The sequence below is a fragment of the Onychomys torridus genome, chromosome 16 (assembly GCF_903995425.1).
Source record: "Onychomys torridus chromosome 16, mOncTor1.1, whole genome shotgun sequence".
In the NCBI taxonomy this organism is placed as follows: Eukaryota; Metazoa; Chordata; class Mammalia; order Rodentia; family Cricetidae; genus Onychomys; species Onychomys torridus.
In genome coordinates this window covers 10,400,700-10,472,788 of record NC_050458.1, presented here as the reverse complement: position 1 = coordinate 10,472,788, position 72,089 = coordinate 10,400,700, and the positions used below count along the sequence as shown (strand labels likewise).

Sequence of the window (72,089 nt, the reverse complement as noted above, 5' to 3'; positions counted from 1 at the left end):
TATATGGTTTTGATGATAGAAGTAATAGGGACTTTTAAATGTGTATGAAGCAAGTCAGACACTCAGTTTTGGTAATGCTAAAGTTTTGAGTAAATGTGGGCCATTCAGTATATTTCAGGAGCCCTAATGTTATTAATCTTAGTGTAGAAAAAGAAAAATACTATTATGTGTATGCAAGAAAAATAGTTTATAATAATAATTTGAAACTGTTTTATGAAAATTATGGCTTGTAAGCCCCTGAAATTTTTATAGCAATTTAATTCATTATTGGAAACATTTCATATATAGTGCAAATATATGTAGTTATGGAATAGGCTAGGTGACAATACCACAATTAGATGCAAGAGTGAAGAAGAACTTCGTAAAGCTGTATTCCTGGCCCCTTGTGTCTGCGACACTGCAAAGAGCTGCAGTAGATTCGGTGTTGGTCCTGCTCTCCTGGAAAGAGTCAGACCCGGCCTGCTCTATCTCTCATTGCTGCGATGACGGCTGTATCCAGATGCCGAACACTCAAGGGGCACCCCAATGCGGTGTTAAAGACTCTGAAGGAACACTTCATCCCCCAAGAATGTAACATTCCAAAAGAAAACAGCCCTCCTTCTGACACTAGTAAAATTGTGAAGGTGTGTGATAAATCAGAGGTCAAAATAAAAGGCCAGAAATTTTTAAAGGTGTACTGCCCCTCACAGGGAGTTTCTGCTTTTCTCCTTCCAATACATAAAGTCACACATAACTATAATAACAATGCTTATGGATACATGAGCAGAAACAATGATAAAGTGTTTAAGCATAAATCACACATTTGCTGTAATGCCCTTAAGAAATGCATCCTGTTCCTTCCTTCTTTCCTCCCTCCCTCCTTCCTTCCTCCTCCTTCTCTCCCTCCCTCCCTGACTCCTTCTTTCTTTCCTTCCTTTCCTTTTGCTGGTGCTCAGGAACAAACCCAGGAGCTTACACCTGGTTTACCACTAAGCTATGTCCCCAATTCCAACTAAGCTACCCTAATTGAGAGCCAAGAAATGAATAGCTAGAGATATATCTACCTAAGGATCACATTCTGAAATGGGCAGAAATACTTCCTCCTTTGTACAATGGTTTCTTCTACTTTCTTTTTCTACTGTTTTTTCTTCCTTTCCTCTTCACAGAATTTTTTGTGTCTTCCTATTCACAAAATGTAGACTATAGCATTTGATAGTTCCATTTGCCTGAATCAACTTTCTAAAGAAATGGAAAAAAAAAACTAAAGAAAAACAAAAACCAAATTTTATTTATATGAAAGATAAAATAGCAGCCAAATAGATTCATCCATAGTCTATTTTTCCCTACCAAATGGTCAGACTAATTTAACCAAAAGTATGCCAAAGGTGCTTTCTAAAATGCCCATGTCCAAGTTTGCTTTAAAAAAAATGTGAAATAGTATACTTCACTATAATATATATGTATATATATGATGCCTATCAGTGTAAATTAAAATATACTAAATACATGTACTTATTTTTGCTAAAATATGTTATCCCTAACATTTTTCTTTTTACTTAAAAAAATGTATGTGTATATGTATGTGTGCTTGTATGTGTGGGTGTATGCTACATGCAGATGCTCATGGAGGCCAGAAGAGAACATGAGATCCTCTAAAACTGAAATTGCAGGTGGTGGAGAGGTGCCTAATGTAGAGGCAGGAATTGAACCTGGATCCTACGCAAAAGCACCAAGTGTTCTTAACTGCTGAGTCATCTCTCTGGCCCCTTCTCTTTACTTTTCAATGAGGTAGAATAAAGTAAACAGGTGTGTGCCTTTCTTTGCTTGTTGCTTGACACTGACCTCCCTACATAGCACAGACTGACCTTGAACTTGCTGTCCTCCTGGCTCGGCCTCTTGAATGCTCAGTCAACAGAGGTTTACCACCTTGTCTAGACCTAAGTAAATATATTGATGATTATTTACAGATTTGTAACCACCAAACAGATTGCAATACAGTGAACCTCATCACCATGTGAGAGACTCCCTTGAGTTGTTTAAAATATGGACTTCTATTACTTAATATCCTTATTACTTAAGCACCTCTATGTAGAGAATCTCTGGCATAAAAATCCCTAATTTGACTCATGGCTCCAGAAGTCAATTAATCTCCAAGTTAAAAATAATATCAGTAAATCTAGGTACTTTCCTACTGAGCACTGACATATATGGTATTTAATATTTTGCATAATTTTATATTTTATGGTTATTTTTTATTTCTCTGAGCCAAAGTCTCACAAATGAAGTTTCCAACAATCCATGGAAAATACAAATTGAAAAGACCATAGTAAGTTACATGTATTTCAAATGTATTTTAAAGTATTGACATTTATTTTGAGATTATATTTATTCCATAATTCCATAGAATTAGAATAATCCTATCAGTAAAAATTAATTTTAATTATAAAGTTAAAGACTTTCAATGTAATTCAAATTTTTTTCAATGTTCAAACCTTTAAGTTTGGACCTGAAATTTGAACTGATGTCATTGGTGGAAGTATAGTGCTACAGGTATATTACTTAAAACCAAAGGCCTGTTTTTTTCTCACAGTATAAAACAAATTTGACTGCACATCTTCTTACTACTCCAAAAAGGAACATTAACTGCTTTTCTCTCCTTCTGCTTTTCTGTCCTGAAACCTTACAAAAAAATGAAAAAAATCAAACCTACCAAATAATTTCTAATATTTATTCTTTCTAGTTTTTGTCAATATGTAAGTTTTAAAAGTCAGAAATGAAATACAATTACAATACCATGTGATATTTTTCTTTAAGATTTTCTAATGGTGTTAAAACTCTTTTCAAGGTGATTTTGCTTATATGTTATAAATGTATTATAGTTTATTATAACCTACTGTAAATTTAGGCATAGGGGTTATTTCCACTTCACAAGTGCAAATAACACTATGTGCTAGTTGAAAATAATAACTCATGGAAAGACCAATTTATTTTAGCTCACAGGTCAGTCCATAATGGAAAGGGAAGGTATGGGAGAATTCATGTTGGGTCTACAAGGCAAAGACTCACTACATCTTGGAGGATCAAGATACAGAGACTGGGATTAGAATTAGGGTGGGGTGCTGACCCTCAGGGCCTGCCCCTAGGAGCCCACAGCTGCCATCTAGACACAGCCTTCCAAAACAGTGCCATCACCTGGGGACCATGAGTTCAAACACGCCAGCCTATTGGGGTCAATTCACAAGCAAGCTAAAAGATACCACAATGAATAATTTTGTGTACATTTTTATAGTATTTTATTTTATAATTAACTTAATTTCACATATCAACTATGGATTCCCCCGTCCTCCATCCTCCCACCCCCCAATCCTCCCCCCTATTCCCACCTCCTCCAAGGTAAGTTCTTCCCTGGGGAGTCAGCCCAGCCTGGTAGACTCAGCCTACACAGGTCCAGTCCCCTCCTCCCTACACCAAGGCTGAGCAAAAAGTCCTAACATAGGCCCCAGGCTCCAAAAAGCCAGCCCATACACCAAGGACAGGTCCCAGCTCCACTGCCTGGGAGCCTCCCAAACAGTTCAAGCTAATCAATTGTCTCACTTATCCAGAGGGCCTGATCCAGTTCCATGGGGGTTCCTCTGTCATTGGTTCATGTGTTTCCACTAGGTTGGCTATTTAGACCATGAATGGAAAAAGCACAGGGTCAAATATCTCTTGCTCATACAGTCCCTCCTCTCTCTTGCCGATTGGACTCCCAGAGCTCCATTTGGGGCTCAGTCATGGATCTCTGCATCCACTTCCATCAAACACTGGATGAGAGTTCTATCATGACAGCCAGGGTGTTCGGCCATCCGATCACCAGAGCAGGTCAGCTCAGGAACTCTCTCAACCATTGCCAGTAGTCTACAGTGGAGGTATCTTTGTGAATTTCTGGGGACCTCTCTAGCACTCTGCTTCTTCCTATTCCCCTGGTGTCTTCATTCATAATGGTAAGTGACTTTAAAAATATTTTTAAATAGCTAAGCAGTGGTGGCACACGCCTTTAATCCCAGCACTTAGGAGGCAGAGGCAGGCAGATCTCTGTGAGTTCGAGGCCAGCCTGGGCTACAGAGTGAGTTCCAGGAAAGGCACAAAGCTACACAGAGAAAACCTATCTCAAAAAATATATTAAATTATATTAAAATAGATTGTAGGAAGAAAGAAACTTTTTAGGGTTTTTGATATATTGTGCTCCAGTTTCTTATTGCTGCATAATAAAGTCCCTATAACTTCAGTAGCTTAAAAACAACAATTTATTATTTTTCTACATCATCATGACTAGCATCACATGTACAATTGCTTTGAAATGAAAGTTCCACTTGGACTGGGATGGCTAGGGTGGATCACTCATGTGGCTGGCACTTAAACTGAGATGGTTGAAATAGGTTGGGGCTGACTTAGCCTCTGCCCATCTACATAGACTTTTTCATCACTAACCTGAATCTCTTTATATAGTTATGGATTTCACCAGCCCAAATGTGAAGGGGGGGGTGTGTTTGTTTGTTTGTTTTTGAAGAACTTGATCTAAAAGTCAAAGCAAATCATCAGGGCAGCCCACATTTAGTATGAAGAGAAATGGTCATCATTTTTAAATGGAGAAGTTGCTATACAAAGTCACATTTGGATTAGGAGAGAGTATTGTAGACATCCTTGGATCAGACGGCAAGTTTGCTTTTTTATTTTTCCTTGAAGGGATAAGATCAGATCCAAGACCTTGTGCATTCCAGGCAAGCACACTGACACTGGGCTACAGCCTTATAACATCTTCCCCATATTACTATTATGAAACATCAATTTATAAAAAATTAGATAAAACATACTTTATATCTGCATGAATTAAAAAGTCTCAGGCTATAGCAAAAAATAATTCCACACACTCTTACTGGTTGTTTGTGATAGTTTGGATCTTAAATGTTGCCCAGTGACCCATAGATGAAAGGTTTAATAATCAGCCTGTGGCTCCATTGAGAGGTGGCAGAACCATGAGGAGCCGAGACTTGCACAGGGAAGTTAAGCCAGGAGGGGCCTATTCTCAAGGAGGATTGTAAAGCCTGGCACATTTCCCTTTCCCGCTCTGTCCCCTGTCTCCCTGTCTATCTCTGTCTCTCTCCCTTACCACCCCACCCCTCACCTTCCTGCAAGCAACTCTGGTCTATCATGTGCTCCTGACCATCATGTCTACCCTTACCCCAGGACTCACGCTGTCTTCCCTCCTTTTAAGCTGTTTCTTTCAAATAGTTTGTCATAGTGGTAGAAAGTTGACTAATCCAATATAATCTTGAATTCTAGTTTTTAATTATCCAGGGTTCTCTAGAGAAACAGAACCAGCATAATTTCTATGGTTTATCAGTTTGGTTCATATGATTGGAAGTCACCTAGTCCAACAACAGCCATCTCCATGGCATGGGTCCAGAAAAGAAAGTAAGCATGCCGGTTCCCCGACAACGGTGAGACAGAAAGATTGATACAAGATTCAGGCCACCTTGGGCTTCAATGAGAGGCTCTGAATCAAGAAAAAGAAAATGAAGTTAAAATAAAAGAAATAATAATAAAATAAGAAAAGGAAGTCTGGAGAGATAGCTCAGTGGTTAAGAACATGGTCTGCACTTCCAGAGGACCCAGGTTCAATTCTTAGCACCCACACAGCAGCTTACAACTGTCTGTAACTCCAGTTCCAGGGGACCTGATGCCCTCACACAAACATGCATGAAGGGAAAACACCAATGCACATAAAAAGGTTTTTTCAAATAAACAAAAGAGAGAAACACTGTTAGGGTAGGTGAACTGGGAGGTGTCTCATTCTGGACACTGTTTGCTGTACAAGTATAAGGACCCAAGTTTGGATTTCCAGAACCTATACTTAATATAACAGAAACAAAAATCAAAAACAAACAAACAAAAAAAGCTGGGCCTAGTAGAACAAATCTGTAATCCCAGTGCTGAGCAGGAGGAACCCTGGGTCTTGTTGGCCAGCTAGTATTCTGGAATCAACAAGTTCTAAGATCATTGAGAGGTTCTGTCTCAGAAAAAAAAAATTCTATGAAAAAAAGCTATTTTTCAGTAAAATAAAAATGAGGGAAAGAAGACAAAAACAGTGGAAGAACAATTGAGGAAGATATCAGACCTCTACGTTGATGTATCTCTGACCTACACACACACACACACACACACACACACACACACACAAAGTGAGTTTGACCTAGTAAGTAAGAAGGGATGAGGTTGAAGAGATGAGGGAACAGAGTGATGGGAAAGAGCTAGTTGAATCTGAGGAGTTTAGCAGAATCAAGAGCAAAAGGAAGAACAGGCCCTTCCAGGTCCACTTAAGGATTTTCAGATTTCATGCTAGAAACAATAAAGGCCATTGACAGTTCAAGCTCAGGGAACTCAAAGGTTTCAATGCCCAAGTGTTATTTTGTTAGTTGTTCTATAGATAATCGAGCAGATACAGGAATATGCCTAAAACATGTTTTTCCATGCTATACAAACATGAGGACTGGGTCCGAAGCTCTAGCACCCAGTCAAAAAGCCATTTGTAGTGGTGCTCACCTATAACCTCAGCACTGGAGAGGTGAAGGTATAAAGATGCCAGAAGCCTGGCTAGCTATCCAGGCTCCACAAATAGTGGGCTCTGGGGTCAGTGAGAGATGCTATCTCAAAGTAAATAGAAGGCAGAGAATGATAGAAGATGACACTCATCACTGACCTCTGGCCTCTAAAAGTGCACTTGTGAGTGCACATACAGACACACAGGATCACACAAACACATACCACCACCACACACACACCTCCCCCAACAAATATCAAGATAAAATTAAGTACAAAATGTTATGGGAGTCTTAGAGATGGGCACTTAATTCTGGGAATTTCAAGAGTCAGCCGGAGAAAGGAAAAGAGGAATAGAATACCAGGCAGATAAAAAAGTGCTAAGGTTGGGAAGCATGCTGGATACCTTCCTGACACACACAGGTACAATTAGTACACAGAGTTTGACAGCTAAAAGGAAGGAGGTCAGACCAGAGGAGAAAGGTCCCAGTCACCAGGTGTCTTACAAGCCCTGCCAAGGGGTTTAGGGTTTGTTCCACAGACTAACAAGTGATGGAGTAATATTTGTACATTAGATGATCTATATTAGGAGTGAGGCAGATAGGTAAAGCAGAACACAGCAGACCTGGTTAGCATAGAAGCAGGCCGCTAAGCAGAAGGTAGTAACAAAGATACAAAATACAAAAAAAAAAAAAAAAAAAAAAATATGTGCACTTGACAAATATTTAGGACAACTCTTCAATGAACATGTCTGGAAAGTACTATATATGGCTAGTCCCAAAACTTGTTTCAGTTTCAAATGCAGTTGATGGTGACTGGCAGTGAGCAGGAGTCAGCATGCACCAGCGCAGGCAATTTTAGAATTCTTAGAGTTGGTTACTAAATTCAGATAGTCTATCTGTTAATTTGCAAATGGCTAAAATTAATCTACAATTGAGAGAGAGCATGAGAGAGAGATCTAAATCACTTCTCATTTACATCAAAGCAAAGAGGTCCCCAAATTCAAGCTGATGAGGGTACCCCCTTAACAGTGACAGGATGACTGACTGGGCCTGGGTGGAAAGCAACTAGCAGGTGGAAGTCCAGCTGCAGCCTATACCTGGATGGCACAGGCAGACACTGGTGCAGGTATCCAGAGGTGAGTGTGGCTGTAATGGGTGCTTGGGTGGTCGGTTTGTGTACTGGACCCAGCACGCAGTAGTCCCCATGAGAGCAAGCACTCTCTGCACTTCTGCAGGGCAGCTCTCCAGCCAGCAGGAGTGCAGACATACTGAGGAGGAGAGGCTGCTGGGTGGAAGGAGAGTGGGAGCAATGCCATCAGTACAGGGACAGGTGGGGTCAAAGGCAAGAAAGGTTGCCACAGGCCTGGGAATAGTGGTGAAACAGGTCGAGGATCTCACAGACACAGTGCACCAAGTGGTTTAAACCACTACATAAAACAACATCAGAGGGAGCTTATTGCAGTCTAAAAGATTTCCCTGGGGGCTGGAGAGATGGCGCAGAGGTTAAGAGCACTGGTTGCTCTTCCAAAGGTCCTGAGTTCAAGTCCCAGCAACCACATGGTGGCTCACAACCATCTGTAATGAGATCTGGTGCCCTCTTCTGGCCTGCAGTCATACATGCTGTATACATAATAAATAAATAAATAAATCTTTTTTAAAAATAGAAAAGTTTCCCTTTGCTTTGCATCACTCTAAAAAATCAGGACAAAGTAATTGCCCAGAAGAAAGCTTACATCTCTACAAAGGAAATAAACAACAGAGGTGTACCCACAAAAATGAACAAACACACTATGTCCTGAGCTACAGGAACAAGCCTAAAAGCATGACATGTTTCCTGATATGGAAGAAGATGACTCAAAATTAGAAAAACACTGCTTTGAGGTGAAAGAACTCAATACAGAGAAATAACACATTTCAGGAACACAGCAGCAGATAAGTGCTGTTGGTTTTGTTCTTTTGAGGGACCCACCACCCAGCTCCCATATAAATCACACATGGAGGTTTATTCTTAATTATAAATGTCTGGCCTTAGCTTGGCTTGTTGCTAGCCAGCTTTACTTAAATCATCTTGCTTAGGTTTTGCCTTTGAGCTTTTACCTTCCTCTATTTCTATACTCTTACTTTCACTCTTACCCCAAGGCTTGCTGTGGAGCTAGGTGGCTGGGTGGCTGACCCCAGAAGTCCTCCTCTGTCCTCTCTCATTTCTTGATCTTTTCCTCCAAGATTTCTCCTTTTATATCTTCTCTCTGCTTGCCATCCCTGCCTATCCTTTCTCCTGCCTTGCTACTGACTGTTCAGCTCTTTAGACCATCAGGTGTGTTAGACAGGCACAGTAACACAGCTTCACCAAGTTAAACAAATGCAAGATAAACAAAAGTAACATACCTTAAAATAACATTCCCCAACAGACAGCACAATAGACTATGCCAAAGAAAAACAGAGTGGTCACTTTAAAAGTTTATAATCAGATTATCTGGAAGATCAAGAAGAGATTAGAGGAGTTAAACAAGTTAGTACACAGATCATTCCTAGCAGCAGCAGGCTGTGAGCCCTGCTTTCTGCCTATAGCTACCACAGACACCTTTGTGTTGGGCCTAACTTGGACACATGGCAGGTGCAGCATACTTCTGTTAAACACAGAGCCTTACTTCTTCCTGACAGTCCTCTATCCTCTGCCTCCTGCACTCAAGGAAGCTGTCAAGATAAGAACATTGTGACCTAGTTCCCACCCTTGCCTGCCATGCAGTAAATCTCCATTGACAAAAACTGAAGACAGTGGAAGGAGAGGTCTCCCTTTCAGAGAACAAGTACAAAGATTCAAAGCATTTGTTGCTTTTGACTCCCCCACCCCACCCCAATACTTCTCATTCTCTTCTACCCACTGACTCCAGGCATGTTACACCTTAGGGATCGTCAGAATACAAACATGCTCATTCAAACTAAATCACTTAATAATTAACTAACAAATAAGCATTGTGTAGTAATGAGCAAGGCCACAGATTAATTACCTTTCTTTTCAGAACTACTGTATTACTCAGGGTTCTCTGAAGGAACAGAACTAATAAAAATGCATATTTGCATGTCTAGAGGTGATCTATTGAAGTGTCACACAGGCTGTCGTCCTGATACTGCAATTATGGCTGTCTCTCATAATAGAATGGCCAAGGACCCAATAGTTGTTCCATCCACAGACTAAATATCTCATCAGTCTCAGTCTGATGCTGGGGTCCCAGCTGCTTCAGTAACAGGATAGATGAATTTGCCAGCAAAAGTGAGGGTGACCAGGCAAAAAGCAAAAGCTTCCTTGTTCAGTGTCCTTTTATTTAGACTACCACCAGAAGGTATGGCCAGGATTTAAGGTGTTTCTTCTGACTGCAACTGATCCAATCAAGAAAATTCCTCACAGGTGTTCCCAGTTACTTGGGTTTTAGTTTATTCCAGATGTAGCCAAGTTGACAACAAAGATTAGCCATCTCAATTACCTTGAACCAAACTCAGTAACCAAATAAACAAGGCTACATGATAAGAAGCTAAGAGACACCTCCCTGAATAGGCATGCCAAGGAAGACTTCTCTAGCCATGCATAGAGCCTCATGTTGTCAACTTATTTTGGTGTAGTAATAAGAAGCTCAGGAACTGTACCGTTCCCCTTTGGAAACACTTACAGGCCTCCCTCCACAGGTACATGGAATATAGACTGAAAAATACACTTCATTTCTGACCTAGTAGAACTAAAAATACTGGCTCCTGTAGCACCATATTCTGCCCATACTTAAGTTAATCTATCACAGTGGTAAGACAGGCAGTATTTATTTGTTCTGTTGGAAGCTTTCAAGCTAAGTAACACGGACATAGAATATTTTATAAAAGACACAGAAACAGAAATGCTTAACATATAAAGAGATATTCTGAATTGGTTAGTGTTTATTTAGATTATCACATCTTAAAGACTCATCACAAATCTGAGATTCCTCTGAGATACTCCAAAGTATTGTGGATTGCTACTTTCCTCCCAAATAATTGAGCAGTTATATTTCAGGTCCTACTGTTGGGGATAGGTGAGGAAGAACAGTGACAGTTCCATTTCTTTACATCCTTCTAGTTACATACTAGAGGCCACAGAACTTGAGGGGGAATTAGCTGTCAATTCTAGCTTTATATGAGGTGATTAGTGAAGAAAATGGGTTAAGTCCTCCAAGGGGGCCTCTTCTCTGTATGATTCCTCAGTGAAGATGACAGCAGGACTGAGTGAGGCTTCTGGAAATTCTCACACAGGCATTGGGTGTAATCAGTACATGGGGAGTTCAAAAAGCTCCCACCGGAGCAAGAGAATGAGGTCAAGAAAAAGTCATCTTCCAAAGAAAATTCAAGAAACAGCAAGTACTTTGCCATAAGAACCAAACAAACGAAACATACATGTTAGCTGTGTGTACACTTTCACTCTAGTAAAACTGGTGTGTAATAATGCATTCTCATAGATATTGTTGTTTATACTACTGCAGTGTAATTTTTGCTTTATATACCTGTCCTTCTGCCCTGCTGTGAATTCTTTTTTCAAGGAAACAGTATTTCAGCAGGTTAACTCTATGAATGTAGCAGTGTCCAACACTAATTAAGAACTAAAATTGCATTGACAAAATGAAATGGAACTATAACTAAAGAAGGCAGATGTACCAAAATGCAATAGGTACCTTCAGGTAGTACATAAAAGGGTAGTCTGGTTAAGGTAGTGTCATTAGTATCATTGTTATTTAGAAATATATAAAAGATAAATTGATTGTTAGCAAACAATCTGGTTGTTAAAATTGTGTCCATAGTAGATATTCATTAGAGAATATAAAATACAGATATTCTTTTAAGACCACATAGTTATGGATACTTGGTCTTCATATACCTTCATTCTTTTCTAGAACATTTATTATTTGTTATGCACAAGGTACTAAGACGGGAACTGGAATTATATTATCAGATAGTTGTCATATTCAAATTTGTCAAGTGTGATGGTTTGAATGTAATTGGCCCACATAAGCTCATATGAAGTGGCACAATGAAGAGGTTTGTTGGATTAAGTGTGGCCTCATTGCAGGAATTGTGTCACTGTGGGAGAACAGGCTTTGAGATCCCCTATGTTCAGTGATACAGTTCACTTCCTGCTGCCTGCAGATCAAGATGTAGAACTCTCAGTTCCTTCTCCAGCACTGTGTCTGCCTATTGTGGGGTTCCCTGAACCTAAGTCCATGTTCAGGGTACCATCTGTGAGAGCCCAGCTCCCACCTTTTAAAGGGTTCCTGTGAGGAGGAGAGAAGAATAGGAAACTTTTAGATAGAAAGATAGCAGGGAGGAGACAGACAGAAACACAGGATAGCTTCAGGAGGACCTGGATCAAAATCCACCAACCCCTTCTGTCTCTCCAAAGGGGCTTTTTATAATTTTGCCAAGGGGTGGGGCAAAAGTTTCAGAGGAGACAAATTTCTGTACATTGCCTAGAGATCATTCTTGTTATATTTTGGAGAAGAAGGTGGCTGCTTTTTGCCTTTGTCTAAAGAGTCTGCCTAAGGCTGAAGTGAAGGGATTTGGATTTTCTTGGCAGAAGAAATTTTAAAACAGCTAGTATTGACTCTGTCATGTGGTTATTAGTGTTAACTCTAATGAAGATTTATAAAGAAAGGAGCAAACTGAGAAAGGAAAAATACAATATGTACAATTTGAGGAGACAAGGAGAACCAGGAAGAGGAACAGAACTAAGTCCTTTTTCAAGGAGATGAACAGATTAAAAAATAGAATAAAGGGAGTGATGACCTCAGGGCAAGACCCTACCCAGCTCAATTTCCAACTTATGAAAGAGATTAGTACCAGGTGTGGTGGTACACACCTTTGATCCCAGCACTTAAGAAGCAGAGGCAGGAAGATCTCTGAGTTTGAGGCCAACCTGGTCTACAGATTCAGTTTCAGGACAGGCAATCTTAGCAAACCATCAAAAACAGAAAGCTCTTGAAGACATCACTGAATGAGGGGGGCATGTTCCAGGCTCAGTAAGCAGCAGAACTTGGCCACTTTGGCCATGTGGTTCTGGCTTTAGAGCCAAAGATAGAAGAAAGGGATTATAGAATCTTCCTCTATGACTAAGGAAAGTTGTTGAGGTCAGGCATATGTCAGAGTGCCCCTGAATGAAGGTCTAGAGAAGCCATTGTGTAAAGATGTGAAGGTGAAGCCTGGATTGCCTTGGAGACCCCAAGATGTAGAGATGCCAGAGTCATAGGATACCTGTCAAGGAAAGCTGCTAACAGAGAGTGGAAACAGACCAAGAGAAAGAAGTGTGCTGTAGTCAACAAAGCTGAATGGAGTTGAAGATCTGAAAAGTGTTTTGACATCAGACAGGGAGATGCAGAGTTTGGAGTTTGCCCAGCTGTTTTTGGTCTTCCTTTGGTACAATATTCCCTCACTCCCTTCCCTATGTTTTGAAATGGTAATGTATATGTTGTGCCATTATGTGTTGGAAGTATGTGATCTGGTTTTTTTTGGTTTTGATTTTATAGGGTTTTACAGTTAAGAGATCGCATGAATCTCAGAAGAGACTTTGAACTTTGGACTTTTAAACATTATTGAGATTGTGATAGACTATGAGGATGTTTGAAGATGGATTAATATATTTTACATTATGATATGGTTATAAGCTCATGGGGACCAGGAGTGGTATATACTAGTTTAAATGTAATTGATCCCCATAACCTCAAAGGGAATGGCACTATTAGGAGGCCCGGCTTTGTTAATGTAGGTATGGCCTTGTTGGAGGAAGTGTGCCACTGTGGGGGTGGGCTTTGAAGTGTCCTATGCTCAAGCTATGGCCAGTGACACACTTCCTCTTGTCTATAGATTGACATGTAGCTCTCTGCTCCTTCTACAGCACCATGTCTATCTGTGTTCCACCATGTCTTGCCATGATGATAATAGACTAAACTTCTGAAACTGTAAACCACCCAAAATAAATGTTTTCTTTTATAAGAGTTGTTGTGGTCATGGTGTCTCTTCACAGAAATAGAAACTCTAACTAAGATATCAAGGTTTATAGTCTATCTTAATTTGCTCCCTGTTGTTATCAGTTGTTGTTTTTTTGGTTTGTTTGTTTGTTTTTTATCTAAAGTGGCTGTCCCTTAAGCAAAGGGTATCCTAGTCAGAGATTACAACTCTACTGATATGAGCAGTGGTTCAACTGCAAGGGCCCCAGCCTAAAGGGATTCTGTCCCCTCAGGCACTGACTCTTTCAAAGCTACTAAGGGATACTTTATCTATTTATCTACATCTAAAGAACTCACTCAGGGAGACTGTATAGCAAGTATCTAGCTTTCTCCCTTTGCTGGCATCTTTAAAAAAAAAAAAAAAAAAAAAACAGCATCCTTCTCTAATCCCCCACTTAGGAAACCCTTGCGACACATGGTTCCTCCTTACCATTTCTTTTCAGCTATTTGCTGATACAACCTCCTGCTCACAGGTTAATTTTATTTAATCAAACACATCTTTGAATTGTTAACAAAAGCAGTGGGGGAAAATGCAGCACACTTTAAAATAATATTCCCTAACACTTCCCCCTTTGTTTCCTAAACCTGGGAAGACAAGCTATAACTTTTGTTGATAGATATCACCTGTCAAGGTTCAGGAGGTCTCCCCTAATGAAACTTGATCAATATCATTCCTGAAGGAATCCACAGCCTCTTGTCTCCTGTGGGAACAAAACTTGAAAGCATTTATTTCCATTTGACAAGTATATTTTTTTATTTTTTTTTAAAGTTAAGGCATTCCTAAAATATCTAGATTGGTTCAACTTAGCAGTCGAGTTCATAGTCCCATGTCTCTCAGCAGCTGTTACTTGTTTATTAACAATCATAAAATTCAAAATTAACACAATAACATACATGATCCAGACTCCCTGTGTATTTCCCATTTCTACATGGCTTATTTTTTATATTACCTTTACTGTCTCATTAAAGACTTTATTATTTTTTAATATGTTTCTTTCTATGAGTATCTATACCCATTTTCCTTTCTTAAGCCTATGCACACTGTAAAACACATTTAGAGGTTACTCCATCTGGATCTCTTTTATGGTGTATCTCTAGTCTTTTTTGACTGTGTGAGCAAACCTTTAAACTGGTAGCCTACACCTGGATCCTCCCTCTGGCTGCTTGGCTTGCTCTGCCTGCTTCTCGGTTCCTGAAAGCCAATCTAAACTCACAGCCTGGTCAGAGGTTTGTTACTGAGACCTGCATTCAACCCTCCTAGAGTTCTAAAATGCCAATGCTTACACTTTTCCTTAGTTTTTGTTGTTGGTGGTGGTGGTGGTGGTTTTTGGTTTTTGGTTTTTTTGGTTTTTGGTTTTTTGTTCCCACTTAACATACTGGCTGCTCAGGGACTCACTGACTGGCAGAAACTCTTAATGGAGCAGTTTTGTTGGTGGTGGTTTTTTGTTTTAAAGCTTTCTCAGGTACTGTGGACATTAGAGTGCCACATTGGTATGCCAAAATGTTGTTTTTGCTGTTTTGGAGAACCCACCACCGAGCTCCCAAATAAATCACACAAGGAGGCTTATTTTCACTTGTAAATGCCCAGCCTTAGCTTGGCTTATTTCTAGCTGGCTTTTCTTAGCTTAAAATGATTCCTTTTCTATTCCTGTACACCTTTCTTTGTTTCTTACTTTGTGACTTGCTGTGTAGCTGGGTGGCTGGCCAGGTCCTCGTCTTTCTCTGGCCACTTCTCCCTTCTCAGATTTCTCCTTCTATGTATTCTTTCTCTACTTGCCAGCCCTGCCTATCTCTCTCTCCTGCCTTGCTATTAGCTGTTCACTCTTTATTAGACCATCAGGTGTCTTAGACAGGCACAGTATCACAGCCTCACAGAATTAAACAAATGCAACATAAACAAAAGTAACATACCTTAAAATAAAATTCACCAACAGTTCCCTGTTGCTGTGATAAAGTCATGACAAAGGAATACTAGGGAGGAATGAATTTCCTCTTTACAGGATATAGTCCATCATGAAGAGAAATCAGGGCAGAAACTCAAGGACAGTATCTGGAGTCAGAAACTGAAGCAGAGACCACAAAGGAGTGCTGTTTACTGGTTTGTGGTCTGTTTTCTTTTATATGTCTCAGAACCACTTGACCAGGACTGGCCTGTCCCACAGTAGGCTCTGCTCTCCCACATCAATCATCACTCAAAAAAATACCCTTCAGACATGTCTACAGGACAATCTGATGGCAGCGTTTTCTCAATTGAGGTTCCCTCTTCCCAGATGACCCTATCTTGTGTCAAGTTAGCAAAGAAACTAACTAGTATTACATTTCTTACAAACACATCATAGTAAACTATATTTCCTTTCTGGTTTATCCCTAAGATCTGTGTTAATATCACAATATAAAACTTTAAGAGTTCCAGTCTTTAAAAAATTTCAGCACTTTAAAAGTCCACGTTCTCTCTAAAATCCCAATGTCTCTTTAACCATCTAAATTCTCTCAACTGTGAGCTCCTGTAAAACTAAAAAATGAGTTAACTACTTCTTATGCCAAGAGGAAAGATCAAGGGCCCAGTTGCAAACAAACTAAGGCAAACCAATATCCATCCTAAATCAAATTCTTTAGTTCAAAGTACAGCATCTGGAATTCCCAATCTTCTCAACTCCAAAGGGCCTGGGTCATTCCACCTCTCCAGCTCTGCCATCTCCAATATAAACAGCGTATCTTGTAGGCTTAGGGAAGCTCTCCTCCATAGCTGCTGCTGTCTTTCATGGCCATCCCACCAGACCGACATCTCTAATATGCTAGCACCAATGGCCATGTGGTGCCAAGCCTCAGATTTTTCTCATGATCCTTCAGTCATGTGGCTTCTACTAAAACTGAGCCTTTACCTTAACCATTAGCCTCTTCTAGATTCTCACAGTACCAAGCCTCAGCTGCTCTCTATGACCTCTTCAGTTCTGCAGTTTTCATGATACCAACAACAGAACCATGTGGGCAATTCTTACATGAAGCTCATCTGCCTTCATATAATGCAACTTGTCCCCCAATCCTGAAGAAACACTCCCAGAAGATTTAACCTCAATGATGCTGGTCTTAATCACGGCTGATTTCTCATATAGAGCTAACCAGCATCAGTTGTCCCCCTAAAACAAAGGTTTCACTTCAGTAATGCTGGTTGGTCTCTTGTTAATCACAGCTGATTCTTGATCCCTAGATAACCAGAAATCACAGATTTATTAATTTAAAGTATCACATGACTGACCCTCAGTCTCTGAAGGACTCTCAGATTTCCCTCTGAAACATCACAAGCCAGGCCTCCCTCATTCTGCACTACTCTTGGCATTGTCTTCCAAGTTCCCACAACAGTTCAATAAGCTCTGGACACATGGAGCTTTTTCAGTATCAGGTTCCAAAATCCTTCACGATTCTCCAATAACAACATGGTCATGTCTATCACAGCACTAGCCAACTCTCTGGGGCCAATATTCGTCTTAGTTTGTGTGCTGTTACTGTAAGAAACAGCACGAAAAGGCAACTTCAGTAGGTAAGGGCTCATTTCATCTTTATAACTGACCCTGACCAGGGCAGGAATTGAAGTAGAGGCCTTGGAGAAATGTTGCTCATTGGGTTGCTCCTCAATGCTTGTCCATCTGGCTTTCTTTTCTTTTCCTTCCTTCCTTCCTTCCTTCCTTCCTTCCACCCCCCCCCCCCCCCCTCTTCTCTTCTCTTTCTTTTTTGAAGCTCCAGAACAATTCTATTAGAGTTAAAAAAAAAAATCCCAGGACAGGCTAGATCTTAATAGCTTTCTGGAGAATGGAGGAGAGATGTAGGAAGTGGGGCAAGTCATGTAAGCTGACATGGAGGTCAGACATATGCCCACCAAGCAGCCACATGGCAGGGAGCTACCAGCCAGCCTGCTTTCTTAGACAACCCAGGATCAAGTAAGCAGGAGTGGCATATTCCACAGTAGCCTGAGTCCTCCAATACCAATTGTTAATCAAGAAAATGACCCACGGACTTGCCTATAATTCAATCTGATGGAGGCGTTTTCTCAGTTGAGGTTCATGTAGCCATCATGAATCTGTCATGTAGTCTAACAGCAACCAAAAAAAAATGCCTATGTATAAGCTATAACATCACAGTATCTGAAATAAACTTTTAAAAGAAAAAAAAGAGTGGCAGCAGGGATTCTTTCAGGTTTGTTTAGCACACGACAAAACACAGAACTGGGGAAGATGTTGTTTCAACTAAGTCTTCAAACAGTGACATCAACAGAGTGAGAGTAGAGAGAAGACCATTTTAGTCTGGGGGTTCTATTGAAAAACAACGATATTGGAAGCTTGAGCAGAAATGACTGTGGAAGGGGTATAAGGTTCGGGAGGGAGATTCACACAGTGTATTAAGAATGTTAAAGTATATACAAAATAGGAAATGACATGATACATTAGTTTGGTTAGGCTGCCATAACAAATCACCACAGACTGCATCATTTGATTTACACAACAGGCATTTCTTCTGTCTACAAACCTAAAGGATAAATGTCCAATATCAAGGTGTTATACATTCTTTTCTCTCCTCTGCTTATACATAAATACCTTTACAACATCTTTTCTCTAAACATATTTGTGCTCTAAGCACTGGTTCTTCGAGACTCTGTCTCCATACCCAGTCAGATTCTGAGGTACTAGGTTCTGGGATAGTAATCTATCTACCTAGAGAGTGTACCAGGCCTTTTCTTTTGGGCCACCAACCAGCTCACAAATCATAACACAGAGACTTATTATTAGTTTTGAATGCTCGATCTAGCGTAGGCACATTTCTGGCTATCTCTTTTTAACTTAAATTAAATCTCTTTATCTACCTTTTGCCTCAGGACTTGTTTCCATTCTTATTTATTTCTGCACATCTTACTTTCACAGCTTCTCTATGTCTGTTGGCTGGTATCTTGCCTGGCTTCTTGCCCCAGATATGTCCCTTGTTCTCTCCTCCTTCTTCTCTCGTTCTTAATTCTCTTCTTTAACCTAGATGTCCCTCCTATTTATTCTGTCTGCCCACAAGCCCAGACTATCCTTTCTCCTGCCTACCTATTGGACATTCAGCTTTTCATAAGACCAATCAGGCGCCTCAGGCAGGCAAGGTGAAACAAATGCAACATGTCTTTTCACACACAAACAAATGCAGCATAAACAAAGTAGCACACTGCTACATCATAATCCTTTTGTACTCTGTAAAGATATGTTACTCTGACTCAGAGACCAATCCCCAGCTCCTGTCCATCCCCGAACTCCCATCTGGACCAGTGAGTGCCTGGGGTTATAGCCAGAGAGGCAACTGCCCCTGGGTCCCACTGCTGGACACAGCCCATCCCAGGAGGACCTGACAAACTTGGCCCCAGTTTCTGGCCAATCGGCAGGCCCTGCGGGAGGCTCCCCTTTTCCAAGACTGCAGACAGACACTGCAGTCTCCACACCCTGCCCCCACTCCCATCTGCCAGAGACCCCAGCCACATCTTGAGACTCAGAGACCAACCCCCAGCTTCCATCCTGCCCTGGAACTCCCATCTGGACCAGAGACCAGAAGAACTCCCATCTGGACAAAATAAGGAGACCCCATGGACTTCCCGAGACTCAGAGTCCAGCTCCCCCAGCTCCTATCCTGCCAGCACTCTCATCTGGACCAGTGCTCCCATCTGGCCCAGAGCTTCCATCTGGACCAGAGAGAGGCTCCCTAAATCTGTCAGCTCTCTCTGGACCAAGTACACTGATAAGACCAAGAACGAACCAATGAGGAGATGGGCAGACATCAAGGCAGAAGTATATACAACAAAATAAAGAGCAATACAGTATCACCAGAACCTACCCCTTCTCCAACAGCTAGACCTAAATATCACGGAATGGAAGAAGAAGAAGAAAACAACCTTATAAGTAACATCATGAAGAGGCTAGAGCCTTATATAGAAGAAATCAAAAATAAAGTGGAGGAACAGACAAACAAAAAATGGGAAGAATGCTATAAAAAAAAAAAACTAGAGGAAAAGACAATTAAAGCAGAAGAAAACAATAAGTCCTTAAAAGAAAATCATGAAAAAGCAAGGGAGACAATCCAAGACCTGAAGAGGGAAATAGAAAAAATGAAGAAGAAACTAGCAGAAGGAATGCTGGAAATAGAAAATCTGAGTAAACAAACAGGAACTTCAGAGGCAAGTATAACCAACAGAATACAAGAGATAGAAGAGAGATCTCTGTTGTTGAAGATACGGTAGAAGAAATAGATTCACCAGTCAAAGAAAACACTAAAACCAACAAAGTCATGACCCAAAATGTCCAAGAAATTTGGGACACCATGAAAAGACCAAACCTATGAATAATAGGGATAGAGGAAGGAGAAGAATACCAACTCAAAGGCACAGAAAATATATTTAACAAGATCATAGAAGAAAACTTTCCCAACTTAAAGAAGGAAATGCCTATGAAGATACAAGAAGCCTATAGAACACCAAACAGACTAGACCCCCCCAAAAAAAGTCCCCTCAACACATAATAATTAAACAACTAAATGTACAGAATAAAGAAAGAATATTAATGGCAGCAAAGGAAAAAGGCCAAGTGACTTATAAAGGCAAACTCATCAGAATAACACCCGATTTCTCAATGGAGACTTCGAAAGCCAGAAGGACCTGGACAGATATAATGCAGACACTAAGAGACCATGGATGCCAGCCTAGACTAATATACCCAGCAAAACTTTCAATCATCATAGATGGAGTGAACAAGACTTTCCAAGACAAAACCAGATTTAAACAATACTTATCCACAAGCCCGGCCCTACAGAAAGCACTAGAAGGAAGATTTCAACCTAAGGAAGGCAGATACACCGATGAAAACACAGGCAATACATAACACCACAGCAGTAAATCCCAAGGAAGAGAAGAACACACACACTACCACCAAAAAATAAAAATAACAACAGGAACGAACAATCACTGGTCATGAATATCCCTTAATATTAATGGACTTAATTCACCTATAAAAAGACACAGACTAACAGAATGGATATGAAAACAGGACCCATCTTTCTGCTGCATATAAGAAACACACCTCAAATTCAAAGACAGATACCTCCTAAGAATAAAAGGCTGGGAAAAGACTTTCCAATGAAATGGTCTTAAGAAGCAAGCTGGTGTAGCCATCCTAATATCCAGCAAAATAGACTTCAAACTAAAATCAATCAAAAGAGATGATGAAGGACATTACATACTCATCGCAGAAAAGATCCACCAAGTTGAAGTCTCAATTCTGAACATTTATGCCCCAAACACAAGGGCACCCACATATGTAAAAGAAACATTACTAAAGCTTAAATCACATATAAAATCCCACACATTAATAGTGGGAGACTTCAACACTCCACTTTCACCTCTGGACAGATGGGCCAAATTGAAACAGGCTGAGAAGGAAATCAGAGATACATCACCCTTTACAATAGCCACAAATGATATAAAATACCTTGGGGTTACGCTAACTAAGCATGTGAAGGACTTATATGACAAGAACTTTAAGTCCCTGAAAAAAGAAATTGAAGAAGATGTTAGAAAATGGAAAGAGCTCCCATGCTCATGGATAGGCAGGATTAACATAGTAAAAATGGCGATCTTACCAAAAGCAATCTACAGATTCAATGCAATCCCCATCAAATTACCAACACAATTCTTCACAGATCTGGAAAGAATAATACTCAACTTCATATGGAAAAACAAAAAACCCAGGAGAGCCAAAAGAATCCTGTACAATAAAACAACCTCTGGAGGCATCACAATCCCCGACCTTAAGCTCTACTATAGAGCCACCATAATAAAAACAGCTTGGTGCTGGCATAAAAACCAACATGTGGACCAATGGAATCGAATTGAAGACCCTGACATTAACCCGCACACTATGAACATATAATTTTTGACAAAGAAGCCAAAAATGTACAATGGAAAAAAGAAAGCATCTTCAACAAATGGTGCTGGCATAACTGGATGTCAATGTGTAGAAGGCTGCATATACACAATGGAGTACTACTCAGCAGAGAAAAACAATGACATCATGGGGTTTGCAGGCAAATGGAAGGATCTAGAAAAAATCATCCTGAGTGAGGTAACCCAGACTCAGAAGGACAAACATGGTATGTACTCACTCATAGGAGGGTACTAGATGTAAAACAAAGATGACTAGACTGCTACACAACTCCAGGGAGGCTACCTAGAAAACAGGACCCTAGGAAAGACATAGGGATCACCCAATGACAGAGAAATGGATGAGATCTACATGAACAACCTGGATGACAGTGGGAGTAATGAAGGGCAAGATTTGAGGGAAAGAAAGTTTAGGGGAGGAGGAGATCCCAGCTGGATCAAGAACCGAAAGGGTGAACAAGGAATAACAGACCATGATAATTGAAGACCACATGAGAACAGGAATAGGCAGAGTGCTGGAGAGGTCCCCAGAAATCCACAATGATACATCCTCTGTAGACTGCTGGCAATGGTCGAGAGAAAGCCTGATCTGACCTAGTCTGGTGATCAGATGACTAAACACCCTAACAGTCATCTTGGAACTCTCATCCAATAACTGATGGAAGTGGATGCAGAGATCCTCAGCCAGGCCCCAGGTGGAGCTCCAGGTGTCAAATTTTCGAGAAAGAGGAGGGACTGCAAGAGCATTAATTGTTGAATCCATGATTGCAAAAAGCTCAGGGACAAATAGCCAATTGAATGGAAGCACATGAATTATGAACCAATGGCTGTGGAGCCCCCAGCTAGATCAGGCCCTCTGTATAAGTGAGACAATTGAATAGCTTGATCTGTTTGGGAGGCACCCAGTCTGTGGGACCAGGACCTGTCCTTAGTGCATGAGCTGGCTGTTTGGAACCTTGGGCTTACACAGGGACACATGCTCAGTCTGGAAGGAGGAGACAGGACTTGTCTGTACTGAATCCACCAGGTTTAAATGAATCCCCAGGGGTGTCTTGGTCCTGGAGGACATGAGAATGGAGGGGAGGGGAGGGGGGTAAGGTGGGGGGGTGGGAGGGGGAGGACAGGGGAACCCATGGGTGATGTATAAATTTAAAACACATAATAATAATAATAATAATAATAATAATAATAATAATAATAATAAAGAAAAAAAAGATGTTACTCAAATTTGTTTAATAAAATGTTGATTTCCAGCAGCAGGGCAGAAAATATAGGCAAGGCAACCAAACTAAGGATGATGGGAACTGGAAGGGAAGAGTCAGTAGTCACCAGCCAGATGCAGGGGGAGCAGGGGATGAATGTGCCATGCTAATGAAAGTACCACCATGTGACATAGTATAAATAAGGAATATGGATTAACTTATGTCATAGGAAAGGCCCACAGTGTCAAGAAAATCTGTTCAGACAAGTTGCCAAGGCATACACATAAAGTACTTCCTTATGTGCCAACCTGGAGTCTGCCTGAGGGACTAGCAACAGTGGCTGTCAGAGTTTCTGGTTGCTGTCAGAGTTCCTGATTGTGCCCAGCCAATGATGGACGACTATGCAATGCCACCAAATTGTGACAGAGACTGGGTGCGATATATAAGGCCTTCCCCTTATTAAATAAATGAGTTTGTTATTTGCCTTCAACTGACTCCCACTGTTGATGCCTTGCCTTCTCACCCCCTCCCCTGAGGAAGCCATTGGGATCCAGCAACAAACTTAAAATGTAAGAGTTAGCTAGTAACAAGCTTGAGCTATCAGCCGAGCATTTATAAGTGATATTAAGCCTCTGAGTGGTTATTCAGGACCAGGCAGACAGGAGAGAACTGTCTGTTTTTTACATATGGTGTTCCAACATGCGGCCGAAATTTCCACATAAAACCTGAGAGAGCTTGAAAAAGGAATCTAGACACACAAGAATGGAGTTAAGCATTATCTTGATAGCAGCATTTTTCAGATAGTCTGTCTTTGCTGGAGGCCCTGATACCTAACACTTATATGGTGTTTATGTGCAGTAGGAGACATGGTACTTAGTGACAGCATGGACTCAAAAACTCCCCAGAGCTGAGGTGCTAAACATGGCTCCCACCAATACCTCTGCTGTGAAGCTAAGCTCTCACAGACCAAGGAGCAGGGCAGAGCCAGCCACTGAAGCTGCTGCTTTGGTTCTAGGCATGCCACTTAGCAGTTTAAAGACTCGTGCTGTCAAAAAAAAGTTGAGAATATACAATAGAGATGGATTCAGACAAAGGAAACCTCTGAACAGGCTACAGTGTATTTAAAAATATATGTAGGCATGGGAGAGAAAAGAAAAGGGGTAAAGAAAGACTTAAAATAGAAATAGAGTAATAAAAAATAGAAGAAGCCACTTAAAGATGTAAAATACACATAAAGTTTGGATTATGTATATTAATGTGTTGTCTTTAATTTTTTTTGGCTGCTAAAAGACATTGAATTATGAAAAATGCTATACTAAACCAACCTATATATTTTAAAATATTTTGACTTGAAAATTTAAGTCAAAAGATAAGTTACTTCAGGATAGAGGTTCTGCTTTTATATCCATAATAAATGAGGGACTTTGGATTCATTCTGCATTAGGAAAAATCAGGTATGACTGTGGAAGACTTCCAGAAATACTCCTATGGGAATAGATGGCCAAGATGATCCAGTGTCTCAGAGAGCCTCTGTTGCAGTTTCCTCTGAGTTCTGCAATCAGAACAGCTTCAAGGCTGCTGGTTGAGATGATCCAGCCTCACTGAATACTCCAGTCAGGACTTCACCTTAATCCTAAATTTTCTCAGGGTCCCCTAAGGATTACCAGAGCCCCCAATCACCAGGACGTCATCTAGAGAACTATGCCCACATTCCAAAGAATAAATTATGAAGGTTTATCATTGTTTAGGGGGTTGGTTACAAGTTGTTATTGGTAATGCTCAGGGAAAAAAAGCTGAACAAAGGAGATTAGATTCAAGGATCTCATTCTAAAAAGAAAAAGAGGGGATATAGAAATAGGATATAAGGGTAGATTATTGAATCTTTTTAAACCAAAAAAGCAACTACTAGTCTTAAATATTTTACATGTATTCATTTGGGTTTATTGATACAAATTTAAAGTAAATTTTGTTATACCATATGTATATTTCTACTCTTGTTTGGGGTATTAAGTTTATGTAGCTCATTTAAAATGTAATATACAATTAAAAATACAGATTACAGTCATCTGTAATAGCAAACTTATAGTCATGTTAGGTATGTTTTCAAGGTCATACAGAGATATATTTCAGATGGATAGGCAATCTGCAAACACATGAAAGACCTACAGAATATGGCATTTAAAATGTTTTAAAAACTGAGACTTTTCCTGACAGTGAGACACATCTGCTCCTGGCAGCACAAATTACTTCAAATAGGATGATGAGCATCAAAGAATATAGATATGGAGTCTCTTCTTTATGGCAAAAGCTAGCCATGTGGGTAAAAAAAACTGCTCTTGCCTTAATTGCTGACTGATACTGTATAAACTGGACCAGCAGGATACAAAAATGGTGACTGCCAAACTTTGCCAAGGTAGGGCAGTTGTCCAAAATTCCCTCCTTCACAGGAAAGTCTGTCAGACATGTTAGGCCTATAGGCCAAAGAAGGATGCCCCAGTGTTGCAGAGAAACTTTGGGTGACTGTTCAGGCAACCTGATGTCCCTGTCATTAGGTAAGATTTTACCCTTCTGGTGTCTTTTATATCAAAGACTAGATAGTTATAGTTATAGGTTTAATTAATTATGATAAAAGCAAATTAGGTATAAAACTTTAGACTCACCAAGATAAGATAGATAATAGAATATTTTCTCCAATTTTGCCAAACACAAATAGACTAGATATTGTAACTGTAATTCTTAGTTGATGACTGTTTTGTTGTATATAATCTTACTATGTTAAAGTTGAAACCTTACTTTTTAATTGGAAAAAAGGGGAGAATGCTGTAGAATAATCCTCTTGTACACTATAAAGATTTGTCACTCAAATTGATTTAATAAAATGCTGATTGGCTAGTATCTAGGCAGGATGTATAGGTAGGGTGACCAAACTAAGAATGATGGGAAGGAGAAGGGCAGAGTAACGAGTCACCAGCCAGACATAGAGAGAGTAGGAGATGAATGTGCCATGCTAATTAGATAGGTACCACCACACGGCAGAGCATAAATAAGGAGTATGGGTTAACTTAAAATGGAAAAGCTAGTTATTAAAATGTAATAAGCCTGAGGTATTGGCTGAACATTTATCAGTAATATTAAGCTTTCAAGTCAATTATTTAGGAAGCAGCTGCCAGGTATTTGGGACCAGGTGTCAGGACAGGAAATGTCCATTTACAGCACACCTTTACACAATTAAAGTAATATTCTGCAACATAAACAAATTCAACACATCTTTGCCTAGTTAAAATAATATTCCACAATGGGAGAGAGCATAATTCAGCTCATAACATGGTTGTTCCTGATTCAAATCATTGGCCTGGTCTGGTTTGTGATACTATAACACAGTATCACAGACTGGATAATTTATAATAAACGGAATTGATTTGTTCCTTGTTCAGAAGGCTGGAGTCCAGGATTAAGAGGCTAGACATTGATGAGTACCTTTATTCTGTATTAGCCCATGTAGTCAGATAAAGAGGGTAAAAGTCAGCTAAAGGGAGTTAAACCCATCATTATATAAGGAAAACATTCTTCTGACAGTTGAATTAATTATCCTATCACCAGGATGTTGTTGGTTGTATTTTGGATCTTTGCTCTTTTGAGGAGCCCACCACCCAGCTCCCAAATAATTTCACACAGAGAGGCTTATTCTTAATTATGACTGCCCATCCTCAGCTTGGCTTAGTTTCTAGGCAGCTTTTCTTAACTTTAAATTATCCCATCTGCCTTTTGCCTCTGGGCTTTTCCCGTTCTTTTACTTCTATAAATCTTGCTCTTACTCCATGGCTTGTTGTGCAGCTGGGTGGCTGGCCCTAGTGGCCTTCTCTGGCCACTAATCCTTTTTTCACTCCTCTATCTCTTTTTCTTCTTTCTTCTCCCAAATTTCTCCTTCTATATATTCTCTCTGCCTGCCATCCCTGCCTATTTGTCTCTCATGCCTTGCTATTGGCCATCCAGTTCTTTATTAGGTCAGTTAGGTGTTTTAGACAGGCAAAGTAACACAGGTTCGCAGAGTTAAACAAAGACAACATAAACAAAAGTAACATACTTTAAAATAGTATTCTACAACACCAGAGTAGTACCTCTGTGGCCCAATACCTCACATTAAGCCCCACCTCTGAACAATGGCATATTATTAGGTCTAACCTCTGGAAACTGCCACATGATTAATCAAGTTTCCAATACATGAGTTTGGCAATCATCCAGACATTGTGATAGAACGGCCCAACTAAGAGAGACATTTGGAAAAACATTACAGTAGTCTATATAAACATGATCAGAGTCTTTCAGGAGAGAAAAGAGGACATGTCAAAGAAAGGAGAAAAGAGATTCAACAGAAAATCAATGTTAGGAATCACTATCCTGATCCAACATGGTGACAGACATCTATGCCCTCAGCACATAGGAGATAGAAGCAGAAGGATCTGAAATTGGAGTCGAGCCTAGACTTTACAGCAAAACTGTCTCAAAACTCCGCAATTTGGGGATGTAGGTCAGTGGTAAATGATAAGCCTGCCATGTGCTAGGCCCTGAGTTCTATTCCCAGAAATACAATAAATAAATAATTATTCTGCAGCATAGAACTCAATTCATCAGCATAGTCCATGGGCTTAGGACAATTTATCCATAATGCCCCAATGTAGACTCATGTCTTGCACATTCTTCCTAGTATTAAGAATTTCTCAAAGTCTCTACTCATACTATGCTTCTCAAATTTCTGTGCCTCCTGAACATCGATCTGTTTAGGTAGAGGTTTTCAAAAGTTGGCTTCCCCACGAAGCTCTTATGATTGGTTTATGCTTTGCATAATTGCCACCCCTTTGAAACTATTCTTTGTGGGCTATAATTAGTCTTATTTCTTTGCTTCTCCAGAACTCAATATAGTGATCATTCAATGGAGAACATCCATTGAACATCTGATGAATTTGTAAAACTCAAACTTTATACCTGATATTACCAGAGTGAACCAGATGAGTCTGCCTTTGCTTTCTTTCTCTGTAATACTTCTTTTATGAAAACACCAGGAAGAGACTACATCAATAAAGTTAGATTTTTCCATATTTAAAAATATAAACCTTCCTTATACTCCTCCAAAAAAAACCTACCCAGCAAGGAAATTTCCAGGGGAAAAGCCGGGCAAATCAATCAACAGAGTTTCCAATCTGTAACCCCTTTAATCCAGCTTATAAATCAACTCCAGTTTAATTTTAAGGGACAAAATATCACTTTCTTCATATCCTTTTCAATTTAAGAACCCAATAAGTAGTTCTTGTTGTCTATCTGGTCAAATCAAAGTTTCCCAGTCTAGCTTTGAAAGCCTTCATAACCTGTCCACATATCACTCAGCCAACCCACTAGCCACACAACTGTCAGAATTAACCATCCTGAAATATAGTATTCACAGCTATTAATATTTGACTCTTGTCTTTTTTTTTCCTGGCACATCCTCTCCTAGAGACACCAGTCTTTAGCTAAGTTTCCAAGTTCTTATTCAGGCCATTCTTTCATCCTCCTGCCTGTGTGTATCTCTGATGTGTAAGTTGTTCCAGAACCACGTGCAGTTCTTTCTGCTGTATCTGTGTGTCTGTCATAAGATCCAGCACTCCCAATAAGCTGAGCTTTCTCCATCTGCTGTATTTTCTTGGTAATTTCTACTGGGCATCAGCCTGATTGGTACTCTCTGCTCTTCTCATACTCCAGTCAGTTTCTCAGAATACTCTCTTCCTCCAGTAGTTATCTACATCAGTATTGTACCCAGTACTATCAGCATCCAAACCACATTGTTTAAAACACACTCCCTGTATCCCATCTACTGATTTTTTTCCAGTTAATGTCCTCAATATATGTTTGTGTATGTTGTTGCAATTTTTCTTCTTTCATCCTTTGAGTTCACTATGAATAAGTTTTTCACCTACGATTTATTAAAAGCTCCCATGTTATGGTCATCAAGAGGAGAGGATGTGCCAGGAAAATGGGACTAGAGTTCAAATAATAATAATAATAATAATAATAATAATAATAATAATACAAAATTGTTGTGAATAATTTAAATAAATAAATAAAATAAATTGTTGTAAATTTTTTACATGTGAACTTTATCATCAAGAAGTATCAGAGCCATTACATATAATTAATTGCTACTTGAATCCCTCCCCTCCTTTGGCTCCTAGGACAATAGTTTCTCTTTTCTTTCCCTCCATCTATGTTGTGTTAGTCAGGGTTTTCTAGAAAGACAGAACTGGCAGAATGAGAGAGAGAGAGAGAGAGAGAGAGAGAGAGAGAGAGAGAGAGAGAGAGAGAGTGTGTGTGTGTGTGTGTGTGTGTGTGTGTGTGTGTGTGAGAGAGAGAGAGAGAGAGAGAGAGAGAGAGAGAGAGAGAGACTGTGTGTGTGTGTGTGTGTGTGTGTGTGTGTGTGTAAACAGGATTTATTAGAGTGGCTTACAGGTTATGGCCTATTCCAATAATGGTTGTTTCCCAATGGAAAGTCCAAGAACCCCCGTAGTCGTTCAGTTCCCAAGGCTGGATGTCTCAGGTGGTCTTCAGTATATGCCGGAATCCTGAAGTAAGACTCTAATTCCCGAGAAGGAATGAACTTGCCCGGGAGGGTGATGGTAACACTACAAAGAGCAAACACTTGCTTTCTTCTTTTCCTCGTATAGGCTGCCACCATAGGTGTGGACAGATTCAAGGTGAGTCTTTCGACCTCAAGCAATAGGGATTTAAAGTGGGCCTCCATAACCTCAAATAATTTAACTGAGAAAAATCCCTCACGGATGTACCCAGCTGCTTGGAGTTTTGCTAATTCCAGATGTAGTTAAGTTGACCACCATGAACAGCCACCAGATATATTATCCAGGGCTATGGTTTCTTTGCTTGTTCTGAATTGCCCCCACTTCTGCGGGGAGATGAGGTACCTAGATGGAACCTCCCTCAACCTCTCTTTCTAACACGCTGACGGCTTAATTTTATGCAGTTTCAAGGTTTTCAATTCCACCAGTAAATTAGCAAGAGTTCATTTCTATCTCTAGTTCTGATCTTTGCCTTTGTTCCAGTTTCAAATATGTACCATGACCTAATACTCATTCTCTCCACTTAAGATGTCAAGTCAGCAGGACAATCTAAACTCCTGGTTTCCTTCCTCCCTAAAACTCGCATTCGTTTATTACTGCAACAAGAAGGAAACACTGAAGAATTTGGCAACAGCAGATAATCTGCAAGAGGCTTGAGCCCCACCCAGAGGGCGTGGAGAGGGAGGGAGGGGAGGAGGGACACAACGCGCACGCGCGGCCCTGGTCGGCGCTCTTTAGCAGGACCGCGACCGCACATGCGCAGTGCGGGGCCTGTCCGTCTTTCTCGGCGCTGTTAATAAAGTTTTCGCGGACAAGCTCTCCCTTTCCCCCGGCAAGATGGCGGAGTACGACTTGACGACTCGCATCGCGCACTTTCTGGATCGGCATCTGGTCTTCCCGCTCCTTGAGTTTCTCTCGGTGAAAGAGGTGAGGGCGTTTTGAGAGGGAGGAAGGTGTCGGGCCGAGAGAGGCGCCGGGAGAGGCGGGGAGGCGGCGGCGGGGCCGACACACGTGCGAGCCGGAAGCCGGCGTCGGCCGCCCTGACACCGGCCGGGCCCCGGGATGGCAGCTGCCCGCCCTCGGAGTGTGGAGCTGTTGGGGGGCGCGGGGCGGTGCGGGGCGGTGCGGCCGCGCGGCGGGCCGAGGTGACAGCGCGGGGCTCTGGCGACGCCGAGGCCGCGGCTTCCCGTCTCGTGCCCGATCCTGCGGGCCGCCACGTCGGTGCTGGCCCGAGGCTGCGCCGGCGGCGCGGGAGGAGCGCCGGGGCTTTGCGCTCGCCCCCACCCCCGAGGCTGTGTGGAAGTTTCATTTCTTTTAGGAACTGAGTGGATGGGCTTGGATTTGGGTCGCTGTGTGCGGAATCCCTGGACATGATTCTCGTACACTTAAAAAGTCGTCTGTGGCGCTTGGATTTCCGTGAAGTTGTGGGTGCTTGGCTGTTAATTTCCTGGTATTCGCGCTTGGTAGAAACGTAGTGTATGTTGTCAGGTGAGGAGAAAGACCAAGAGTAACTCACAGTGCCACCAGCTGCTGTGTAAACTTTGTCTTCTACTGTTGATGTTCAGACTGAACGTCGTACGATTTGGTCTTTACTGTTACCTACGAGTGTAGTTCTGGGAGTTTATCTTAATGCGGTGTTTTGTTCAGCCTTAGAAGGGTTTAGGACTTTGGGGGTACTGAAAAGAAACACTGGGTTAGAAATATTAGGCTTAGCTGTATTGACTTTATGGGGAAATTGTTGCATTTTAACTAAGTACAGTAAGTAAAGCTACTATAACATAAGGCTAGAATTTTGTCCAGAAAAGTTGGTGAATTCTGTTTTGGGGCACAGATTATAACATAGGGAACCGTAAATTGGGGGGCAGGGGTTTGGCGTTCAACAACTTTTTTTTTTTTTTTTTTTTTAAGTCTGGTAAAACTTTTTATAATTTATAAGCTTCCAGATACGGTTTATATGACAGGTGTAATCTTTATATTCATAGGAAACTTTCTAAACATGTAGACTACTCTAAAATTGTTGATACAAGGGACCAGCAGAGTTCAATGCTGAAAAATGGCTTAACAAGTGAGACATGAGCTATTAGATTATTTATTTGTTCTTTGCGTTAAACTTTTGTAGTCTGTAGACTAGAGAGTAAATCAAAAGTTGTGTATATTTTGTTTCATTTTCTGGGTTAGTGAGAGTCCTTTGGAAAGGTACGTGAGAAGTATATACTGGAATTCTTCACTTTTCTGTATGTAGCAGAAATATTTTAAAACTGAACTAAGTTTTTTGGTTTGTTTGTTTTGTTTTGTTTTGTTGGTTTTTCTATGTAGTTTTGCTGCCTGTCTCGCTCTGTAGACCAGGCTGGCCTTGAACTCCCAGAGATCAGCCTGGCTCTGCCTCCTGAGTGCTGGGATCAAAGGTGTGCGCCACCAATGCCCGGCTGAACAAAATATACATTCATGCTTTTGAGGTAAACAGGGAGGAATGTGTAAATGTAGATTTGTTTATTGGTAAGGTAGGACTATAACTGAGTGGAAACTGACTCCTTTGAAGATGTTATTAAGATGGCTTTAGTGTACACCAAGAGGAAGGCAGATGTTGGAGTGTCTACTTAGCAGTTACTAAATATTGGAACTTGGAATTGTGAAAAATTCAACATAAAACTTAGACATCTCACCAATGAAAAATTTAACTTTTGTCTGTAAGGTAGTAGTAGTATGTATCAGGCAAGTATTGGCCAGGTGCTGTTAAATTAAAATTTTTCTGTTACCTTCAGTGGCCAAAGAGAACTTTAAGAAGGTGCTCTGTCTTAAACTAGACGATGAGGATAGAGTCAGGGATCTTGATGGATGTCAGTACCAACATATGTGTAGATACTGGAGAATATGGGTTCCAGAAGAGAAACTACTTAGGTTCTTCATGTTCTCAGCATTTGAAAGAGCTCTGCATAAAGGCCTTGATATCGTTGAATAATTAGTTAAATGACTATGTGTTGGCTTCTCAGTGTTTATTCTTATGTGTAGTGTCAAGACACGTGGTGCAAAGGCCAGAACCTTTGAATTTGGACATGGGTTAGGATCCTTGCTCTGTCTTAATTCCTCTGCAGTTTAGGGTGCTTTTCCCTTTGTATCCAACTTAGTCATCACACCTCTCATTGTAAGCTCTTTTCACATTATAGATTTGTTTGACCTGTTGTGGTTTCTGTTTTCCTTTTGAGGTAAGATCATGCAGAGTGACTCAGGGTGGTCTTGAACTCCTTACCTGCCAGTCAATTTTGTAAGCGTATACACCATGCCCAAATTTTATTTATTTGTGTGTGTGTGTGTGTGTGTGTGTGTGTGTGTATGAATGAGTGTGTATGACAGGCAAGCTGTTTACCACTGTGATCCATACATAGTCTAAGTTCTGTTTTTAGAACAGTTTCCCTATGTAGCCCAGGCTGATCTAGAACTCCAATTCCCAGAGGTTCTCCCATTTCTTCTCCTGAGAGCTGGAATTGTAAATGTATACCAGCACCCTTGGCTTCTTGAACTAATTTCTATGTCATCTTTCATATGATAGCTATTACTGATTTTCAGTGCTGATGGTTAATCTGTTGTATTATACCAGTTTATTCATCCATTGTAGCATAAAAGGACTTGTGTGCTGTGAACATTTTTAGAAATATACTTAAGTAGATGCACTCTAGCTTTAGGTATTTTGCAGTTTTCATTCAGTCAAAGCGTGTATGACTTCAGGAGATGTTTTGAAATGATTTTATTCTTGCCAGTAGATTATGAATATTCTAGCCAGTCCACATTGACAGTGGCACTGATACTTTCAGGGTTTTTTGTTTTGTTTGTTTTTTATCATAGTTTTTAGATACACTTCCCTTTTGGTTAAAATGAAGTTGAGATCTTCTTGTGTGCCTTTTATCCATTTATTTTGTTAAGTGACTCTTAAGATGTTCTAGCCATTTCCCTTGGATTATCTGTCTTTTCTTACAATTTTATTGAAGTTTTGTATATGATTTGGGATGCTCACTTTTTATTCTGTGATATTCTATTGTGAACTCTTCCTAGCTTTTTCTTTCCTTGGCAAAATTAAACTCAGAACATGTCTAAATATCTCTCAGATTCCTTATATGTTCTCATTAGCTTTTATGTTTATGTCTGTTCATATATGTTTATTAAAATCCTGTGAGTTAATACGTTTCCTGAGCACTGCAAATAAAAAACCTGGGATGAGGTTGTTGGCTTACAAAATTGATGCTAGTTTTATTTTGGAGGTACAGATGGAGAAGCACATAAATGATTACAGCTATTAATTGAGAAAAATGTAAAGGTAAGGGTGTGGCCACATCAAGAGGTGGGTAGGCATCATGTGGATGTAAAGGATGCTAAGGAGGTAAAATATTTAAGAGCCTATTCCTAATTACCTGAGTGTGGAGAGGAGGCAGGGATACTTGGTTTATAGTGGAAAAGGTATAGATATTTTTGTATATTATATAACTTTTCTAGAAAGAATAAAAGATTGCTTAATAAAACAATAATTAATCTGGAGTAAAATGGGAATGAAATTCATTTTCAAATCTTTGGTAGGTAATATGTTATGTAAATTGTATGTTTGCTATATTGGTTGCTTTTCTTTTTACTAAAAGGTGACTGCGTGTGTGTGTGTGTGTGTGTGTGTGTGTGTGTGTGTGTGTGTACACGTACACATGTACTACTGGGAGGTGAACTTATGTACACTAAACCAGTGCTCTACTATTGACCTTTATCTCTAGCCCCGTGATGCTTTTTTAAAAACTTTGGGGTAAGGGGCAAAACTCAATGTATTAGCTTCCACATCACACACATGGAGGTCAGAGGACAGAGGATAAACAGAAGAACTTAAATATACTCATTAAAAGTAGTTTTTCTCTTACAGATATATAATGAAAAAGAATTATTACAAGGGAAATTGGATCTTCTTAGTGATACCAACATGGTAGACTTTGCTATGGATGTCTACAAAAACCTTTATTCTGATGATATCCCGCATGGTAAGTTTTATTATTAGAACTAAAGCATATCTTATAGCTGAGTTGAATGTAAAGTTTTATGATATATGAAAGAGCTGTAGCTACAAGGCTTAATTATTCAACTGTTCTTAAAGTCGTTGGGTGAAAGCATATGGAAAGGTTACAAGGATTCTAAGATGTGTTTTCTCTTAGTGAAAGATGTGAATCTACTCTCACATAGTCATCAAATACCTTCAGATCATAGTGTGTGTCCTCAAAGTTGTGCGTGTGCTACAGGATGTTGGTCTACAATTTTCTGAGAATGCTGCAGTTCTATACATCTTGACGTCATCAGGTTCCCTGGGAGAATTCCTTCGAAATGCAAATTTTGGTCCACAGCCCAGACTATTTGATCAGAAACTCCTGAGGCTCTGTAGTAAAGTTGGAAAACTAGTAGGAGAGTTTTCCAAACTGGTTCAGTACAGTAGATGTTTCTTGAAGAATGAAAGAACAGAAAAATGGTCCCTTAAGTACAGGGAATATGGTGGTATATACCTCTGATCCCAGCAGCCTAGGGCCTAGAGGCATAGGCAGGTTATACTCTTGAGTGTGAAGACAGCCTGGTCTACACAGCAAATTCTAAGCCTGCCAGAGCCCTGACTCAAAGAAAAAAAGAAAAAACTAAAGCATAGGAAATACTGTAGTCTTTTTGTTTTTCTTTTTCTGTGCATGTAACAAATTCTGAACAGCAATGAGCTCTTTACTTTGTTTAACATTGCTATTTTTCAGGTTCTCCATTTTTTTCTTTTGGGCATGAACTTGGAAGTTTTTTGGATTTTGGTTTTGAACATATGGCTTAAGCACAGAAATTTAAAGAGAAATGCTTAGGGGCAAAAAAAAGGCAGCCCATGTTGGGCCAGAGAGATGGCTCATAAAGAGGAAGTGGTGATATTTATTTGTATGTTAATAAATAAAGTTTACCTGGAGATCAGAGGTTCCATGGTGAGCCATAAACAGAAGTTAAGTGGTGGTAGCACGTGCCCTTAACCTGATCACATAGCAGGCAGAGTCTCTGTGTGTTCAAGGACATAGGCAAGCGTGATAGCACACGCCTTTAGTTCCAGTACCAACCATAGAGATCTGGAGGTCTATATAGACAGGCAGTGAGGTGCCTGGGTTAAGAGCCAGTGAGAAGACAGAACAGCAAGGCAATAAAGGCACAGGTTAGACAGGTTTGGTTCTCTTGGGAAGCTGTGGCAATGTGGTGAGCTAAGGTTAGTTGGTGACTCTCACTAGTGCTCTGATCTCTACGGCTTTCACCCTGTATTTGGTTCTGTGTTTATTTAATAAGACGATTCAGAAATTCATCTACAGGAAAGCACTTGCTACAAATGCCTTCTGACCCCAGTTTGCTCCCTGGAACCCACAGTAGAAAAAAGAACAAATCCCTATACTCACACCGATAATCCCCTCATTCATACTGAGAATAATTATAAATAAAGTAAAATTTGAATAAAAGTAGTATCCAGATGAGGAGAAGGAATAGGATAGGTTAGGAGTGTCCTATATAATACAGACATTGTTAAAAGTCAATATAGCTTTTTTAACTTGTAAGCAGGAATTTAGATTTATTTATATTTTATGTGTATGATGTTTGACTGCTTGTGTGTTTGTATACCATTTGTGTGCCTGGTATCCCAGAAGGTCAAAAGAGAGCTTCACATCCCCTGGGACTGTACTAAGAGGTGGTTATGAGCTGCCAGGTCAGTGCTGGGAATCAAACTGAGCTGAAAGAGTAACAAGTGCTTTTAACCACTGAGCCATCTCTCCAGCCCCACTGTTGTCTGCTTTTAGCTCAGCTTCTTAAGTAGTTAGAAGTACAAATGCACAGCCCCACAAGTACAATGACTATTAGTCACTGAGTGGAGATATTTTGCAGCATAGATTATGTGTGAGTTTTCTCTTTATTTTGGTGGTGGTATAGTAAACAGGATCTGTAGAATTTGGTTTGTGAAATTACAGTTTGTTTATATTTAAAAAAAAAAGATTCTTGAGTAGATTAAAATTCCATTCCACCTAGTAATAATATGTAAACCCATTGGTGTAGTGCCTCTGTTCAGAAACTGTAGGGTAATAGTCAGTTGGGAATTAAATAGGAACAAATAGAAGGATACTTGGAATGAAATCATAGGACTGTAGAGCCTTTTCCTCCTGCTCTCTTTCACCACTGCCCACCCCTTCGCTATATGTGTGTAGTTTTGCCTCCACAGTAGGAAGATGAAGCCTCTTTCTTTATGTGCCTTTGTGGCTCTAGCAAAAGGAAATTGTGATTTTGGGGAAGGTGTTGAGATGGTGGTTCCTGGCATATAAATACAAACAAGTATGAGGAATAAATAAGTGTGTATAGTTTGAATTAATGGAATCTTCTCTAGACAGTCTCCTGGAGGCGTGTGGTTTAACTTTCTAGTACTCATGTTTTTCATTAGCTTTGAGAGAAAAAAGAACCACAGTTGTTGCACAGCTGAAACAGCTCCAGGCAGAAACAGAACCAATTGTGAAGATGTTTGAAGATCCAGAAACTACAAGGCAGATGCAGTCAACCAGGTAATCTATGAACTTGCATCCTAGAAGTTCTCTTTTCTGGATTAATAGATAGTAAAAGTTCACAATCTAAATGAGTGTCTCATTTGTTATTTCATTTATCTTTATTTTTGATTATATATAGTGCTTTGCTGGCAAATGTTTATTTGCACACATGCCTAGTGTGCTTGGAGGACAAAAGAGGGGGTCAGGTTGCTTGGAACTGGAGTTACAGGTGGTTATGAGCCTCCAGTTGAGGCTGGGAATTGAACACTACGTCTGCAAGAACAATAGGTGCCCTTAATTGTAACACGATTGCTAAATAGTCTTATTAATAAAAAACCCAGAGCCAGAAAACTGGGATGAAAACTGAAAGATCAGAAGGATAGAACAAGCCACAGCCACCAGCTATTACCTCACTAACTCTAACTCCACAAATCCTAACTGAAACCACCTCAGCCTGAGAGAGAGAGAGAGAGAGAGAGAGAGAGAGAGAGAGAGAGAGAGAGAAAGAGCGCTACTACTCACATCTACATACCTTTCTTTACTCTGCCATCTTACTTCCTGTCTGTCTCTACAGACCTCCAGGCCTCTATGGTTAACTAGTGCTGGGATTAAAAGCATGTGCCACCATACCTAGCTCTGTTCCCAGTGTGTCCTTGAATTCACAGAGATCTGGATGAATCTGCCTCCCGAATGCTAGGATTAAAGCCGTGTGCTACCACTGCCTGACCTCTGTATTTAATATAGTAGCTTTTTCCTCAGATCTCCAGGCAAGCTTTATTTGTTAGAGCACAAATAAAATATCACCACATTTAACAGCTGAGCCACCTCTGCAGCCCCAGTACTAAATATTTTAAAGGAACTTTAAACCGTTATTCAGACCTTATCATGGCCTGGCTGCTCAGTATTCCCTGACCCTCTTTAGGAGACATTTGGCTATAACTGGAGACCCTGACTGTCGGATTGGAGGAGTGCTGCTGTACCAAGGAGGTGTGGAGGTTGAAATACTACTGAACATTCTGTGCTCAGGACCTGCCTTTCACTGCACTCCTTCCCAAGAGTCGGCCAGCTCAAAGGCCCATGGAGAAAACCCTGTTCCTCATGGATGCCTAGAATGCTTGGGTTGCTTTCTCAAGGAGACACTTGCGCTCACTTACCACTTAACATTCTTTTACATCTTTCAATGTCTGTACTCATCCCAGCTAAGATTATTTTGTTTCTAATTTTCTTTTTGCTAGAAACAGACTTTGTTGTTTGGTTTCCAAATGAGGCACATTGCTTTAACCTTACTTAACACTTTGGAGTTATTAGAAATATTTGAAAGTAAAATGTACTAAAACTGAATGTTAACTGCTGTAATATGACTTAGCTACCAATGCATTCACTTCAGAAATTGTTAGTGACTTTGCCATGCTGTTGGTTTCTAGAATACATGTTCAAACCAAATTTTTAAAATAGTGGCTCTCAGTTTTTACTTGTGATTTGGGAAGCATTACCTGGTATTAGAAAAGCTGCAGACAGTACGCAGTTACTCTGCCATGCTGTAATATGCTATGTACCGGGCCATATTACACTGCATGCATGTGCAGAAATACATACAGATGCACAGATAAAAAGCTGTATTCAAAGGAGAAAGCTCCACCTTTCTGTGTGAATATGTCTATATCTCCACTAGACTATTTGTTTACTTGTAAGAGTACAAAGAGTAATTATAGCTCTTCAGGCCTCATGTAAGTATGCAGAAAGTGAAGGTTGAAATAATCCAGATATTAGATGACAACAGACATTTTAGGATGTGTTAGGCATGTAAAGATTGGAAATGGGGACTGGAGAGATGGCTTAAGAGCATGTACTGATGAGAGGGCTGGAGTTTGGTTTCTAGCCCATTTCAGGTGACTCAAAACTGCCTGTAAGTCCAGCTCCAGGGACTCTCTGCCTCTGGCCGCTGTAGGCATCTATAGTCATGTGCACGATACCCACACAGGCACATATGCACATAGTTAAAAATAATAAAAAAAAATAAATATCCAAAGAAAAGAATATTCAGAAGAAATAAATATTCAAAGAAAAGGGGATGATGAAATTGAGGTAAGAGTAGAGTGCATGTATGATGTGTTCACCACATAGTAGACAAACAATGCCTTTCATAATGTAATGAGCTCTGTACTGATTAGTTCTTAGTTCTTTGTCTTATGCCAAGCTAGAATAATCTGGGAAAGGGAACTTCAGTTGAGGACTTGCCTCCAGCAGATCGGCCTGTAGGCATACCTGTGGAGCATTTTCTTGATTATTGGTTTTCTATATGGGGGCCCCAGCCCATCTCAGGGAGAGAGGCAATGTCACCCCTGCGCAGGTTGTCCTGAGTTATATAAGAAAGCAAACTGAGCAAGCTGTTGGTGAGCAAGCCTGTAAGCGGTATTTCTCAGTGGTCTCTGCACCCGCTTGGGCCTCCAGGTTTCTGCCTTGACTTCCTGCCTTGACTCTCAGTGACTGTGGTTGGGAAGTTAAGCCAAGTGAACCCTTTCCTCCACAAGCTGCTTTGCTTCAGGGTGTTTCATCAGGGCACTAGCAAACTAGCAGACTAAGGCAGCAGCTTAGTTGACAACAAATGAAGGACTCAACTGTTAGAAACTTGTAATCTACTTAGACTAACAAACTACTCATTTTCACAGTAATGGTGTTTTTCTAGCAATCTCTTTGTTTTCATCGATCATATAGTGTATCTCTTAGAAAGTTATCCAGAGGACAATGCAAGTTTGAACTTTGTGCACACTTTGTATTCAGTAATTTAATGCTGGCAGGGCTCCCAAAGTGTGCCACAGGCCACAGCAGATTCCCACATAGGAAGAAGCCTAAGAAAACATTTTATTTTTTTGAAAATGTGAAGATAAGTTTTTTGACTTTATTCTTTCTCCATTGGTATACTTTTACTAGTCTGTCAAGATCTAGAGTTAGTGCACAACTCATTTAAGAAAAGCAGCTTGAATGACGGGTGGTAATGGGTGAAGCTTGTGACATGGATGCCATCCAAGTTTGTTTCCAGTCAGAGCTTAGGAATCTAAAAGTAAAATTCAAGTTTATATTTATTTTATATCAAAGTTTGATATGTGATACTTGTTTTATTCTAGAAGTTATATTTCTGTTTAAGTATTAAGAGATTTAAAGTGACTTTTTGGATGTAACTTAGAAGGTAGAGCTGCATATTTTGTGATCTGCAGCTTGTAAACCATAATTTCACTTTTTCCAATGTTTAGGGATGGTCGGATGTTATTTGACTACTTAGCAGACAAGCATGGGGTAAGTTTTTTTTATATATATTAAAAAATGGTTATTTTTTTAGAAAAATGGAAAAAGGTCTTTAGAGACTATTGCTGTGCAAATTCATACTTTGGCATAAGAATATAATTCTTAGATTAACTTAATGAATAACAACAACTGGTATGTTTTTAACATGGTTTTGTAATAATCAGTGATGATAGAGAAATTTTTGTTTATAATCCCCTTTTGATAACAAATCATTACTGTGTTTGCCTTATGTCGATCATCATATAATAACTATTTTCTCTCTCCCTTCCTGGACTTCCAGACTCTTAGATTTTTGAGGCAGGATTTTGGTGATCCTCTTTGTCTCTGTTTTCTGGGTCTAGGATTATATGCACGTGCTGCTGTGTAGAACTCAGGATTCTTTTTCCTCTTAGCTTAATGAGGAAAGTCAGAACCAGACTTGAATTAATAATGCTTTCTTTGCACAATAAGAACATTTAGGCTGCTTTAGGGCATGCAGTACTCTTGACATTTTCATGATTAATTCACAATTCATTAATTTACAGATTCATAAATAAATGTTACTGTTCTTCCTAATGTCTTTGATTTCTCTTCTTTTAGCTTAGGGAATGACACTTGGTTGTTTTGTTTGTTTGTTTTCTTCAAGACAGGGTTTCTCTGTGTACCTCCTGGCCATCCTGGAACCCACTCTATAAACTAGGCTGACCTTGAACTCTGAGATATGCCTGCCTGTGCCTCCAGAATGTTAGAATTAAAGGCATGCACCACCGTGCCTGAACATGGCACTTTGTATAGAATCAAACTTCACTTTGAGTTCTCAGCTCTCATTTAATAATTGCCGTGGGAGATTGCTCATCACCACATGATGCTCTGTGGTTTGGTAGAGAATATTTAGTAGTTTCTTGTTGCTTTAAGTCGTCAATTCTTTCAGATTTCTTCAGTTTTATTTTGTTTACATTTTAACTCTAAAAGTTGATGTAATTGGGGCCAACTTTCAGGAAAGAGAGTTTTATTATATGTGTTACTTGTGTTAAGACCACAAAACGTTGGAGGACTATATATGCTCATGGTCGGCTAGCTTAGTCAATTCAGTGGACTAATACCAGATACCACTTGTAGTCCAAGTTTGTTTTGCAGTAAAATTGGTATCAGCAAAATGTAGAACTCTCTGAGGTCAAAACTGAACATGAAACTGACAATTTCATGTATACATAACGTCCTGCATGCAATCAAGCGTTTCTCTGGTTAGGGTTTATTGGTGGCAGTTGTTTTTTACTACTTAACTGTAGAAACTTTTTCTTCCCCCAGTTTAGGCAGGAGTATTTAGATACACTCTACAGATACGCAAAATTCCAATATGAGTGTGGGAATTACTCAGGAGCCGCAGAATATCTTTACTTCTTTAGAGTTTTGGTAAGTACCTTCCCCCGCCCCCCTTACCCTCTGCTTCTAAAACTTTTCCTGGTTCCTCAAAAAAAAAAAAAAACAGCTTGTCTGTTGAGTTTGTTAAATTTTAAAACAGTCATTGGCAAAGGAGAAACATAATTTAGGTTAAAAAAAATGAAGAATGAATGAAAGAAAATGAAAAGATCCTTCACACCCAAACCAAATAGAAAACCTTTTTAAGGCCTCACAATTTGAAGAATGGCTGCTGAGATGGAATAGAATGTAAGCTTTCTTAGAGTACAAACCTGGAGACCTGAGTTTGATCCCCAGAATCTTATAATTATATGATTTTAGTATTAGCAGAATTCTGTCCCGTAATGGATTTATTATGGTACTATAAGCAGAATGAATGACAGGTTTAAAACTCAGGCCTTTGTCTTAACAAGCTTTCTCATTCTTTCTTCTGTTTAGGTAATCAGAGTGCTCTTATCTAGCCTTTTATCAAGGAAGTTATAATTTGTTACTCACTATGGATTAATGGGCAGGCACTGAAGCCTGTGGTTTCCTAAGTTAATCCTGGAATGAGAGAAAGTCCTAAAAGAAAAAAAGCGACAAAAATAAAGGACGACAGGGACTTCTGTCTTCCAATCTTAGATTTCTTTATTTTCTGTCGCTGTTTTTTTTTCTTTTAGTTTTATATGTCACTAAGAGAACACTTGGACCATGCTGTCTTTGGTGCCTTCAATGAAATTCAAATTTCCTGTTTGGGGTAGTTAAAGGGGCAGATCATTGTTATGTATTCAGATACCTCCTACCCTAAACTGTACAGGAAATGTTTTAAATTACCCACTGTCCTTCCTTCAAGAAAACAAATATTTTCTGGTAATTTCCAAGCTGATTTACAACATTGTTTTTCTCTTTCTGACATTTGTGTAAATGAGTTCATTTACGGATAAGCTGTGGTTAGCTTGCAAAGTGCACTGAAGGTAATCATTGATGTTAAACTTGAAGTGACTTATCAAAAAATTCCATCACTTTTTACCTTGAATGTTACCAGGGATTTAAGAGAGCAAAAGTTGATTACTTTGAGAATATAAACAGCTTAAGCTAGGATTGTAAATCCAGAAGCCTGGTATGATTACAGGTACATGAAAAGAGCCGGTTATTCATATCATTTGTTACTTCTGGGAGTGAATTTTGAGAATGAAGATTTAGTGTCATGTTAGAGTTCTAGCACAGTAAATTTATTGTTGCTGGTCAGTGAGTGAACGTGCCATTTTCCTAAGACATGGAAACTTAAGGTAACTGCTGGAAATCCAGATATTGAAACTCTTCTAGTATATCCACGCTTGAAAGCAGGTTGCTATGAAGAGCCAACTGTAATGACATGGAGTTGAGCCAGCGTAGTGCACATGAACCTTTTGGGGGTTACAAAACTTGAAAAGTTGTACAAAAAGCTTTTATTCTACCATATTTAACACATTTTAGTTCCAAGAGTGTCATGTTTATGGAGTATGGCTTATTAATTTCCATAATTAATAGGAACATACTTTATAACTGGGAGTTTTAATATTAATTTAAAAGTTATGACATATTACTCTGCCTTTAAAAACATTCAACTATATGCCTTTGCATTATCCTAAGTAATTTTGCATTGGAATTCAAATAATAAGGAGCAGCAAATGGAAATTGAGTTTCTTAGAATTTATGTAGAATTCTATTGTTTCATTTTATACCATAAAAGATTTGAGCTAGGTAGAAGCTGTTTTCTTTTGGCATATTGTTAACTAGTGCGAAGGAAGAATAGATATTAATTACATTTTGTTGATTTATGTATTGCCACTAGAAATCTTAGGTTTTAAAAGTTTAGTAGTAAAAATAAAAACCTGCTTTGGATTTGGAATGACATGTTTTAATTTAGATATTCTTTGGAAGTAGGCTTTTTTCATTTTGGATTTTTTTTTCCCCCTGGTGGTTGGTTACTCCTGAATCTATGGTTAAGGAAACATAAGCTATGAAAGAGCCATTGTAACTGGGCTGAGATTAGAATTTGACTCTCCAAATGACCTATTGTAGGTCAGTGTTTATAAATTAAAGCTGTGTGACCCTAGATTTATTTTTAAAAGACTTGGTGGCTTTTCGAATATGTTGAATGTACCATTTGGATGTGAAACTTCTTTTCATTATGCTCCAAAAGTGTGTTAATTAAAATGGAGTCAGGACAGTTAGTAGAAATTTGAATGTTTTTGTTTGAAAGTTTTACTGAATTTTTATTAAAAAATCTGTCCTCATTTTAGAGCCTTTGGTTTACCTCTAAAATACAACCATTAAGCAAGTGTTGAAAGTAAAAGTGATTTTAAAATACTAGAACCATTTCTTCTTATTATTTTTTAGTTTTGTTTTTTTTTCCTCCCAGTTAGAATTGAAGATGTATTGACATTAACAGTCAGTGCCATATCAGTCTATTTAAAAGTACTTTCCATGTTTAGACAGCTTGGATAATGGTGACTGAGCATCTTGGCCACAGTTTGGTTCTGATGTGCCTGTTGTCTTGGCAGTTTTAAGAGGTATATTGAGTTGGTTGTTTTTAGTATTAGGGAGACAGTAAGTGTATGTTAAATTTGCTAACATATTAGACTTGATAAAATTGTGTGTGTTAGGAATGGGTTGGGGTAGGTATCTCTAGCTACCTGGAACTAGACTAACAAACCCCAGCATATCTCACCTCCCCACTCCCAGCACTGTGGGTTACAGGTGTGTGGGTGTTGGGATCCTAACATGCACAGCTGGTACCCTACCCACTGAACCATCTCTCTAGCTCCCTGATGAAATGTTTTAATCATTGTATAATTGGAGCAGGTTTATAGAACTTTATAAATTAGTTTTTAAATTTCAATTAATTTTGACATGCATCTCCCTTGTCACCAATTAACAAAAGATATTTTTCAAAAAAATTTTACATGTATGAGTAATTGTCTAAATGTGTCTGTACCTTGTGAATGCCTGTTGCCTGCAGAAGTTTAAAAATAAATCAGGAGGCATCAGATCCTGTGGAGCTAAAGTTATAAAGTTGAAATTATGAACCACTGGGTGGGAGTTGAGAATGGAGCCTGGGGTCTCCATAAGAACAAGTGCTCTTGACCACTGAGTCATCTCTCTCTAACCTCCAAGAATATATCTTGTGACTTCTTTGAAATAATACTCTATTCCTAGGCCTGAACATTATTGATCTGCTTTGTGTGCCTACAGGCTGGTTTTGTTTTTTTTTTTTAATTTTCATGTGGAATGATAAAATGTGTATGTTTGTATCTGGCTGTTCTTTATCAGCAAGGTAAGGTTTTGATATTGTATTACAGTAGCTATCAGAATTCTTACTGCTTAGTAGTATTCCATTCTACACATGTACTTTGGTCTGTTTGGGTTTTAATCAATTCATACATATTTGGATTACTTCCAGTTTTAGTTTATTAACCGCTGTGTATATTTATATGTGGATCATATTGTGGGTATACTTCAATGATTTCAGTGCTATAAATTTTGCACTTTGATAACCTCCCACTCATTTGAGTTCTTAGTATGTGTAGGGTAGTACACTTCCTGTCCTGTTTAAGCTGCATAGCATCTGAGAGGGCTTCTCTTTGATTCCTGTGTTGCGGGGAGGGGCCTCAAGCATGGGTGGCTCTGCTGTTGGTGGGAGCAGGGGCAGAGCTGCACACTTGGCTGGCTTTCAAACCACACTATAGAGTTGAATTGTAATTGCTGATATACATTATTTCTGCTGTTTGAGTGCTTTGGTGAAGTGCGAATTCAGAATCTCATCGTGCAGTGCAGGAATATGTTCTTTCTTCTCAGTCTTCTCCTTTGCTTTTGCTGCTTTGACCAATGATTAGTTCATATTCATTTTATGTGTTCCCGTTCATATGTTGTCAGGGAGTATTTTAGCAGTTTTTATCATTAGTTTGGTGGTTATTTATAATTTCAGTAACTTTCCTTATAAACCATTAGGCCTGCATTTTACACTTTCTTTCCTGTCATATTTTTGTAGTACTTATTTTCCTGAGTCAAGGTCTGTTATGTGCTCCAGGCTGGCCTCAAACTTGTGATCCTCCTGCCTCAGCCTTCCTAGTGCTGAAATAGCTATGTGCTACTGTGCTTTCTTTAGGAATTTTTTAGTATGCGTTTAATCTCTTACCATATTGTGAATGAGATCCAGAAGTTTGGGGTTCTATACCTTCTATCCATTGAGACTAGCTTTCTTGGAATCTAACATAGTTTGTAAAGTAATCTCAGGTACATGAAATTTGATTGCATATGTATTATCTGAAATAGCTATTCAGTGATGCTCTTATTTGCTGGCTTTAAAAAATCACCCCTTATTTTATATGAATACCTGACATTAAAGACCTAAGTATTTTTAAATAATTATTTGGAACAGTTTACTGTTGTGCTTCAATAAGGCCTTGAAAGTAAGTATTTTGAGGAAGAGGTATACTTTGGATCTATATGTCTTAGGTGGGCTAAATGGATGTGTTGTGTTTAAAATGTAACTTTGTTCTTGCTGCACAATATTGAGACTATAACTAATTGTTCATACAGGTTCCAGCAACAGATAGAAATGCATTAAGTTCACTCTGGGGAAAACTGGCCTCTGAAATCTTAATGCAGAATTGGGATGCAGCCATGGAAGACCTTACTCGGTTAAAAGAGACCATAGACAATAATGTGAGTTATGTGTTCTGGATTTATTCTCTAAAATTTCCATGTACTTGTCATCTTTTCTGATATGGGATAACACTGCACTCTTAAGAAGGGAAGGAAGAAATAAAAATCCTTCGTATTTTGGGTTTTTTTGTTATTTTGACTTGACTAAAAAAGCATAGTTGATTAGCTCATTTAACCTTGAAAACTGATATACTTGGTTTGACTGGTAGAGAAAGGATTTAGCCCTTCACTTCTGCTACGGCTGTTCCGCCTGTTTTCTATTCCAGGGAAAAGGACACTGCCCTTGTTAGTGCCTCCTACTGTAGAAAGCTGTTGCTGAAGGTGACAGTTTCACCCATGGTTAATGTCATCCTCCTACCTACTAATTAAGGACTTTATCTCTATCCTTGTTTTTACAATGTCTTCTGAAGTGTTTATAACATAAAATAATTTGAAACATCAAAAATTATGAGAAAGGACTGGGGGTCAAACCTTGATCATAATGCCTGATTAGTATATGCCGTAGAATACAGTCTAGTTCTAGTTACACTTTTGAGATTGGTTATTGGTTATGTTTATTTGAATGTCTGTTTTTCACATACTGATGTTTCCTGTGTATATATTTCTTAATCCTTCAGTCTGTGAGTTCTCCACTCCAGTCTCTTCAGCAGCGGACATGGCTCATTCATTGGTCTCTGTTTGTTTTTTTCAACCATCCAAAAGGCCGTGATAATATTATTGATCTCTTCCTTTACCAACCACAGTAAGTTACATCACTGTTTAATTTTAGTTTTTGATTATCTGAAATGTCTTCCTCTAATATTTAGATTTGTCACCTGCCAATCCTTCTGTTTGATTATGAGGTGTGTGTGTGTGTGTGTGTGTGTGTGTGTGTGTGTGTGTGTGTATGCATGTATGCATGTATATGCATGCTTGATAATTGAAAACCTCACATGTAACTGTTAGATAAGTTATTTGATAACATATACTCTAGGCCCTTCAGAATTCTTCTTAAAATATGATCTCTGAACCAATGATATAGATATCATGTATACTCAGGGCTCACCCAAAGGATTAAATCAATTTGCATTTTCACAGGGGCCTCTGTTATGTTGCATACAGCTGATCCTCTGTTTTTATGGATGACATATCTGTAACCAACTGAGAGAAAAATTCCATCTTTACTGAGTATATACAGATACTTTGTTCTTGCAATTATTTCATAAATAATGACATTTTGGAACAAATCCCTTATTGGTACTGAGGGGTAAATTGTACATTCAAGTGTTAGCAATAAAGATATATTGCTGCACTTGGTGGTGGTGTCGCACGCCTTTAATCCTAGCACTTTGGAGGCAGAGGCAGGTGGATCTCTGTTCAAGGACAGCCTGGTCTACCAAGAGAGTTCCACAATAGGCTTCAAAAGATGCATAGAGAAACCCTGCCTCGAAAAACCAAAAAAAGAGGAGAGGGGGAGAAAAACTTATGCTAAATTATTGAAGGGAAAGAAGGAGGGTGGAGGTTCTATCATTCTATCATGGAAGAGTCCTTTTTCTATCAACTTGGCTTGTCCAGCTTTTGGCTTACCTTGAGTCAATAAGAAATACACACATTGCTTTGTGAATTTGTGAACTACACCATTTCTGTTGTTGGCCAGAAGTTTTGTTTTGTTTTATTTTTTATTTACCTTTTAAAGTTCTCACTATGTTACTGAGGGTTCTTTCTGTACCTCAGTCTTGCCTAAAACTTGATCATCCTTCTTTGGACTTATAGATATATAACCACAAATTTGACTCTTCTAGATATAAGGATGTGTGTATGAATATAAGTATATGTATAAAGTTTCTGATTGGTTAGTTGTTTTGTTAGCCAAGTAAGAACAGTCATTTAACCAGCAGGGATTCAGTTGTTTTTCATTTCAGCAGCCAAAGACACACAACACAGAACAAAATAACTTATTTGAAACTAGAATGGTTGCTGAGGTGAGGGCACTAGGGACTTGCTCTGGGCGTGGTAGACATTTTCTGAGTTAGAGCTGCCCTGGGGCTCCTGTTGTCACTCACTGCATGACGTGGAGGTTCACTTCTGCAGTCTAACATTCAGTCTGAAATTTCAAAGTAAAACAGTGCTTTCATGTAAAATTTATGCTTCAGTACAGTCATTTAAGTGACAGCATGGGATGAATCACAAGTTCCGCCTTGCAGCCTTGTGCGTTTCCCATTCTGTCCAAAGCTAAAACCAGAAGCAGACCTTCCTTGCTGCAGATTGGTGACAGATCCTTTCAAACTCACTTTGCAGGTCTGGAATGCCATAGACCTCATTGCAAGCACAAAGGAAAGTCCCGTATTTCTAAATTCATTCAACTGGGTTGAATCGGAAGTGATGAGTCTGTAATGTAGTCACATGCAAAGAAGCAATATCAACACAATTTAATTAAATTATGTAAGCAATAAAGTACTCCCATATGCTTGTCAGTTGATAACAGTAGTTAAAGTATCTTTGCATAGCTTTTCTGAGACCGTGGGTTTGAGCCCTAACATTGCAGGCCCCACAAAATAACTAAATATTGAATACTTTAAAATCTTATTATAGGTCAGCATTAACCAATAAACACTGTAAAATGAGTGATGAATTTTTAAAATTTTTTTACTTTATTTCTCAAGATGATCTCATTGGGCCTACCCCTGTCCTTGAACTTGTTAAGTGTCTAAGGGTAACTTGAACACCTGATTTTCTGCATCCCACTTCCAAGTGTGGACATTACAAGTGTGCACTGTAAATGCCCAGTTCATTTGCAGTCACTTTTTATAAGCACTTCTAAATTTGAACCCAGTTAGTTATCCCCAATGAAGGAATTCCATTTTTCTTATTACTTAGCTTGTATTTTTAAAACATAAACTCAAATACTCTATTTTGAATTTTGTCCGTAAAATATTTTAGAAATTTGACTTCTCTTTGTGTAAGTACCTCTAAAGTCCTAGTTCTTCACAAAATGTCAGCTTCTGGCATGTATTCACTGAAACATTATCCCAAGGATGTGGCTCACTAGGAATATGAAAATATTGTTCAGTGACACAAATTTTAGAATAAGTAAAAGGAATACAAGTTTAGCACCTTATGATAAATTTGGAGATTTTAGGTAAATTTTTGACAAGTTCCACAAATGTTTACTAAAATGGTCCACTTCAAAACTGATAAGAAAACAGAATATCAAGTAAACTTCTTTCACATGAGTGTTGCAGTTTGCTGCTTGAATCAAGGCTCAGTTTGAGAAGATATAGTTAGCTGGTCCAAGTTCTCTACCTAGAAGTTTTGTTCTTGAGGATATTGTTTCCTATACCTTCTTAGGGGCATTTAAGAGAGGACAGGCGATACTCAGTAGTATTAGGTATTAAATTCTAAAGGCATCTTAAGAATTCAGTAGGAATTTGTAATACAGGGATGTGTGTATACATGTACACATGCTATAGTCTAGGAGAGCGTGGAAGTTAAAATCTTAAAAGCTACCTGGAATTTCATCTTGTGAGAAGTATATATTTGGAAGAACAATTTCTATGGCATCAGCTTTATTGATGGGAACCAGATTGATACTTTAGAACTTGAATATATACCTTTGAGAAATGATCTTTACAGACAGATAATTCTGAACTCAGCATCATACCTGGGGAAAGCACTCAGCTAGTATATATTGGTTCTATATAAGGAAATTGTTAGGAGAAATGTAATGAGTTAGAAGGTTATTCACTGTGAATAGTAGCATGATTTGGTAAATAACACCTAAGAGCCCATTGATATTTATCTCACATTTATTCCTGGTTTTCATGATTGCCACTGCTACAGATTAATCCAGGCCATGTAATACTGTAATAATGTCCTCATTGTTTCTACTTTTATATCAGCAAAATTATTTAATTTGTATAAGTGTCCAGGTTTCTAACTGTGAAAATCCTTGCACAAAGTGTCACTCCTTTCTTCTAATGAGAGAGTGACAGTCACAGCTGTCTCCAAGTTTTTAGAATAAACTAATAGTACATCCAAAGACTTCCAACATTATTCAGCACTAGTAAGGACGTAATACATTCTAGAATGAGTCTTCCAGCTCATTCTTAATCGGCAATAGTGGTGAGATTGCCCTCCTGTTATTGGAATCTGCTGATTTTATAGGTGATTATTCCTTTGCAGTAGTTATTGGTAAATGTTTGCAGTCTTAGGCTAAACAATGTAGTCCAGATGTTTCCTTTATTTCACACTGAATTATATACACTGAAAATTGTGGGAGTTTGGTGAATATTAAGTAACTGTTGTATTTTTCCGTAGGTACCTTAATGCAATCCAGACAATGTGTCCACATATTCTCCGCTATTTGACCACTGCTGTCATAACAAACAAAGATGTGCGGAAACGCCGGCAGGTGCTGAAAGATCTAGTGAAAGTCATTCAGCAGGTAAAACTAAACACCGTAAAGCACTGCAGCCTTAGGTGTAATCTCTTCTAAAGTAAGACTCTGGGGTAGTAGGTGAAAATATGAAAACTGGAAGGGAAGTGTGCATGAAGAAGAGAGATGAGCCCTGAGCGTTTACTTTTGTAGATTCCCAGTATCTTTACAACAGATCCGGCATAAGTGATTGGTGCTGTCTTCTAAAGACTCTAGCTTGCTGGAGCTGCTTGGTGGGGTTTGGGTAGTTACCTGCACAACTAGATGGTGACCTTTTAAATAGAATATATAGTAACAGTCCTTAAGGTGAACAGAAGCCATTGCTGCTTGATTTATATTGAGCTTCTCAGGAAAAAAAAAAAAAAAAAAACCAGCCCAAGAAATCTTTATTTAACCTAAGGCTGCATTAATACTAAGAAGTGATTGTTATAGTAGGGTTATATCTTCATAGCTGTTATTGACTACCGGAGGCTAGGTATTAGAGTTGAAAATTTCTGAATAATTTTAAGATGAGTGCCAGAGACTTTGATTTGGACATTATTACGAGTTTACATGTTACCTGGGATAAGGGTTAGCATAGGTGCACTGAGAAGATAACATTGGATTATTTGCTGTGAATTAATGATAAGAAAACTAGAAAACGGAGATACTTTATAGGCAATGCTCACCAAGATCTAACTTAACATTTGACTTGATTTTACAGGAGTCTTATACATACAAAGACCCAATTACAGAATTTGTTGAATGCTTATATGTTAACTTTGATTTTGATGGGGCTCAGAAAAAGCTGAGGGAATGTGAATCAGTAAGTATGGATTTTTACTACACAGTTTACATTCTAGATGTGGTATTGAAGTAAGAAAGAAGCTAAATGGCAGGTTATTGGTAGAATGAAGTCATTTAATTAGCACTTGTCCCCTCTGGTTACAGAAGTTAAAGCATCAACTGGTTTTGAATGCATCTGGGTCTCCTTAATTCTGTGTTTTTCTGGTCTGGTTCATATGTACATACGTATCACAACATTGACTCATATTTGGAGCTACTTTTAGAATTTCAAATGATCATATTTAACATTTCTTATAATTAGGCAATTATTATAGGTATGAGTTTTATACCTTATCTTTCCTATTGTTCACTTGACAAAGTTCTCTGAGAGAAAATCTGGAACTTGATATATAGACCAAACTGTCAATGGACTCACAGAGATCCATGCACCATCATACTCTGCTGCTGCTTTTCTTGTGTTTGTCTTGCTTGATTTCTAAAGAACTGCCCTTTGTTAGTGTTGGGCACACATATGGAAGGAAGCAGAGAAGAACTTGGTGGAGTCTGTTGGTTCACCGTTGCACAGCTTCCAGGTTCTGACTTGGGCATCAGGCTTGCATGCTGTGCTTTACCTGCTGAGACATCTCCAGGCTTTGCCACATCTAATTAATCAATTAATTAGCTCATATTCACAACATATTTGGGGGTTGGGTGAGGGTTCAGTACATGGTTTGCTATCTATCTTAAGCTGACCTTGGGTCTGTGATCTTTGTACCTTAGTTTCTTGAGTGTTTCGATTGTAGGTGTGCAGCACCATGCTCAACTAGTTTCATCCTATAAAATCAAGTTTGGGAGAAAAGTATTTAACAAGGATCTTGTTTCTCTAAGGAAAAAAAATGCAAGTATACATTGTGATAGTTTATATTAGTCAACATAGAAAAGTAAAGTCTAGATTGATGGTTGTGTCCTTATAGCCAACAATACACATTGATGTTGAAATAATCTCTTTTAATTCTTTCTGTCTTTGAAACAGAAGCCATTCCTTGCACTGTTTTCTAAGACTGTTTGTCTTGGGTTGCAGAAAGTTCATATCCTTAGTCCATTCCTTCTTTCTAGTAGCTAGAGCATGTTGGACAAAACAAAGCATGTCAGGAAGCTGCTCTGTTATTTCAAATCATCAGTGAAACAAGTAGCCACCAATGGAGGTTTTCTTCCGTCCTTTAACTAGGATTTGAACATGAGCAGTTTTCTAGAAAGTGCTATGCTCTAGGGGTTTGGTTTTTGGTTTTTGGTTTTTAGATTATAGTGAAAAGAACAATAAAGTAGACAAAGCGAGTCAAGTTTTTAAAAACATTAATTTTTAAATATATTTTATGCATATAGGTACTTGTGAATGACTTCTTCTTGGTGGCTTGTCTTGAGGACTTCATTGAAAATGCCCGTCTCTTCATATTTGAAACTTTCTGTCGTATCCACCAGTGTATCAGCATTAAGTAAGAACACTCAGCTTGAATATATAGTTTCTACTTTAGTCTCTGGAAATAGACATTTATTATAATACATGTAATGAGATTTCATTCATTTAATTCCATTTTTGTTTCTCTTTGCTTTTAGAGGAAAAAGAAACTAATTTGCTAGTAATTTGTGAACATTTTAATCTTGGTACTTTTAATGTTTGCCTCTGAGGAATTTTGTGTGTTTCTTAATACCATTTGAATCTGAAATCTTTAGGCTTTACTTGTGTGGTAGAATATAATTTCTGTAAGTGACAAGTTGAAAACTTAAACTTCCTTTTAGTTACCTTTTTAAAAGAGTATGCTGTTATGAAGGGATATTTAAGATGGTTTTCAGCAGTAGGTCAGATGAGTTAGCCCTCAGCAAATGGGAAATTTTGTTGTAAGACCACTACATTTGGTAATAATTTCTTTTAATTAAGTTCGTTTATTTAATTACATATTGAATTCTCATATAGTAAGCTCCTATGACACCCAAAAATGTTGAAACATGGAAAGCTTGTGGTGAATTTAAGTTGAAAGTTTCTCTGTTGTGTGAGAAAATAATTGGGAAAATTGTGAAATGTTCATGACCTGTTAGAAACTCATTTCATGTATTAGGCTTTCAGAAATTATTAGTGCCCTTTGGCCACAGATGAAGTCAAATATAAAATGTAAAAACTTAGTACTTTTAATGTTTGCCTCTGAGGAATTTTGTGTTTCTTAATGCCATTTGTTTTTGGTAGGAGATCTGTCCATACTTGCCTAATTTTAGTGGGTTGTCCAGAGTTAGAAGTGTAGTCTGAACACTGGGCCTTCCTTATGGGGATTAGGACTTTGATGTAGTTTGCAGGCTTGCTTTTTAAAATGGATTTTCTTCCTAGTCTTAATATGTAATTGATGTGTGATTTCAAAGGAGGGTACACCACAAATGGACTGATGGACAGGAGATACCTGGACTAGATTGTTCTTTGCTTTGAGATTTGTAATTGGGGCTTCTTCGTGAGAGAGGAATGCTTAGTATTTTGGTTTCCCTTTGTAATTTTCTCCATTCCCTCGTAGGCTGTCTTGTCTATGGGATTGATTTGTTTTGTTTGCATGTGTGTTTAGCCAGAACTTCTTGAAGTGCTCCCGTGTTTTATAGCAAATTTTGTACAAATCTTTGTTAAGTGAACATTTTATAGCTTAAGGCTTTTTTGCATTTTGCTTCTGAGATACCATGGATAAGACATTTATGATAATTCTAGCTCTTTACATTTATAAATTGGCATTTGGGTTTATTATTTTGTTTCTTAAAATTGAGTTTACTGTGTTTATCAGTAGAATGGACTAAGTGTTTATACTCTGGTCAAATGTGTAGCCTGGTGACAGGAATAGACTAGGACTATCTCTTAATGTTTATAGTTTTGTCTGTGTTGGTTGCTTGGCTTGCTTTTTTGTACTGCCGGGATCCAACCAGGACCTTGTTAGGCATGGCCCTGACTACTGACCTGTACACAAAGTTTTCCCATTTATCTTATGGACATTTTACTTTTTCTTGGATCTCTTATCTTTTCTGCTCGACTATCTCTAAAGCATCTTAAACTAAATTTCTAGAGGTGTTTCAAAGCCCTAGCTAGAGTCTTGTAGTCCTCATATTATATTTACTTGAGATTGCTCTTTTTTTTTTTGCCTGCCTTAGAAGATTAATTTAAGGAATTTGTAGATGTGGATTATTTTTCTTCAAAACAGTAGATGAGATCAGGCATATTCTTGTTAGTATAGCTGTAAATGGTTTCAGATATTAGACGTTCTGAGGTGTAAGAACTCAGAAGAATCTACTAATCCAATACTGCACAGCTGTAGAACAACTTACTTTAAGTCTTTTCAGCAGAATGAGGGTAGAAAAACATAGAACTTCTGTGGTGGTGGAGGAAGTGCTTTATATATCTCCATTGTTTAGCCTGGGGCACTGGAAACATGACATACATTTCAAGTTCTAAAACCTGGGCTTTCAAATGTTGAGTATGCATGTGAGCAATTTGGCCTGCTGCCACATGCAGTCTTACTTGTATGTATAGTTGTGGGTGCATACAGGTATATTAAGTCAGGATTTTTCCATGCTACTTTAGCATACGTTTTTCCTGACATTTCTCTGGAACTCCAAGACTTCTAGAAATACTGGCTCTGTGTACTCCCTGTACTTAGCTGGAAACCTTAAGGTTTGGTGTGATCCAGCTGCTGTCCAGGTCATCCTGGATTACCAAACTTATGCTGGTAAGCCTACATTGTACTGTTCCTCACTATGAATTTGTTTTGTATGAACAGTTTATATTTTTAGAAATAATCTTTATATAAATAATTAATTGATTGTTTAAAACACCAGTTGAGCTGAAGAATGAACATGAAATCCATGACAGCTTTTAATTCTGTATCGCAAAATTCCTGGTTTTATTTGACACATACAATTGTGCTGTGTAGCAGGGTTGCTATGCTTGAGGGTTGGTTATCTCAAATCATATCTGGAACTTCAGAATCACATTGCGACACTTAATTTTTTATCCATGTAAATTACATCTCTTTAGAGTAAGTGATAGATCAGTATCATACTGTCTTATTGAATTTAGTAAGCTTTTTCATGTTTTTAAAGCAGTTTTACTGGATTAGAATAACAGCAGCTGAAAGTAATATAAAGTATTTAAATTAGGATTTTACAAATGCAGTGGATCGCTTAATTCAGACTCCAATGACAATCCATGAAAATGATCAACAGAACTAACCTTTGTCTTTAAACAATACACAGGGAGAAAAGCAATTGTTATCTGATCTAGATGTTTTTAAACCCTGCTGCATATTGAAGTCATCTCAACAAGTTATATAGCAACTTAAATAGATTGATTTTTCTGGCTTCATCCAAATCTTCTGAATGAAAGCATAACTAACACCTTCTGAGTCAAAACCTAACTAAGCATGTATCTTTTCAAAGAAGGAAGCATTGCGAGTATTAGCTAGACACTGACGAACAAGCTTTGAACAAATAAGTTCAAAATTAAAGATTTTAATAGATGTTCAGAGACACCATGACCAAAACAATTTATAAAAGAAAGCATTTAATTGGGGGCATGCTTACATACAGTTTCAGAGGGTGAATATATGACCATCATGGTCAGGAGTATGGCAGCAGGCAGGCAGGCAGGCATAATGCTTGAGCAGTAGCTGAGCCGTCTTATCTACAGGCATGAGGCAGAGAGGGCTAGACTGGGCCTTGTGTGGTGCTTTTTGAAAGCCCACCCCTAGTGACACACCTCCTACCTAATCTTCGCTAAAGTCTAAGGAATAGGAACCAAACATTGAAATATGTGAGCCTGTAGAGTCATTCTCATTTAAACTACCACAGTAGGTATTTGAAAAACAATATAGAGTGGTTAGGAAGAATCGAATGAAATAAATATATATATATATTGTGTTGAAAAGTCTAGAGAAGTAATTCAGATGGAGGTTTCAGTCAATCCTAAGCTCTTTGTGCCTGAAACTAGACTTTCTACTGAATGCTTATCATGCCACGGTATCTCATTCTCTGGTTCATGTCGGCTGTTTCTGCCTCTAATTTGTGTGTTTTCTCTCTTGTGGGTGGGAGAAAGTATGTGTCTCTGGCCTCTTGCCTTCCAAAGGACATATTGCAGTTTTGGAATACAATAGCTTTATACGGTTCATTGTTTATTGAATAACTTTATACTTGTGATTCAAAACATTATTAATATACTTCTTGATTAAATGTAGCTAAGCACGTATGAAAGTAATATCTTTATAAATGCATATTAAGATTGTATGTATACATACTCCTGTAGATTTGTAGGATGTTACAAATCTGTATAACAAATTATGCAACATCTGTCAGGAAAGACAGTATGGTGGAGTTTAATTTAGTATAGCTTACTAGTTTATTAGATATATGTGTCTGAAATTTAAAAGCTATTATAAAATAATTCTTGGACTAGTTTTCAACTGGAGATAAAAACAAAGAATGGAAGTAATATTTAAAAACATATGGTAAAACGTTGGGTCATACACTAATATGATTTCCTTAGGGGATTACTTTGGGTATTTTCAGCTATTACTTTCTTGTATTTTAACACTGTGAAGTCAGTCTACTTCATTTATTAAGTAAAATTAGATCTTAACCTTTCCTTTAAGTTCATATTACCACATAAGAATTTATATTTAAAATCATATTGATAGTAGAGAGAAATTGTTGTTACCAGGTAGAAGTTTAAAAGGCCATTATCTCATTTCAGTGTTAGCTTTTTTAACATAAGGTTATATATTTCAGTTGTTACATTCAGCATTTAATGTTTCTGAGCTATCTGCCCTCCCACTCTCATAGTTCACTATAGTTTCTTAGATTTCTTTAGTTACTTCTCACAGCATACTCTTACAGATATACAAGTCTTTTCTTTGGATGTATTGGTTGCAGTCTTCAGTAAAAACCAAACTAGAGGTTCCCATATCTTAACCCTTTAGTCAACAATATTTGAAATAAAATGAACTTGTCAACTAAAATTTGGAAAAATGAGTTGTATGAAATAGTTAATATCGCTTGTGAAATGCTGAACTCCAAATTTGTGCTAAGATAGGCAGAATGACTGATGGGGTTCAGAGGAGAGAAAGAGACATCCTCAAGACCCAGTATTGACGACTTGATAGATAATCAGTGTGGAATCAGTAAAATCCCAGTAAGTCCCCAGATGAAGATACATATGTAGCCTTTGTAAGTGGGCCCACTGGTAGTGATTACTTCACAGAAACAGAAAAGTATCTAGTTTGTGCTAGAAGAATGAACAAACTAAATTAAAGCAACTGGACTGAGGGATGGATATTTGTTTTTGCTTGGTGTTCAGGAATCTTTGCTTTTTTAAATACTTGTTATGTTTTTGTATCTATTACAAGGTCCTGGGTTCAGTCCTCAACTCTGGCAAAAGAAAAAAAAAGAAAAAAAGAAAAGAAAAAAGAACTAGTAAACTAGTCAACATAAAGATGTATGTGGCAATTTTTAGAGAAAATATGTAGGTCTACTTTGAAATGCTTCTAGACACAGTTAAGATTTTTCGTATTGCCTGCATCCAGAATTGGTTTCTGTTTAGATTAGGACCTACTTGGATTTTTGCTTTTCTCAGCAATTCTACACTTTGATTCATTTTAGAGCATCTTGTAGGGTTATCTAAGCCATCTTTATCTTTCAAGCTTTGATTAAGCAGTACTTTTTTTTTTTAATCTTTAGTATTTTGCATGAATTAGAGAGAGAGACAGAGGGGGCGGGAAGACACCAGGTCAAAGGGCAGCTTACTAATCAGGTTTTTCCTCCTTTCTATGCTGATCCATTTTGCCAGCTCAGTTTTACATTCTTTAATTTGTTCTTGAAGTGATAACCTGAGGTGCCATCAAAATAATGTACTAATACTCTTAGAATTTAGTAAAGGATCAAGAAACACAGTGGGGTCAGTAAATCGCATAGCTGCCCTATAGTGGGATTGTAGCTCAGCCTGCAGTATTTAAACAGCTCTGCTAGGTCTGGTGCCGAGTCACTGCAGCCATATTAGAATGTGAATTTAAAGAAAAGGGGTATTGATTCTAGTTAAGAGTTACTGTGTAGAGTATAGTTCTCTTTCTTCTAAAATCTAAATCAGATATTTTCTTAGGTCAACTCTTCAGGCTGGAATTGGTTTAGCATTGGTTAATCCTGTGCGATCTCTCATAGATCTTCTAGGTTTGGGCTTTTGTTTTTGTTGTTACTGTAATGATCTATTTAGGGCTTAGGTAATTAGTTACTCCCTAACTCCTCAGTTTTAAATACTCAGTTGATCGTTGTCACAAGCATCAAAGCCAGTTCATATTTCATTGAATGAGTGATAGAGAAGAAAGAGAGTTGATTTACTAGTTAGCATATGGTATTCATGAGTGAGAATAATGGGAAGCTGAAAACTTAGATTGTAGCTAAATTGGAGGAAGCCATGACTTGGTAATTAAGTTTGAATGCTTATGCTTTTTGTATTGAGAGTGTTTTTTAAGATTTAAAAAGAGCTGGGAAGTAAACTGATTGTTGGGTTTTAGGGCTAAACAACTATGTAAAATAGATTTAAGAAGCTCAAGGTACAGATTATTTGGGTAATAACTGAAAATAGTAATAGAACCTGAATCATATTTATGGCTAGACTGGGAATCAGACAGTTGGATATTGTGGGCTCCTTTGTGAGATGCATGGCACTCTTTTCTGGTTGCATAGTAAACAAGGCATCTTACAAACTTGTGTATTCTTTGGAAGATTTTTCTATTTGAGAACCATGTAAGAGACAAGTAACTCAAGTAAGGGAATGGGTGGATAAGAGGCATGGCCTGTGCAGAGCCCTAAAGTAGAGTTGGGAGTGTATGAAAATCATGTAGCATGTCTGCTGGAGAATAGTGCTTTCCATAGTTAAGAGTAGATAAGGAACTTTTTTTAATGAGAAGCCATAATTAACAAAGCAGTTGAGGGATTTCCATTAGAGATGACACAGAGGAGTCCAGTATCCTTGGTTGTAAGCTGTTTTATTTAATTCTACTTCATCATAGCTTATAAACTATTATAATCTTTAATGATGCCAACAACATAATTATTGCCAGAAAACCAGGTTCTCTGCTTTTAAACTGCAGAATATAGCCACATATGCTGACACATGCCTCTAATCTCAGCATTTGGGTAGGGTGGGCAGAGGCAGGAGGCCTACTGCAAGTTTGAGATCAGCTAGAGCTAAACAGCAAAATTCTGCTTCCAAAAATAAATAAGTAGAAGGTTGTAGAGAAGATTGTCAGCCAATCCAGTTGTAAACAAATTGACTCAGTTATGCTGAGTGAAATAGTGTGTTTTCAAAACCTGTTCTTGAACAGCCTCAGATACTTGCTTACTCATTACAAAGGGAGTATAGTTAACATTTCTCGAGAAAGTGCTAGTGGAAACAGAAAGGATTAACTGTGGAGACACAGGAAAGACAAGTTACTGGGATTTCCCCCTTTTTGAAAACAATCCTTTTAACTAGTGGGTCTCTGGCATAGACCTGTAATCCCAAGGCATCAGAAGGTAAGGCTGGAAGATTACAAGTTCAAGCCCTCGCTGAACTAAAGACCCAACTCAAGCTCAGCTTTGGCAATTTAATCAGGCCTGGCTCAAAAAGTAAAAAACAGGTTAGGAATATAGCTCAGATATAGAGTACTTATTAAACATGTGGAAGGCCCTTTTCTGATCTTGTTTTAGACTATTATATTGATAAACTAACTTAATTTTTCCATTTTGAACAAAATTTTGTAAATTTCTTGTGTTTAAACATGTTAAATAGGGGTGTGGTAGAGAGCATATACTTTCCAGAAAGGTATTTTGATGAATTAAATTGATTACATTTGGGTGGAAGCCTTATCTCGACATAACTGCTTGTACAGCTGCTAACGGCCTAAATACTTATAAAGATGAGTATACTGTTAGATCCAGAATTTCTGTCTGTAATATTCCCAGGACCAATTTTGTTGAGGAGTTGTATGTTGGTGGTGTAGTGGTGAACATAGCTGCCTTCTAGTCTGATTGAAAACTTCTAGTTCTCTAAAGCAAATCAGTGATTCTGTTAAAGACTGAACAGTATAATAGCTTCAGGTGAAGACAAAGGGCAGTTAATAAGAAGTGTGCACATGCTCATGAATGCAAGCACGGTATGTATGTTCCTGTTATCATAAGTGCCTATGTACTTTTTGTCAGCTGACTGATTGACAAGTAGCTGGAGCTTACTTTAGTCCCTACATATCTCAAGCATAGGCCTTCCACAACCTGACTGTAAGTTGAAAAAATAAAAGATCAGCTGTGAAAGGTGTTTTATCATATCTCACTGGTGTCAGTTGTATCTGTCTCTCTGTCCCCTTCACTAGCAGAATTGTTGTTGGTTATATGTTGTTGGTTATATACATAATAACTGCAAGGAATCCCCCAGAGTTTAAGCATTTAAGAGCTTTAAGCATTAGCTCATCAATCAGTATTACAAAATTCTTTCTTTGATAGCTACTTTGGAGCATGCAAGTATAAGATTATGTTCTAAAAAACTAGAAGTTTTCTAACTGGAGGATATGGTACATTTTTGTCAAGGATCTTTACAGTCCAGCTGCTGTTATGAAGGCAATATAAAATAGGCTTATACACAGGGATAGTGTATGTAGTTAGGATCATGTATATAAGAGAATAGGATCCCAAAGTATCTGAAATCTATGCAAAGTATAAGTTAAACACCGTACAAAAAACTAAACTTTTACCTCTCTCATTAGTATGTTAGCAGATAAACTGAATATGACTCCAGAAGAAGCTGAAAGATGGATTGTGAATTTGATTAGAAATGCAAGGTTGGATGCCAAGATTGATTCTAAACTAGTGAGTATTATGTTAGATATGGCACATGCCGTAAAACAGCTGCTGACTGTTTTTATAACTCTGGGAATTTTTTTTTTTTAAGCTGAGAATCGAACCCAGGGCCAGTACTCTACCACTGAGCTAAATCCCCAACCCAATTCTGGGAATTTTTATTAGAAATTTTATTCAGTAAACCTTATTTCTCACTGTGAAGCTATGGCTGCCCCGGAACTCACTGTATATAGATGAGGCTGGCCAATTACCTCCTGTGCTGGGATTATGGACATGCACAACACAACAACTGTCTAGGAAACTTTGTTAGGCTGAGCCTGGTAATGCAGGCCTGTAATCTCCCCTACTTTGGGCTCTAAGGTAGGTTCAAGGCCATCCTGAGCAAAATAACAAAATACTTTTTCAAAATGGAGAAGTAAAACCAGGACAGGGGCTGTAACTCAACTCTGGCAGGGTGCTTGCCTGTTGATGTCAGCCCGTTTGTGGTACTGTATGCCCCACCAAAAAATAGTTAGGTGGCAGTTCTTTGAAGGTGGTGGTCCCTCCTATGTTTTCTTGCTAGGTGACTGATAACCGTCTCTGTACAGTGTATAATATACAGCAGGCATGTGGCATTGTGTGATGCTCACAGTGTACTGAGACGCTTCAATCATTGACTTTACTAGAATAATTTCTGTTTTATTTTAGGGTCATGTGGTAATGGGTAACAATGCAGTCTCACCCTATCAGCAAGTGATTGAAAAGACTAAAAGTCTTTCTTTTAGAAGCCAAATGTTGGCCATGAATATCGAAAAGAAACTTAATCAGAACAGTAGATCAGAGGTAAGAAGCAAACATTTTACATTCTTTTTGGAATTTAGTAGTAATGTAGCAACAATTACATGAACTTTGAGAACATATCAGTATTAGTTGGCTCTAATTGATAGTTCTTTTAAAGCTTATGAACATTTTGTTCAAGGAATTACTAAATTGAAACAAATTTTGACTTAGATGTATTGTCAAAGAAACAGAAAAAAAATTATGTTCCTAATTATAACTGGGCTTTTTTTTTTTCTTTTACTCTCTTATGTGACTTAATTAATTTGCTTCCTCGGGGCTCTCAGCACATCATTTTGATGCTGATCGATGATAACTTACATGTGCTTGAAATGTGTGTTCTCTTTCTAACTCTAAAGAAATAGTTCTATAAAAAATACTGCTTCCTATGCTGATCTTACATAAATTTTAATTTTATCTTTTATCTGATGCTCATAATTAACTGTCCAAAAATAGCCCCTTTCCCTTTTAGTAGAGAGCCCTCATTTTAGATGTTCAAGAAAGTTGAGTGGCCTTAAGGCTTCGCAACTACACCATCTGTAAATCCCTGCACATTAGTGCATGCAGCTGAGGGTAGAAAGTGTCATTAAGTAACTGAGGGTATTGAAGGACTTCATTGAATTGAGACTGGAGGAATAGGTTAAGTAACAGTGAATTTACAATTGCATTTGTCAACCAAGCCTAGTGGAACTGAGCCTGAACAGTATGTTCCTGTTTGCTTTTTCCTATATAATCAGAAAAAAATTTGTTGATTATTGTTCCCATGTTGATGATTGATTACTGTTATGCTTTATCTCTGTCGAAAAGCTATACCAATGATAAGATGTTTGTACCACTTCCTTCTCTGTTAGCACTTTAAGATTTCATTTCATCTTGATTTCTCTCTGCATATATTTTAGGCTCCCAACTGGGCAACCCAAGATTCTGGCTTCTATTAAAGAATTATAAAGAAAAGAAGAAAAAAGAATCAAGGAAAGACACTGTAACTATTATATATAAAGGGCAACATACATTTTTAGAAGCAATTGACATGTTTACTATAAATTTGGACAATTTGAATAAAATCGGCTATGATTAATTTTTAGCTTTCTTGAGTTTCCTTGTATATGCAGGTGTGTTTTATTAACTTTATTTTCAAGCAGTCCTGTATTCTCAGAAAGTTGATAAAAGGAGTGTAGAGAGGTCCATGTTTATTAACCCAGTTTCCCCGGGTACTGTAGAACAATACAAACCAGGGTATTGACATAAATATACATAAATGGATCTTTTTTTTAATATGTGCAGATTTGTGTATCTTGTGGTTGAAGTACAGAACTATCACTAGGTCATCTCAGTAGTTCTAACACCTGGCAACCACTAATCTGGTCTCTGTCTCTGAGAATTTTACAAAAAAAAAAAAAAGAAGAAGTAGAATCAGCCTGCCATATTGGAAGGTTTTACATCTGCAGTTCTACAGAGCAGAAATACTCAGACAAAGAAATGTATCTATACTGAATATAACATATAATGAACAAATTGTCATATAGCTTAGTAGTGTATTCCTTTTATTATTTAGTAGGACTCCTTTTGTTTATTTACCACAGTGTAATAATGATGTATTTGTTGAAAGATATCTTGGTTGTTTCCAGTTTGGTGCTATTACAAGTAAAGCTTCTAAAAATATTTTTCTTAGTTACTCTAGAGACTAAGTCGGAGTGTAAGTTGCATTTTATAAATTCCCTGAATGTCATACACTCAGGAGTTTAGCAGATACCTATGTTATCTAAGTATAATTTTCTTATCGGGTCTTTATCACACAGAATTGGATTGGTGTATTTGTATGTGTTTCTCTCTCCCATGCTGATGGTGTAAAAATAAAAGACTTTTTCTTTGTTTTACCATTTGTCAGTCCACTGCTCAAAGTCAGTTGTTGAGATTCTAAAGTAATTATATTGCATGTTCCACTAGAAAAGCACAGAACCCCCAAGAGCAGGTATACAGACTTTCTATAAAGACGCCATATAATAACTATTTTGGCCCTAAAGACTGTATGCTCTCCTATTGGAACTATTCAGCTGCCATGCAGTACAAAAGCATGTGTTTGATTAAGTGAGTGCTTATGGCTATCTTGTAATAAAATTTCATTTCTACAAACAACCAAGTGCCAGAATTGAGGTTTCTGGCTCTTATCTTGGGATATTGGTATTGCTAAGTAGGAGTCCAGAGGTGCCGATTGTTGTGAAAATGCTGAGTGTTACTCTAGCATCTACAGACATGTATAAAAGAATATTTGTAGCACAAAAATCATCAAAGTTCATGTTGAAAGCTCCAGAAAGTGGTATTAGTAACAAGACAGAAAATGATCCTTATTTAATTTTTTTTTTTTTTTTTTTTTTTTTTTTTTTGGCCAGAGCTGAGGACCAAACCCAGGGCCTTGCACTTGCTAGGCAAGCGCTCTACCACTGAGCTAAATCCCAAACCCCATATAATAGCTAATTCTATTATCAAAAGTTCTGATCAGTAACAAAGCCATAGTTTATTTTAAGGCTAAGTAGAATTGCATACCCTACAAAGATTTCAAGTTTTGATCTATAATTTAACCAAGACACATTAATAGCAAATATTTCTCTACGACTAAGTTTATCAGATGTGTCCTAAGTGGGTTAGCAAAAAGTCCAGGGAAGGGATATAGTTACTATTAAACATATCTCTGCCGGGCTTGAAACAACTTCCAGAAGAGGAATCTACCATATGAACACCTTAGGCAAGCTAGAAACATGGAAATATCCATAGTAGTCACATATTGGAGGCAAAGCATGGTCGTTCTAGTATATGCTAAGGTGTAGAGCCGAGAAGTGCTATGTCAGTTCTGTCGGGTTGCTCAAGGTTAATCCCTTCTGGGTTGTTAGGACCCTGGTCAGGGACAGATGTTTCAAGTGAGCACAAGAAGTATTCCACATTCAGTTCCACCAGTGTGATCTCTGGCTACTAGTTCACATTTTCCACTTTCCTTGAAACATGTCACTATTAGTCACATTTAGGAAAAAATGTATATAATGGTCATTTTTGCACATTTGTAACATCTATTCATTATTAAGATACATTCTTGGTGTGCATTTACATAAAAATTACTTAGCTGTGGATTTGATCTTAAATCTTAACAACAGATAGTCTTCCAGTAAGGTACCAAGTCAAAATTTTGTTTTCATGTTTATACTTTGCTTTTTATTATATTCCTCATTCTATGCATTAGCAGTTTTAGACACATCAAGAATCCATATATCATAAACTTTGGATATTTGCTTGTGTATTTTACATTTGTTTCTACTTGTAAACACGTGTTTGCTATTTACAAGTATGAACTATATAAATGTATATATAGTGTATATTCATGTGTGTATAGACATACACAAATATGCAACCTGCTCAAGAAATCAAGATCTACCTAGTAACTCCTTTCTGCTCTTCTGCTTACATTTTCTTCTTCACTCCTGAAGAGTAAGTACTGCAATGACTTTTTGTATAAATAATTCATTTGTTTATATAAAAGTTTGGTTTTCAATGTTTCCAGTGAAATTGAAATTATGCTTGGTATTCTGTAGCTTGCTTCATTCAGCAGAATGAAACGTATTGAACTTTAATCCATAGGTTACTCTTGCAAGTATTGTATAACAGTTCCTGCTGATATTAAAACATTCCATCCTACAGAAAGCTTTTTAATCAGGGAGGTAAACAACTCAAAACAGCTTCAGGAAGTCCCTAAAACTGACCAGATAGCCCCTTCCTTTTCAGAGTAAACAAAAACTGAGAGTAGTCCCCTGATGAGATATAAAGAAGACTGAGACCAAGACAGCTGCCTAAAAGGTTTCGACCTGAGGTAACCTATTGAGTTACCTGCAGGCTGTGCAGCATGTTTCAGGTTCTGTGAGTTGTCACCCATGTGACTTTGCGAGCTGGTGTGGGCTTTAATGTGATGAAACTGTCTTTGAGTCATTTCTGTGCTATGGAATAATCCTTTTTTACACTGAAGATTTGTCGCTGTGATTGGTTTAATGAAGAAGCTGACTGGCCAATAGCTGAACAGGATAAACTTAGGCCGGAAAGCCAAGTTGAGAATACCAGGAAGGGAAAGGGTAGTCAGGAGTTGCCAGCCAGCCAGCAGGAGATAAACGTGCAATATTAATAAAACCATGTAGCAAAATGTAAATAAGGAATATGGGTAATCTTAAAATGTAAGAGCTAGTTAGTAATAAGCCTGAGCTATTGCCCAAGCATTTATAATTAATATAAGCATACGTGTTTATTTGAGCTGTGGGATAGGAAAATCAACCTACATTTTTGTTCCTATAAGTAACCCCGTACCCATACTCTTATAAATTAACACCAATAAACCTCATTGGCAGTTCCACTGTTTCCCCTATACTAGATGAGCAGCCCAATGCTGCATTTCTGTTCTTAGAATGGTTACCCTAGAAAATCTGACAAACATGATTTTACTTATAACATAAAATTACTATCTGTACCGTCCAGATACATGGAATGTTATATTGAATGAAATTCCCATTGTATTTTATATGCAGTATGTCCATATTGTAACTACCAAACATTTTGCCACTATTTAGGACTTGTTTCTTCAATTGATGTTGCAATTTTTAGTTACACTAAATGGGATTGTGACTGCCAGTTGGAGGATAGGGTTTGTACTGTTCTCTTGATAGAAAGATGGCTCTGGATATTTCTTTCCCAAAATTCTGAGGTTTGTTTCCTCAAATTATCTGATGAGGGTAGGGGAATGTCTTTGTGTGTGATATTTGCCAAATATTTTGGGTTTTTTGTTTTGTTTTGTTTTTATGTGCCTTCTGGCTCTCAGTTGGTCTTTTAACCTTGTTTGCTCATAAATATCTGTTGAATTTCTCACTTTGGTGATTTTTTTTCCTATTTTTTGTGGTCAATTTTAAAAATCTTACTTTTTACACCTAGATGAAGGGTGATCACTCAAGTGCTTGCAAAGTCTCAAAGTGCACATCTTAATGAAAATCTGTATAGTTAGTTAGAATGGCCATTCTCAAGCTGTGGAACTTTGCCTGGGGTTTTACACTTTCAATTATATTTTTATGCACTTACGCACTATATGCACAGACAAGCATATGTGCGGAAAATAATTAGAACTAGAGAAGAATAAACTTATTTTAAATGCATTCTTGTGTTGTTTAAACTTTACATTTTGTGTGCTGAGTATATTCTACTACCTTCCTTGTCCAAGTTGTTGCCAGTTACTTCCATGAATATTATAGCTTTGGTTAATTCTCTATTTTGTTTTTCTAGACTAAAGAATGGGTATTCCTAAAACACCATTTTATGTCAACTGTAAGCCTTGCTGTTTTCAAACTATTTTGATGGCTGTACATTGAGAAAAGCATTTTAAACTGTTGTAGGCTCTGTGTGTGTGTGTGTGTGTGTGTGTGTGTGTCCCCTATATACACTAATTATGTCCCTAAATTGAGAACCTGCTATTTGGTACTAATCTACCTTACAGAAGCATTGCTCTGTTGTTCAGGCTCCACTCCTCTGGGAATGAGTTTTGTCCCTCTATAGCCTCACTGCCCATGCATATACTTCTAATTTGCATTTTACTTTTTCTCTGGAACTCAATTCTCATATCAGGGAAAATCTTCCTTTTCACAAAGCAGTTACAGAATGTCTCGTACTTGCAATTGTGCTGTTTTTGTTAGTTCTTTGTTCCAGAATAACACTAATTTGTTTCAGTGATATCTTTTTTAACTGCGTGTCCCTAATACCTGGTGGATAATAATTAGGCTTCAGTAAATGGTTGAATCAAAGAATAATATTCAGAAGCTTCTGAGAGAAAAGAAACATTGATTTGAAGCTCTAAAGCAGAAAACTAAGCCTACTAATCAGAAAACTTAGTTGTGTTGTGTAATCTTGTGATACGGCTGTTTCTTTGTGTGCATGAAGTAAGCACCCCCATAAGTAAGTAGTTGAACTTCATGGCACAGACATTTGATCTCAGTTACTCAGAGTGCTGAAGCAGGAAGATTCAAAGTTTATTACCCATCTGGCTTCAGAGTTCAGGGCTGGCCCTGAACTGTGCCAAAGGAGCAATGTGAGAACCTCTAGGTTTTCAAAAATGCAAGATGCTCTAGCCAGGCCTAGTGTTTTGTCTCCTACTGCTACCTGCAGATCCAGATGTAGAACTCTCAACCCCTTCTCCAGCACCATGTCTACCTGTATCCTGCATGTTTTTCCACCATGACAAAAGTGGACTAATCCTTTGAACTGTAAGCCAGCCCCAATTAAATGTTTTTCTTTATAAGATTTAAAAAATAAATAAAATGCCTGGGGATATAGACAAATGGTAAAGTGCTTGCTGAGCATATGCAAGGCTCCAAACTCAAACCCCAAGGCTATGTCAAATATGTATTATTGGAGCCCTGACTTAAAGTAAATTGAAAGCATTGTTTAGACTTACAAAGTATTGCTGATAGGTGTTTTTGTTACGTTGGGGTAGAGGGGTGATGGTTAATTGCATGAAGACTTGTTTCTTGGCATTGTATTTTATGAAAAGATTTAAAACACTTTTTTAAGTTTTTTTCTTGATAATGGTGGAAATTAGAGTGGAAAGGTCTTCAAAGTTCCTTTCCTCTTAGCTTTCCAGTGTCCATGAAATAGCTAGACAATGTATACAACTACTGAGTAATATTTCTTGGCCTCCTGATCTCCAAGCATGATTGCTATTGTGCAGGTGTGTGAACAGAAAGGGTGTTGCTACTTTAGACATCTAGCCTGCTTGCTTAGAAGATGCAGGCCACTGAGAAGTAACCCTTATGGTTCCTCTTGGTTGGTTGTTCCAGAATAGCACTGATTTGTTTGAGTGATACCTTTTATATTGTGAATCCCTAATATTTGGCATATTTTAGGCTTCAGTAAATTGCTGAATCAAAGAATAATTTTCAGAAGGATCTGAGAGAAAAAAAGCTCAGAGAGAGGAACTAACACAGGAGCCATTGAAAGCGACAGCAAGTCAGCAGTAAAGGCCACTAGTAAAGCTGAATTGTAAAGACCAGCAATAAGAAAAATAATCAAAGCCAGAGCCAGACTATCAGAGTGAAATGTTTGAAGCTTCCAGTGAGACTTTAATTACTCTTAAAAAATAGCCCACTGTTAAACTGTTTTTGTGTTTCCCGTATATAATTTACTCTGATGCATCTTAAATTCTGTGATCAAGGATCCTCTGGAAAAAGGCTCTAACTTCCTGGAGAAGGAGCACAAACACTGCTCTGTTCTGCCCATTTTTCATTGTCTGTATTTAATAAACTATTTGGCTGTTAGAATCTACACAAAAGAACATTAATGCATTTCCTATTTTGGTTCTAAAACTGACTATTGTACTGCCTTCCATTTAGTTTGATAGTTGGGAGGGAAATGCCAGGATTGTTTCATTTTTTTAAAAGTGTTATGAAAACAGTGAAAAGATGAAGGTAATATTATTTGAAGATGACATTTTGAACAGACAACAGCTTGGCCACTTTTAGACATCATTCCAAGTAAATAAGCTGTGTGTGTGTGTGTGTGTGTGTGTGTGTGTGTGTGTGTGTGTGTCTAAAGATATACTTTTTTTTTTTTTTTTTTTTTTTTGAGCTGAGGATCGAACCCAGGGTCTTGTGCTTGCTAGGCAAGTGCTCTACCACTGAGCTAAATCCCCAACCACAAGATATACTTCTAAGATGTGGATTAGTGCTAGAAGAGATTGAAGTTCATAGTTGTCACAAATGGACAAAATGACATAAAGTGTAATAGGATCACGGAAAACTTTCTTTTTTCATTGGGATTACAAACGAAGTTCTACAGGAATGAAATACTGGGGTGCATTTTTTAGGGACATTTTTAAGTGTTACTTCTACATTGCCCTTTTAGTAAAGGGACTGTCATTTGCTCATAGATACTTGGTAGATGTTTACGTGTTCACCATAAGCAGGTGTTGTTTGGAAACTTAAAAGCAGCTGTCTGACAGAAAAAAAAATGTCATTCTTTGGTTTTGTCTTCTGAAATATTGAGTTTCTTTTTTTTCTTTAATGGCAAGAGATCCACAGAAAAGAAGCACCTGCTTAACTGTGCCTTTGTGTAGTTGCCTAGTCAGGTCAGGGCTGTTGGTCCATCTCTGTAGGGATTTTTCTTCCTTTCCCATCAAAGGCTTGCCCTTTGAATCTTTGCCAGCTATTCCTAATTGCTTATTGTTGGAGACCAAGGAGTATCACTTGTGCTGTTGTCAGATGGATGGATGGATAGATGGATAGGTGGGTGGATGGATGGGTGGGTGGGTGGGTGGGTGGATGGATGGATGGATGGATGGATGGATGGGTGGGTGGGTGGGTGGGTGGGTGGATGGATGGGTGGGTGGGTGGATGGATGGATGGATGAATCAATGGGTGAAGGATAGATGGTGGATTGATTGGTGAATGGGTGGATAGAGGAATCATGGATGGGATGGATGGATGGATTGGTTGATGGATGGATGGAATGATAGGGGTGGGGTAGGGATGCTTAAGATGCTCTGGATTGAACCTAGGGCCGGATGTGTTGCCTAGGTTGGCAATAAACTTGTAATCTGGCCACAGCCACTCTAGTAACTGGGATGACAAGTGTGTTCATGCCCTTCTAATTAGAGCAACACATCATCAGTTCTAACAGACCTCAATATTGGGACTTTTTTTTTTTTAAATTCCTTACTGGGAAATCTGTGCTGCCCTGGAACTCTCAGTAGTCCTCAGTGCTGGAATCACAGTTATGAGTCACCACCATGCCTAGCAGTAGTAGAACTATTTATTTACATTTTCTTTGTGTGTGTGTGTGTGTAAGTATACAAGAATGTGGTCATAGGACAACTTGTGGGAGTGGATATTTTTACTCTATATAGTCCCAGGGATCAAACTTGGGTTATAATACTTAGTGGCAAATGCCTTTGACCCATGGGCAATCCTACCAGCCCCAGCATTGGAACTTTGTTACCATTTTAACATAAGGAAAACAAGTCCCTTTCTGCTAGTGAGTCAGTTAACACATCCTAGAGAGATAAAGAGTAGAATGTGAATAATTTTGTTGAACAAGAAATATCTCTGCAGTTCTGGTCAACCATATGCCTCCTACTTTGGTGATGACATTATCATAAAATGTTAGTGTTCAAGAACACCTACCTTACACTGAGGTTTGTGCCTGATTTTTTGGTAATTTGTAGGTCTCATGAATTTCACTAATAGTAATGTTGAGTTTATTTTCACTTATTTAATATTTACTTACAATCATTTTTGTTATATAAGGTAAACTTTAAATAACCTTGTGTTGCTTGTTGGCCATTATCCTTCAGACTTACTTTCTGGAGGGATACAGTTGACTGTGAAGGGAAAAATTAAAGTCTCTATTACTTTTTTTCATTGGTGTGAGAGAAAGCAATGAAATTTTAGATGCAATATTCTTCTTCAAGAGAAAAGAGCAAAACAAATATATTGTCCCTCTCTAGAGCAGTGGAGGAAAGATGTTAAATCAGTAACTGACATTCTATGAGTACTTGAATAAACAACAAGAAAGAATAGTATTTTTGTTTTCAGCTAAATTATCCTAAGAACAGCCTACTCAAAAATAGGAAACACATATTCAGCTGTAGTGGCTTAACTATAGAGAAGCTAAGCAAATATGGACATACTATTTTTAAATACCCTGTGTTTGTTTTAGGATTGAGCAAACCGTTTGTTCTGAAGCATTTAGTCTTAAATATTTATAAAACAATATAGAATGCCTGTTAAACGTTATCCACATTTAATCACTGCATTTCTTCAAAGTAAAATTGCCAACGACATAAAGGTATAAAGCAGTATGTAAAGGAAAAAGATAAACCAAATTGGACAAAACAAACAGAAGGAAAA

General features: G+C 38.3%; 1 protein-coding gene across 1 annotated transcript; it reads left to right on the top strand.

Annotated features, from left to right (window-relative positions):
- The first annotated feature begins 30,087 nt into the window (after positions 1–30,087).
- On the top strand, positions 30,088–63,580 carry Eif3e (eukaryotic translation initiation factor 3 subunit E). The gene is made up of 13 exons (XM_036208952.1): positions 30,088–30,261; positions 34,229–34,343; positions 36,788–36,905; positions 40,139–40,181; positions 41,478–41,582; positions 46,152–46,277; positions 46,895–47,019; positions 50,574–50,700; positions 51,395–51,496; positions 52,840–52,949; positions 61,263–61,365; positions 62,044–62,178; positions 63,072–63,580. Exons 1-13 carry the CDS (start codon positions 30,172–30,174, stop codon positions 63,108–63,110), a joined length of 1,338 nt encoding a protein of 445 aa, XP_036064845.1. The 5' UTR covers positions 30,088–30,171; the 3' UTR covers positions 63,111–63,580.
- The last annotated feature ends 8,509 nt before the right edge of the window (positions 63,581–72,089 follow it).

What these genes read in the sequence shown, in the direction of transcription:
- Eif3e (XM_036208952.1), top strand. Translation starts at nt 30,172, where the DNA reads ATGGCGGAGTACGACTTGACGACTCGCATCGCGCACTTTCTGGATCGG. An exon ending in AAGAGACCATAGACAATAAT is followed by an intron (nt 46,278 to 46,894) that starts GTGAGTTATGTG and finishes TTAATCCTTCAG; the next exon opens with TCTGTGAGTTCTCCACTCCA. An exon ending in CCAAGATTGATTCTAAACTA is followed by an intron (nt 61,366 to 62,043) that starts GTGAGTATTATG and finishes GTTTTATTTTAG; the next exon opens with GGTCATGTGGTAATGGGTAA.